Consider the following 72,089-nt stretch of genomic DNA (forward strand, 5'->3'; position numbering starts at 1 on the left):
TTCTTCATACAGAAATGTCTCGTCATACCAGTTTTCGTATATATCCCTTCATTTAAACGGCCGCGAGCGCCCAGAGACCATGTCATGTAAATCATGCTGCACATGACATGCGCGGCATGATTTGCGTGTTAGGACCAGTCATTATGTTCGTCATGAATTCTTGTCACGTCGTACCAATTTTGGTGTATATGAAATTAACGGAACGGCCACAAGAGCCTAAGGTCGTGGAATGTAAATCATGCTGTTCATGACATGCGTGTCATGATTTTCATGATATGACCTGTCATTTATGTTCGTAATGAGGCCATGTTGTGACACACCAATTTTGGTATACATCCGATTAACGAAACGGCCAGGAGAGCACAAAGTCGTAGGCGGCTAGATAGATAGATAGATAGATAGATAGATAGATAGATAGATAGATAGATAGATAGATAGATAGATAGATAGATAGATAGATAGATAGATAGATAGATAGATAGATACGCTCAAAGTCGCAGAAGTTCGCTAAGAAATGCTTCGCATTTAAAAAAAAAATGCTTGAACACAAACTACTGAGGCCGTTATGCCGAACTTTCGCAGTCGTCACTGACGCCGGGTATGAAAGGCCCGTATCGGCAGACTTGGAATAGGTGATATCGCTAGCTATACACGGGTTTCTGTGGACACAAACGGCTACGCCAGCGTCGGCGATGGCGCTTACAACTGCAGGGCTGACACCATATAAAAACAATATATATATATATATATATATATATATATATATATATATATATATATATATATATATATATATATATATATATATATATATATATAGTATTTTCATCGCACAATAATTATTGGATAAATGTAACCTTAGAAGTTGGGTTTTGGGTTTTGTTTTTTCCAGGGAAGCTCATTTCCAACAGCCTTACCTGTTCGACAATGTAAACAAAACGACGTGGTCAGGCACTACGTTGTTTGTTACTATGGCAACGGCGTCATCAGTACGTTGGATACAACAGACAACAATGGTGTGCAAGCTTCCGCTACGTAGGCGGTTTCAGCTCATTCCATTGACGGCGCCGCGTAACGTCAGTGGCGAGTGTAATGCGATCATGTGACCCCACGAAGATCGAGTGGAGGGTAGGCTTTCTATGAATTTTATATGCTGAATAACTTCGGAATGCCTACCCCTATCGCTTCCGTTCTTGCTGTATTAATCTAATCTATCCATCCTTCTGTCTACGCAACGCGCAACTAAAAAAAACACGGGGGCTTGAATAGTGTTAGCGGGCCCCTTTTACACATGCCAACATTAATAATGTTGTGCACACTTGGATGCAATTCCAACACGAATGTGTTTTATGTCAGGCTCCACGAAGAATTTACTAACGCCGTTTCCGTCACAGAAATGACGCGAGTAAAATATCACGCTGGTTTTCTGGTCCCTCCGCGAGATCGGGCCATTTTGCCATTCTCTGAGATTTCCGCTCTGATATAGTCTGCGGTAACGACGCAGTTTCGCCACCCGCGTCATTTTTTATTCCGCGTAGGATTAGCCTGGTTGGCACCTGGTTGCATCAGAAGCGCAGTTCAAACGAGCAGCAACAGTGTTTTAGTGCTGGTCACACAAGGTTCTTCCGTTGTTTATTACTCGCCTCGCTTTCTTCTGTTCGCTAGCCAGAGTACAAAATAAAGCAAGAGCTTGGAGTCCTCGGTATTAAAATTATCTAATCTTAGCAATACTACAGCTTGAAAGACCCACAAGTATCGCTTTTGGCTGTAAGTCCGAGCACTTCTCCTCACTACAGCTCCCAGAGGCAGTCTCTCTCAGCACTGCTAGCGCGCCTTGACGACCAACCGCTTTCCGAGCCATAAGTCTTGGAATGCCGGAACGTACGAGCTTCACATCAGAAAGCAACGAAGGTGTTGCTGAAATTCTACGAGCAACCGGCCTCGTTGAACGACTATGACACTCCCGTGTTTGTGTGTTTTTTAACGTGAAGGTGTTTTTATGTCAGGCTCCACGAAAAATTGACTGTCATCATTGAAGTCACGGAAGTGACGTCAGTAAAGTAGCGCGCTTGCGTTTCGTTCTCAAAAAAAGCGAAGCAATTTATATGTCTAGGCCAATGTACTACTCTACTGTGGGAGAGCGGTAGGCTCTAGAATTCATCGTTGCAGGCGCCATTGTGCGTGATCCTGTCAATCAGGCCTGCGAGTCAGAAGGTTTTCCCATAAGTCAGCGCTTGGACGGAGGCACAGAACGCCGCATTTTTCTGGAGAATGCTTATGTCCGCGTGGTCGAGCGAGCGTGGAATGCCGCCGTAGACGGGTTCCAAGCAAAACATCGGGGGAATCTCGGACACCCCTTTATGGCGCGGTGTCGTTGGCATGGGATAGCACCTCTGAAGAGGTTCTCACCAAATAACTGCATTTTTTTACCCGAACGCAGACATAAAAGTTCGCACCTGCTCAAGTAAGCTGTCTCCATCTTCTCCGAGGTCAAAGGCACCTCCCCCCTCCCCTTCCGGACTTCTTCCTCGCTGACGTTCAGGATTCGAGTCGTCGGGGCGTGGCACGTGAATTGTGTGGTGCACTGGTGTTCCCCAATTGGATTTCTCGACTTACGAGTGTATTGTGTGACTCATTGCCTCTTTTCGGAAGGCCGGACGCCGGGACGGCAAGCTACCAAATTGACGGGAGCTGCGAACACCGGTTGTCGAGTGCCTCAGGGTTGTCTGACTTGGGGATACCTAAGCCGACGACATTTTGTATTAACTCTCTTGATATATCTCATCATGCATATATGTACTTACATAAACATCTGTCTTCACGTACGAGCGCCTTCCTCTCTGCAAAAGATGGGCTAAGGGGACAGGCGGCGCTGCCAGCTACCGTTGACGAGAACCCCCCCCCCCCCCTCAATTAGACCAAACGCCAAATCACGAATTTTCGCTTCTCTGGGGATAAATATGACGCACGTCTTCCAGATTCCACTCTACACATCCTTCAGAAATGTGATAGCCACATTTGTCGATTCGTTAGTATCTTAAGCCTAATTATTACTCGACTATTTTTACCAAGCTATTTCAGGAGTGCTTTGAACGGCGCGTCTGACTTATTTTAGATTTCTTAATATTCCAGACGGAAAGAAAATAACTATATCATTCGCTTATAAGTTTCGGCAAACTCCATGCCAGGAATGCTTCAAAATACGAGGACCCTGAGATAGACATTTCGGATGCGTGTTTAGCGCAAGGGCGCTTTCTCTAGCGATTCGATGGTGGCTAAAAAACTACATATATGTAGTACCAAATATAGACAACTCAAGCTTACTATACACTCTGTGCAAATTTTAATAATAACAATATCTGGGGTTTTACGTGCCAAAACCACGATATGATTATGAGGCACGCCGTAGTGGAGGGCTCCGGAAATTTCGACCACCTGGTGTTCGTTAACGTGCACTCACATCGCACAGTACACAGGCCTCTAGCAATACGCCGCCATCGAAATGCGACCGCCGCGGCCGGAATCGAATCCGGGACCTTCGGGTCAGCAGCCGAGCACCGTAACCGCTACACCACCGCGGCGGACCTGTGCGCATTTCGCTCCTGTCCAATAAAGCTGCAGCTACTTCTATGAAAGCACGTTTAACTTTCAGGCCTTAACCGATTCCTGTGAAAGAGGCATCTATCTATTTTTTCCCTATCTCTCTCTCTTTCTAAGACGTTCTCACCTTTCTGTCTACCTCTTTCCATTGCAGCGTAGCAAACTAGATCTTTATCTTTCACTTAACCTCCCTACCTTCCGCATATAACATTTATCTCTCTATCTCTTTCCAAGCAATTTGTGCAGCTTTGTGTGCCGTATTGTGCACCTGAATAAAAATGAAGTCAATTAATCATGGCGGTATATAAAACACACACACACACACACACACACACACACACACACACACACACACACACACACACACACACACACACACACACACACACACACACACACACACACACACACACACACACACGCACACACACACACACACACAAAACTGCGTTTTGCGTGTTCAAATGCTGCGCACATGTATTATAACTGCAATAAGCGAAATTTAATTTCAAATATTAAGGCTCGTTTCGATTTTTCACGGAATCGCTTAGACGGACCAAACTGCTGATTCATTCGGCAGGCGGTGCGTCGGAAGGCGCCGACGAGATTTTTGCCCCTGATCAACGTCATGCTCTGGCCGCGAGATGTAAAACTAGAGTTACTTCATAATTTAAGGATTCATTTCGCCGGAGAATATTCCTTTCTTGTCGTTCGCCGGGCACGGCTGGTATAATAATGCGCGCGAAGGAATAGATTCGTCTTATAATCCGCACCTGCATATATAAAACGACACGGTCGTGACAAACCTTACGCATTTTAGCAAAATTTATGTGCTCGCAATGAAGCGTGTGACTTAAAAGATACACGAAAAAAAAAAATTGGGAGCCCTTCCCCTATATAGAAAATGGGAGCAAGCGAAGCTTGGCGTGCCTGACCGGCTGTTTCTCTTTCGTTCTTTCTATCGCATTGCGCAATGATCCCTCCTAACTTTTTCTTTCTTCCATGCCGGGAATTGGACCTTCACACACATGCTTAGCTGCGCAGCACTTCTGTTGCTGTCGGCAACAACGCCGGTCATTCGTGAACCAATGAAATGCAACACCGAAATGTGGCAGCGTGAAATGACAAATGACCTCGATAACAGATCACATTTCCATATACAAGCCCACGATCGAGAGAGCATTCAGTTATTAGAAAATGGCGAATACGAATACGCATGTGACCCGCGCATTTTCGAGGGCCCATTCGCGTACACTCGCGTGTCTGTACACTCGCCGGCGCCAGGTTTTTCGCGAATTATGCCGCCGCCGCCATCAAAATCTGTAACTCTTAAAAGAAAAAGAAATCACTAGAAATGGCATAGAGCTAGGCGTGGCAGGTTCGGTTGCCATAGCGCGGGGCAAGGAATAGGAGCGAGGTATTCAGTGCAACTCGTGCCACGTTTCTCCCTCTATTCTTCTTTTCCTCTTTTTTTACGCTACACTCTACATTGCACGGCGATGTACTTTTACAAGTGTGATTTCATACTTTCACGATGCTCTTGCAAACTTGGAATTTCAGTCTCATTCTTCTTTCTGTTTCCCTTTAATTTTGTTTTTGTTTAGCAACCGTCTAGCATATAGGAGCTAGACGGCTGTCGGCATCCGAAGTTGTAACAGACAGTACATGAACGACTGCGCTGCACACACGCTCAGCTGGCGAGCTTTGTTCGCATTCCAGTTTATTGCAAACGCTGTCGCAAGTTATGCAATTTCTGCACAACGACGGTTATGTGCTACCAGACGCAACTTCGCGTAACGCGTGACACATCGTCAGACGACCTGGCAACGATAAAAAAAAAAGAATAACAAAAATAAAAGAAAAGCGATGGACAACTTATTCGTGGGCGATTGAGAGTACCGTGGTTTCGAGCGTGTATTCCTCTATGCTCAGCTTGGTGCAACAAAGTTTCAAACACCATAAGCATGGTTTTACTGAAAGACGTACAGGGCTGTAACTAATGGCAACTTTTATTCGACCATTTTAAACCTCGCGCGCACCGGCTCTTATGACTGTGCGCAAAACACGCAGCCGGTGGAACGTACGTCATCGCATCTATCTACATATTCAAGCGAAACAGAGTAAAAAAAAACCCATAAAACTAGCACATGTCGAAAAGTCGTGGCAGCAATGTTTGCATATGATTGTCAGAGTGAGCGATACATCTCCCGTGTAACCTGCTGCTCACTTCCTTGCCATCGGTGAATCGCGGAATCATATGGGCATATCGGAAGACACGCAAAGTGAAGAATCTCGCTGACAACCGCAATGTGAATTCGTACAAGCACACAGTAACACCCAGTTGAAGTTCCTAGCAAAGCCGCACAATTCCTAGCGTGTATGCATATGCAGCTGCAGTGGACCGCAAATCAAGTGGGTCCGTTCGACATGGAGGGGATGCTCGTTGTGGATGGAGCAATATCATTATTTATAGCTACAGGGCGCATTTCGCCGCCACCGAAATGCGGCCACTGCCGCCGGGAGTCGAACCGGCGACCCCGCGAACCCGCAAGCGGTCCGAAAAATAAAATTTTGTATTTTCAAGGGCTTTATAATTAAACGACTAAAATCACACCAATCGGCCACAAGCTCTGCATTCAGTTTAAAGAGCAACGTTTCTGTAGATTTGTCGGGCACTGATAAATGAATGTCGACGTACAGAACGTAATCAGTGGAATTAAGACACTCAGGCAGTTTATTAATATAAAAACAATTATATCGGGGGTTTAACGTTCTAAAACCACGATATGATTAGAAGGGGCGCCGTAGTGGAGAGCTCCGGAAATTTCGACCCCCTAGGGTTCTTTAACATGCACCTAAATCTAAGTACACGGGCCTCGAATATTCTCGCCTCCATCGAAAATGCAGCCGCCACGGCCGGGATTCGAACCCGCGACCTCCGGGTCAACAGTCGAGCACCATAACCATATAGACCACCGTGGCGGGGCAACATAAAAACAAGGTGAAAAAGGTTCTAGTATTGAGCCCTGCAGAGAACCTTGATTAATAGCCTTAATTCCAGAGTAAGTACCCTCGACGCAGACTGTTTGTTCTCTAATTATCAGGCAGCTATATAGAAGCTTTAGTGCATGACCGGTAAAACCCCCTACTTCTGGACTGAAAAAGTGAATATTATGATTAATAGTATGAAATTCTTTAGTAAAATATAGAAAAAACGCCAGGCCTGCGCGGAAAGCGCAGCACAGTCACAGCGAAAGCTGGAAGAGAAGCATTTCTAGAGCCCGTTGTAAACTCTCTTGTGGCTACTAATACAAGTACACTATCAACGTACCCACTACGCCGCAAATCATAATTATGTGAAGTTGCGAAGCACCCACCACGACATTATTCGTCAATCTGCGGAGAAGCGAGGTAGCATCTGTAAGGCATTATGTGCACTTTGTTGATGCGACGGTTGATAACGATGAAGAATTATGGCTTAGCCCTTTGTAATAAGTTCGAAGCTTTAAACGACCCACTAGTTACGTAATTCGCATTGTGTGACTCCCGGCCGTTATTTAACCCTTCCACCACGCTTTGTAACATACGTCAACGTGAGAAAGAGAGAGATTGAATTAACTTTATTGAGACCTTAGGAAATGGATCATGGGAGCCTTATGGGCTTCCTTGGCAACCAATAGAAGTTAACTTGCGAGGTACCCACTACGCTCTAAATCATGATAATCTTTGTGAGGTAGGGAAGCAGTCACTATGCAATTTTTCGTCATTCTGCAGAGAACTCTGGCAACCGCTAAACACCTGTAACGCATTATGTGCACTTTGTTGATGCTGTGGCTGATGACGATGAAGAATTATGGCAGAGGCCTTTGTAATGGGTTGGAAGCATTCAACAACCCACTTTGCGTTGTGTGACGCCTGGTTGTTATTTTACTCTTCTACCACACTACATTACATATGTCAATGTGGTTCCTTCCCGACATGAAGCATGTATAGGGTCTTTTTGCAAAGCAGTTTCAAGCACCGGCATGGTTCTGAGGTAGAATACTTGGCTCCCACCCAGAGAACCCAGGTTCGAACCTCGTTACCATCCCGGATATTTTTTCTTTAGTTTTTTTTTTATTTAACGCGATAGTGGTTACAGACACCGGCAGCGGCGGACTACAGCGCCAAAAATGGCCCTTGTTGTGATCTCATAACAGCTTTCGCTGTAAAACCGAGCCCACGGAGCAACCAAGATCAATAGATCGAGGAATATAGTCGGTTAGTGACAGTAAGGCTAAATAAGTAGAATGGCCAGTGTGAAAACCAAACCGGAAAGCATTTAGCAGATTAAACTTATCTACAACACTGTTTTGGGATTTACAAAGTTATTTCTCCGCAATTTTGCCAATTAAAGAAACAACGGAAACAGGGTGCATGGTAGTTCAACATATTCACTCTGTCACCTTCCTTATGTACTGAAACAAGGTCAGCTTTTCTTACGTGCTGTTGAGATTGAGGTACAGCGAACCCGATGCCGGCCGCGGTGTGGAGAATTTCTAAAACGCCCATGTACGCCGGTGTGCGTTAATGAACACCAGGGGGCCGAAATTAACCCCGAATCTCTTTGTTTCATCATCATCATAACTTTGTTTTGGCACGTAAAACGCCAGAAAATAAATAGAGAGTTCCATTTAAATACAGATAATCTTGCCGGCGTAGGTGTGAGCGCCTACTTGCTGCTCCCCATAGGGTTGGGGATCGGGGACCGCCATCCCCAGGAGCAGAAGGGTGGGGAAGGCAAAGGCAAGGTAATACCATACGATCATGGTATTTACAGATAAAAAAAAAGTAAATTAGCACGAGATATTGTAGAAACGGCAGAAATTGTCGATAGGAAGGAAGACTTCATTAGTTGCCCATCGGTTGCTCTATCTCTAAAAGTAAAAAAAAAAAATATTTAGGCATAAACACGTGACATTGTTATATATTCCCGTTCATTTTTGCTGTGTGATACCTTTACTGATGCGAAATTGACTGCTGCTGAATGATATGATGCTTTTGGCATTAATCTTTGTACCAGGCCCTCGTCATGTGTAAAAAACGCGTGCGTCAGAAAGTGCCCAGTTAAGCGATTGTTTCCACAGTAAGCGACACTTGAAGTTCAGCGCTTGTGTTGTCCCTTCTGTTTTGGTGTTCGTCCTTTCACCCGGTCTGCGCTGCCATATGCCATAACGATCAACCAACTAGCCTACAAGTACGTTTTAAACATTTTGAGATAAATGTGATGGTTATGATGCAGACAGGTTAGAGCTTATCAATATTGAACGGACATCTCCCTAAAGTCAAAATACAGAAGAGCAATCTAGTCACAGATCAGACATTCGTGCTCACTTTCTGTCGCTTTAGATTTTTGCGACATGCGTTCTGCGTAGATGCGATGTTTAGTCGAGAGGGAGCCTATACTAAGCCAGATAAGAGTATGGTCTTCCGGTATATGACAGCAGTATATATAGCGCAGCCAGAATTTTCTTCCGAGTGGGGGGTCAGTACACACTTTACGTATGTTCATGCGTGCATTTGTATGTGTGTGTATACATAGGCACATGCAAAATTGAAAAATCTCGGGGGAGGAGGGTGTTTAACCCCCTTCCCCCTGACTACGCCAGTGTACGACAGCATGGTTACTACAGACCGGAAGTACCGGTTTGTACACTTCATGTGACAAAACAGGAGACATCTAACACTTTCTGCAATCGTGCTCAGGTTACCGTGGTGAATCTTCTCGAGAACCAGCGTAACAAATGCCTTCTGTTCTGCATGTTTGCCTGCATGCAACATCTAGTGTTCCTAGAAGAAATCGTTATTGACCGGAAGGATGCGTCCTTGTGTTCCTGAGATACTTATTTACTGGACTTGCGGAGAGTACCACAGTGGGACTGCAAGGGAAGCTCAAGCGGAGGGAATCGCAGGCATCAGTGATGGTAATCCCGCCTGTACGTGCAGTCCACCACCAGGACATGCCGAAAGATTCACCCCCCCCCCCCCCCGCCTCACGCATCTCTTGATAGGAGTGTAGTGTACTCCGGTATTACATAGTACCACCGTCGTCACGGAGTTCCTGCAGTCGGATTTCTAACGTACTTACTACGATGTTTTTGTGCCTGGTTTACGCAAGGCCTGCCTCACTGCTAATGCTCGCAAGAGCAGTTACGGCGCAGATGCCCATACGACTACAACGGCCCAGCGAAACCGCGGGCTGCAGCCATTTCATTCTCCAGACGGGTTGTCGTCGTGTAGCTGCTTTTGTTCGCAACCCGGACCGACCTCTTTGTTATTATTGAGACGCGGGTTGGGGCCTTCCGGTGACCACGCTACCCACTGCGCGCAAGCGCATTTCCCTTAAGGCGAAAGCCAGAACTTCTGCACTCAAAAATAAGAAAGACGCGAACGCAGCGGCGCGAATTGGTTCCGTCTTACGTAAACATCATTACCACAGGGCGAGATGATGTGGCGCGCTTGCTCGTAACCATTGCATTACGCCTGCGATAAAGGGGCTTTCACGTGAGGCCGGGGCCTGGCAATGACATGCGTATGCCACAAACACGCCCATGAGATGTGCCCCTGAAATACACGAGCGTATATGGTACGCAGTCCGCATGCTTTAGACATAATCAGTGGTAACCTGCTCGACCAGCCTTTCCACAAGCACCGGGATTGCTGTTAAACGTGAATGCCATCTCTCTTTCGTTTTGTGACGAAGTCTGTTGTTTGCTTTTAAGGCTACGAAGCAACCAGGGCTGGTATTCTGTAAGAGTCCACTAAGTGGGCTGTCCATTTCAGCCTGCGTTGATTGGATAGAAGCCGGAGCCGGCAGTCACGATTGGCTGGCTTTCGAGGTAAAGCCAGTCAGAGCACGCAGAAAGAGACCGTCCACTAAGTGGACTATTACATAATACCATCCCAGGGCTACCAAACCCTTTAGTGAACAGTTTGGGGTGGATCAATTAAGTTGCTGACAAACGACAACTTCGCTCGAATTTCCACCAGAAAGCCAACTTTATCACACCACTGAGCTGCAGTGATCAGACTTCTGTCGACTTGAGTCTAAAGATGAAAAAAGAAAAGTTGAATTTCATTTTTAAGAAGTGAAGTAAAGATAAAAAACACCAGGCCTGCGCTGAAACCGCAGCACAGTCACAGCGAAAGCTGGAAGAGCAGCGTTTATAGAGCCATTTGTAAGCTCTCTTGGGGCTACTAATACAAGTACACTAGCAAGGCACCCACTACGCCATAAATCACAATCTTTGTGAAGTTGGGAGGGATCTACTAAGTCATTATTCGTCATTGTGCGGAGAAGCGAGGTACCAGCTACACGTCCGTAAGGCATTATGTGCATTTTGTTGACGCGACGACTGATGACGATGAATTATGCCTCAGCCCTTTGTAATTAAACGGCCCACCAGTTATGTAATTTGCATTGGCTGACGCCCGGTCGCTATTTCCCTCTCCCGCCATGCTGTATAACATACGTTGACGTGGGAGAGAGAGAGGGGGGTGGGGGGGGCGAAGAACTTTATTGAGACCCCGAGGAAATGGATCGTGCGCTTATGGGCTTCCTTGGCAACCAATACAAGTGCACTTGCGAGGAACCCACTACGCTATAAATCATGGTAATTTTTGACAAGTAGGGAGGCAGGCACTATGCCATTTTTCGTCGTTCTACGGAGAGCCGTGGTACCTGCTAAACGCATGTAAGGCATTATGCGCACTTTGTTGATGCTGTGCCTGATGACGATGAAGAATTATGGCGGAGCCCTTTGTAATGGGTTGGAAGCATTCAACAACCTACTCGTTGTGCAATGCGCATTGTGTGGCGCCTGGTTACATAATTCTCGTTGTGCGACGCTTGCTGCTTATTTTACTCTTCTACCACGCTATATTGCATATGTTAATCTGGTTCCATCCCGACATCACGCCTGTATAGGGTTTTTTTGCAACGCAGGTTCAAGCACCGGCATGGATCAGAGGTTGAATACTGGGCTAGCACGCAGGGGGCCCAGGTTCGAACCTCGCTGCATCCTGGAATTTTTTCTTATTTCGTGTTTTTTTTCTTATTTCGAGCGATAGTGGTTACGGACACCGGCGGCGGCGGACAACTACGGCGGCAAAAACGGCCGCTGAAATGATCTCATAACAGCGTTCGCTGTAAAAATTAGCGTAGCTCGCACTAAGTCGCGCAAGGCCGGGTCACAACAGAGCTGGTGGGCACCTAGCTGCTCCTGGCTTGGCTAGGCTTTTACACTCTCACCTCTCTCTTTCCCATCATTTGCTATACTATATTATACATGGCTATGCTTGCACTTTTTTTCTATCTTGCTCTTAGCCGCCGGAGAAGCGCCGTGCCTGCGAAGGGCTCTCCCAGTCTTGAGAACTGCGTCAACAAGCCCTGAGACGCCAAAAGGCTGAGCGGAAGAGACTCGGTTTCATTGGTGACCTTCTTGCTTGAAGCCGCCTGAGGAACTCCCATCGCCAAGCGAAGACCCTTTCTGTGCACTGCCTCTAAGCGTGCGAACTGGCTCGGTGATGGTGATATTAGCGGCAGCTGATAAAGAATGCGGCTTGTTATGAGTACAGCATTCAATTTAAGCATAGACATAGGACTGTTGCCCCAACGTACCCCTGCCATGCGACGAAGAGCGTTGATCATTCGCACTGATGCAGTCACTATACCATCAACCGCATGTCGCCATAGTAGCTTGTTGTCGATGGTAGCGCCCAGGAAATGGACACTTGTTGCACAACGAATTGAGTGGCCTCGAATATTCAGTGACAGACGTGTTGACTTCCGTCTCACTCCCGGGAAGAGCATGAAGGCCGATTTTTCCGCTGATAAAGACAGGCCAAGTGTCGACAAGTGACGTTCAATGATTGAAATGGCTCCCTGTGCTATCCGGCCCAAACGTTTGTGTTGGTATCCCGAGATACAAATGCAGATGTCATCGGCGTAGATGGATATTTTAACTGTTTTCAGAGCTATACGTTCGGAGCGTCAGGAAGGCTGGCCATGGCAGCATTAAAAAGCAAGAACTGGCTCATACTTCAACGGGGCGCTGAAAACAGTTCGATATTTAGCCTTGAAATCGCCTAAACCGAGCCCTATGGACCCGCCATGGTCTTTTGTGGCTGTTGCCTGTAACTTCAGTGTACCCAAGCTACCGGCGAAACGCACCATTCCAGCCGCGGATGCAAAGTTTCTTGTGCTGGACCACTTGAGCACCATGTACCGCGGCCCAAGTGTACACCGACGGATCGGTGTGCACACAAACCGATAGCTGCGCAGCGGCTCTCTGCATACCCTGCCTTGGCGTGTCATGATAGGGCCGCCTAGCTGGATCGTGTGGTTTCGTCCACAACGGTAGAAAGCGCTGCAATAACTGCGGCTTTGCGAAAATTGCGATCCTTTTCTGCACGAGATGTTGTAGTGCTGACGGACTCCAAGACGGCGCTACGAAGAGTGCATCGCGGCCCACCTCAGGAAAAGTTCAAAAGGCAATAATAATCTCTGGCACTCATTACACACCTTATTGGCAAGGGCCTTAATATAAAGTTTCAGTGGATCCCATCCCAAGTCGGCATTGAAGACAATGAAAAGGCTGATGCCCTTGCATGCGAAGCGCGGACATGTGTTCCCAAAGTAAGAGCTCCTAAGACTTACCAGAACAACAAAGATGTGACACGCAACCATTTCAAGGCGATCTACAAGTTTCCACACCAAGCATGTGTAATCCATGGACTTTCTCGAGGACAAGCGACGCCGTTGTACCGCATAAGAACCGGCTCCGCATTCATCCCGGCTTGGTCATTCATGACTGGGCAATACGCTTCCCCGTTTTGTGCCTTCTGTGGTGACATCGGGGACATTGAACATTTTATTTGGCTTTGCCCACAGTTTGATGTGGAAAGAGCAGCGATGGTCCGCAGATTGCAAAAAGGTTGTCATAGGCACCGGACATTTGAAGACGTCATTTTTCCTGAAGGGCCCGCGGCAACGAGGAGGATCGTGCAACGAATTTTGATGGTCTTGCTGCGAGACATTGGGCTGTCCAACACGTAGTGACAGACACATACAATACAGGAGATGCTCAGGCGGAACAATTGCCGGCCATGTAGGCCAGGCTAACCCCGCCTGCTGCAACATCACAACCACCACCACCACCACCACCACCACACCTTTTTTCTACCTTTAATTTTGTCTGCTTCTTTCTATCTTATTCTTTCTCTGCCTATTCCTTTTTTTTCTATCATTTTCCCTCTTTCTTCCCTTTCTTTCTCACTATTTTTCTCTTTCGTTCAATCTATTTAACTCTCTCTCTGTAGACGTTCTCTCGCCTTCTATCTCTTTCTCCCTATCTTCTCTTTCTTTCTATCTCTTTCCCTCCTCATCACCCTCAGATCTCTCCTCCTCGCCCTCACATCCCTTTCCCACCCCCTAACTATACTATACTATACAAGGCTATGCTATGCTTTGCTCGCGTGCCTGGATAGCCGAGTAGCTTTAAAATTCTAGAGTTCTCTCACGGTTTCGACCCTGGCCAGCCACTCAGGTACAGCTGTTGCAATTTCAGCACTTCAAGATAGCGCTGTATACAGATTGACCAAAATAAACACGCGCCGGTCGGGCATTCGGGTTAAAATGGTAGCACGCCATCCTTGAGCGCCATAAACAGTGGAGGCCCACAAGCATAATCTGGTCGCACGGAAGTCCATCATCGTCATCTACATGGGCAGAATTAAACCTGATGTCATGGGGATCTATGGGTAGCTCCTTTTTCAACGTCCTTTGTAGCACGTCCCAGAAGTAGACCCCTTCCCAACAGTGAATGAATACATGATCTATATCTCCAGGTTTTTTTTACAAATTAGACAGTCAGCTCTCCATGGCATGTGGAAACCACGTTTTTCTAGAAAAGTTTTAACGTGTTCTGTACCTGTGTGTAGTTTAAAGAAAAATGTTTTGGTGGCTGGCTGTACTGGCATTCTTTTAACCCTTTTTAAAACGTCCAGACCTGGGCGAGTATATTTTATTCTCATGAATTCTGTGTCATGATACATATCGAAAACTGGCAATAAAGAAAGAAAAAAGTCTGGGTAGCCGAGTGGTTACGACGCTCGCCTTCCGATCGTGGGTACGCGGGTTGGAATCTCGCCTCGCCAAGAATTTCTCTCTTTCCCCTTTTCCATCTCTTTCTTTCTATCTATCTTTCTCTCTCCCTGAACTCGTTCTTTCGCCCATCAGAGTTATTGCATCCTACGCCGGACAAATCGGCGCACGTGTTCTGGGAGCGAAGCACAAGAGGAAGAAGAGGACGAAGAGAGCGCGTGCCGGTTGACGATGATGATAATTTTCTATTTACGACACGACAAACATCGAGCATAACAGCTCTTCTGTAAAGGAAGTTCGTGGCATAAAAGGCCTCCTTGTTGCTTATTTCCAAGCGGAAGCCCCGGGAGCTTTTGACCGCTCTGAACAATACGATATACTTGGTGGACAAGAACGGAACTTGTAAAGATCGCGATATGCCGCGCATATAGGTATCTTGAAATACCAATTTTCTCACGCTGCACTACACCTGAATTATATGAGTCTACCTTGGCGTAAAAAACGCGAAAATACTAAGCGCACTCGTTCGAAGAGGTGAACTTGTAAAATTTCAGCACGTCAGTAAGCATACAGCCTATTACTATACTGACTACTGGGCAAAACGCACCTTTTATGGACGAAATCGATTGTTGATGCGTGGGGCCGGCAAGTTAATTTGGGTGCCGCGGCAGAGCGGCATTGCGTGTACCTGAAGGGGCGGTACATAATAACATACACCATTCGTGACGTGCAATAAACTACAAACAGACCTTCTGGCCTTGCGGGAAAACAGCGTCGTTGCACGAGCCGACATTGGTGACAATGCGGACGTTGTCCCGGTGCAAGGGGGGACAGGTTGCGCCATGCTTTGGCGCCCCACCATTCTTCCAAGTCTCCATTAACGCACAAACGGCAGCCGCCCCACGTGTGTTGCATACATGCTTGTCTGAAGCTTCCTTGCGTCACCTTTTGTCGTGACATCAATCGAGACGCGCTGATGAGCGAGCCGGCGGCACTTCGAGGAGGCCCCCCCGTGGTGCGGCTGCAGATTTCAGCACGCACCTGTCTGGCGCAGGCCGCTGGGGGCAAACCGCGGCTCGCCTTTGAGCTGCCGCAAATAGGTAAAAGGCGCCATGCTCATGTCCTTAAGCAGCGTGTCGCCGGAGCTAATATGCACGGGAAGAACAAGTTGTTCGTGGCCGAGTTGGTACTTGGAATAAGGCGCAATTGCCGCTAATGAGACACACGCGAAACAGGGAAGAAACACAAACGCGACGACACGTGCCGCCCGTGTCGTCGCATTTGTGTTTCTTCCCTACCTCGCGTAAGTCTTATTAGCAGCAATTATGTCTTATACGCATGGGCCCCTCGGTATCGACGGTGATCGTCATACTTGGGGCCATCGTTGCGCCCCTAGTGACTACGTTACGAAATGCCCAATAATGAGCTGAAAAGTTGCGGGAACGCTTTTCTATTTTGTTATCTACGATCACTTTAACGGCTGCCTACTAATCCAGCACAGCCGCGGCGTTGAACGCATAACCCCAGCTCATCGAAAATGATGATACCCGGCATTAGTTATTTGGTGTGGCAGGTTTCAACGTGCTGCCCACCACATATTGCTTCGACGATCAGCAAGTGATGATCACGGGTCGCCTATATATATATACGCGCACAAGGCACGACACGCTTTCACGCTTTTTGTTCGCTACATGTCTGGGCGCGAAAGGTTCCACGGCGTAACAGCGAGTTGTTTTCCAGCGCGTCGCCACGTCTATACAGAGGCTTTTATATAGTGGGCCGGCTGGGCAATCTTTTATGTCGAGTGATGCGTACGGCCACAGCTGACTTCGTAAGTGTGTCACGAGGACACCTAGACGTCACGCTGAGGTCGTCTCTCATCGATATCGAACGTTTTGACGTGCGCCGCATTATCTCTCGTTTGGCGAATATTGCACGCGACATAAGAATTACGTATAGGGGGCAATTTATCCGTGGTGAATCGTGATGAAGGGAGAGCAGCCGTATCATTCTGGGCAGGGTATATATAGCGGGCAAGCGATGTGTTAGTAGAAAAGGAATCAGAAAAAAGTAAGGGAGCTTCGCACTGGTGGTGCCGAGCCTGAAGGAAGTGCGGAGCTGGGCAGCCTTCCTCGTTTCTCTTCGGTTTTCTCTTTCTTTCCTCCTCTCTCTTTCTTTTTCTCTTTTCCAGATTCTTCTCTTCTTATTTCTATTTTTCTTCCCATTTTTTTCCCTTTCTCTCTCTTTCTATTTCTCGCTTGCTTCGTCTTTTTTTTTCTATTTTTATACGTAGTTTTGCCTGCATTACGCCAAGCGGCAACAGCATACGACAGCCCGGGCCCCTAAAATGCTCCCCACTTGATATCATCATCAGGGCGCTCGAAGAAGAAGAGGAAGTACACTTCTCCTAGGCGCGAGCGCGCGCTCAATATATGCTACAGATGGCTATGCTATACGTGGTTTTGCCTGCGTTACGCCAAGCGATGACAGCATACGACAGCAAACGAGAGCCCGGGCCCCTAAAGTGCTCCGCACTTAAAAGAAAAATACATCGCGTGCGACTGGTGAGTAACCGAGCAGCTAAATTCGAGCAGGGGTTAACGGTCCCAAACTTCGAGGGTTTTCTCCCCACATTTCACCATTTCAATACTGTTCACGCATCCCGAGGTCAATAACGACCCACTAATTATCCAGAAGAGTGCATAAGCTATGCTATTGGGCACTGTTGTTGCATATGCGTACGAAAGGGGCTTCATTTCCTTTCCATCTTGTTGCTAAGAATCGAATCAAAAACTCAGAAAAATGACGCCAAGAAAACCACAGAGGAAACTTACTTTTTAAAAAACTGAAATTTAGATATAATAAGACAAAAAATTACAGACCACAACGTCTATGCCGGTGAGAGTCGAACCCAGAACCTCCGCATGAAGCGTTGCATACATTCCGGTGGTGGCTGCCTTGCCTTCCACTTCGTTACGTATCTGTGCATGAACATTAAACCTAGGCTAGCTCTGGAGATATTCACTGCTACTGAATGCGTCGTTTGGCAGCGAACGCCACATGCAAACGGGACGAAGTGTAGTAGCTACGTATGCGAAACGCGCTTGAAAAGCTTAGTGAAGATAAGGGGCAGTTTTGCAGGTCTCCATATTACCAGGTCTCTTTCCCTGAAACAATTGCTCTAAATCTTAATTAGATCATTTCCCAACAATAGGTCGACAGCGCGTCGCTTCCAAGACATAACCAAGACATAATCCTAAAACCGCCCAACGCTCTGTTCTTAGACATAATCCTAGCGTGGCGTATACCGATAACAGTTATGAAACTTAATGTTGCACTGTTACAGGAGCGTACAGATAAGGGAGAAGAACACGGTAGGCGCTCAGTGTACTATAAATGAAGCTTAGAGCAACTGAATATTGAGGTAGTTGATGGGAATCCACAGTGCTAAAAAAAATCACAGCATATCCAAGGAGTGAATGATGATGAGTGGGCGAAGCTGCGGAGGTTCATCGGTAAACCGTGAATCTTCCGTGAATTCTGCCCAGTACATCATCACCGACGTGAGATCGGGCGCGTTTATACTTAAGGTTCGATGAGTTATGACGACTTGCAGCTTACTTTAATTTTACATGTACGCTGTGAATTTTCATTGTTTAGAAAACCATTGCTTTAGAAAATTCTGGCGTCTTTCGTTAAGCAGCTGGCGTCTTTTCGTTTTGCTTTAGAAACATCTGGCGTTCTTTCGTTTTGCTTTTACAAAACATCTGGCGTCTTTCGTTGGTTTATTTCATCAATCAACGGCGTTTTGAACAAAATTTTTATTGTTTAATCACGCACAGGAGAAATCTCACCAGGCACTACCTTGGAGGTAAACAATGGCTGCTAATGGGAATGAGAGACAGAAGAAGTCGGCTTTTAGCTAACACTTACACTTCTACTTCTACTAACGTTTCCTACTGGAACATGCCAATGGCTGCTAATGGGGAATGAGAGACAGAAGAATTCGGCTTTTAGTTAACGCGCACGCTGCGAATTTTTTATTGTTCAACAACGCACAGGAAAAACCTCCCACCGGCACCACCTTGGAGGTCAAAGCGTAAGACTTTTTACGGACTACGACTACTACTACTACTAGTACTACGACGACGACGACTACGAGGGACGAACGGGTGCCGCCTTAAGGAGCTTCGCCCCTAAAAAAAAATTCAGGAGCCCTTCTCCTATCGGGAAAATGGGAGCCAGCGAATTTTGGCGTGCGCATGCCTGACCTACTACTTTATTTATTTATTTATTTATTTATTTATTTATTTATTTATTTATTTATTTATTTATTTATTTGCGTAGGCACGATGCCAACTACGCTTGCGCAGTAGGCATCGTGCCTAATGACTCACGTTCCGGCGCCGGCACCGGACAGTGAGGTCGAGCGTTCATATCCAGGCAACAACGAAATGTGGCAATGTGAAATAACAAATGACCTCGATAAACGATCAGATTGCCATACCAGAAACGGCTGATCGCCGACAAGCCTTCGATCGAGAGAGCATCGATTATTGGAAAACGGCGCATACAAATACGCATGTGACCGGTGCATATTCGGGGGGCCGCATTTCTGTACGCCGAAGTAACGATTTGAGGCCCGTCTGCTTAGATTTAGGTGCACCTCAAAGAACCCCAGGTGGTCGAAATTTCCGGAGCCCTCCATTACGGCGTCTCTCAAAATCATATCGTTGTTTTGGAACGTTAAACCCCAGATATTATTATTATAAAGTAACGATTCGTTCCCGCGCCGGTGCCGGGCGTTTTCGCGTACGCCAACGCCGCCACCGAGATGTGTAACTCATAAGAAGCCTCGCTTGAAAAATTAAGGTGTGTACACGCGGACACAAGAGATAGGAAACAAAGACAAACCACGACTATCAACTGAAAGGTTGCACCTGGTTGCACTGCGGCGGAAAAACAAATTATACACAGAACTTGCCTGCGCATGCTCGGGAGCCATAGGTCGGCAAGCTCACTCATGAGTCGACTCTCTCAGATTCACTCAGACTCAGATCGAGCCGTGAGTTTGAGTTTGAGTGCATCCGGGTGAGTAATATTTTGGTGAGTTTGAGCCCGAGTGAGTTCGGTTGAGAAAAATGTTAGTGAGTCTGAGTCCGAGTAAATCCGGTTGAGGAAAATTTTGGTGAGTCCGAGTCCGAGTGAGCCCCAAGGGCAAAATATATTCTATGAGTGAGTCTGAGTGAGCTCCAAATTTTTTTGCCGACCTATGGTGATAGCTACTCAACTTCAGCCTTACTATCAACCTTATGGTGGCTCACATTGATACTCACTTCTACTCACAGATACTTCAACGCACCAGCGTTCATACGCCAGCTCAATATTTATTGATCAGAGGCGTGCCTTGACCACAACTCCCCCCCGCAAAATTTTTCAAAGGAAGTTCTTGATAAAAATATCTCGTGTGAGTCGCGTCTTTCAATAAAAAATGTCCTTACTAGCTTGCAATTATTCATAACTCGTATGTGGAGGTATGAGGTCAAAATGAGAACCGCAGAGTATCGATTAGGCGAGACATTCGCGTTTAAGTGCGTTGACATCCTGATAAAAAAATCTAATTGTACGCTAACAGACTAATGAATCGACTCACTCAGACTCAGGTCGAGTCGTGAGTCTGAGTCTGAGTGAGTCCGACTGAGTAATATTTAGGTGAGTTTGAGTCCGAGTGAGTTCGGTTGAGGAAAACTTTTGGTGAGTCTGAGTCCGAGTGAGCCCTAATGGCAAGATATATTCCATGAGTGAGTCTGTGTGAGCTCCACATTTTTTGCCGACCTATGTCGGGAGCTGCAGTGTCACCCGTCAATGTAGCACACGTGCGGGTCTACGCGAGAAATAACTGTTTAAGCGTGACATTTCATGGCAGATAAGACTGCATATACAGCTTAAGCATTTATTTAAAACAATGTGGTAGGTTTAAGTGCAAAACGACGACGTCTGAGGTGCAGTCAGGGACACGGACGGTACAGCCGACATTGAAGAGCCGATGAAAACGCGGTGGGCTCATGTGACAATTTCACTCGAGACGAACTCAGAGGCATCTAAAAGATGCATAGGGTAGTCTATATATAATAGTGTATACTGTACCGCAATGCCATCACGTCAGCTGGGTTGCTTTAAGAGCCCAACATGTGAGGCAGATCGCAGTGTGGTGCTAGAAAGTTAACACAAGTTTTGAAGACCCACGTGGGTTCCCAGATTTCCAAGAACTACTACGGAGACGAAGGGCACAAAATATTCGTTAACGTCCTCAGCAATATCCAACACGGTCGGCGCTCTGAGCACACTGGTACCCGCGTACTTGAGCAGACTTGAGATATTTCTTCACGTGCGTTCCCTCCCCTAAGGACGCTTAGATGCGCCCCAAAGGTTTGACTGATTAACTTCCTAATTATTCACTCCAGGTCACACGTCCTAACAGTGGCATTCAAGCCGATGAGTGGTGAAACTTTATCCGCTTAGCCGAAATTCCGCACTTAATTAGCGCCATTTTGGACAGATACGCCCTCAAACACTGCGGTGGAATTTAGTGATGGTGCAGTTAGCCTTTATCGGCGAGCCAATTTTCAAAGTAGTGGAAAGCATTAACTTGAACCTTACCTTCTCACCTTCACCATTCCGCGCCACCTGTACCACAATATGACGACCCAAGCGGAGGCTGGTGGGGAGGCCACTTGCAATGTGACCATATGTGGCTCCCAAATAGGAAGTATCTACTACAGGAAAAGACGCACTGAGGAGTCCCCTGGCGATCGACAATGTGATCGAAACTGATCAGATTACACCCTGACGCGCAGGGCCACGTGGCTCACGGACACGCGTATATTGGCATCATTGCTCTCCAGATGGGCTGACGTCAGTTGCAACTCCCACTCCACTGCGCCTGCAGCACTGTATCACTGTGAAACATAGTATGGAATCTGCGGTGAGCTTTTCGGATTGATTGGAAGGTTTATGTAACGGAGCAGCGCTTCCAAGCGACACGTGGCCCGTAATTTGAAGCCGCCTCAGGAAGTCGTTGTGTGCGTGGGCGAGCAGCGAAGGAAAACGAGGAAGACACGAGGCGCAAGCGCTTGTGCGACGCTGATAGGGCGCATGTGCGAAGGAAAACGTAAAAAGAAAAAAGAAAATGGCTGTTACCTCAGTCATAGGAATCGGTATAACACGAAAGTGAAACGGGTCTTCACAGAAGTAGTTGATTGTTTATTGCATTGAAGTGTGAGAGCTTGTGCAATGTCTATTGGTGTTTGGCAGATATAGCACCGCTTGATGTGGATGCATCCACGTTGACGCACCCACGTTGACGCGTAGTGGCACGACTCCGTCCCGACGAGTAACGCCCATGATCATGATTTAATACTTGCGGTAGCTGAAGTTATTAGCATATACCTGGACACCGCATGCGGTGAATCCCGCGCAAAGATGGCATGAACAAGCACATAATAAACACTGGTACTCGCTATGCACTCCTTCAAAGCGTCGCGAAACGCGAAGAGAAACGCGACGCGCGTGCCTGGCCATGATTTCTCATAGGGCGAGTGGAGGACGCGGTGAGACAGCCAGGCGAGCGTCGGGGAGCTATTTTTTTTTTAGTATAGATGGATGACATGAGCGAGGCTTGGGCTAAATTCGCCACCTCCCGGTGTGTTGAAGCGTTGACAAATTTGTACTTTTATTGAAAACGCGCCGAGTGGGACGGTTGTAGCAACGGCGCGTTGCCGGGGCTAGTCACGAAGACCACACATTACATCACTCTACCGCTTCCAGACGGCGACACCACTCCGCAAACCAAGAGCAGTGCGAGAGGAAAGTGTGAGAGATAAAAGGCGCGTTCGTGCAGCCTCCTTCATGTGTTGGACAGTAGCGCAGTGGATTAAACGCCCGCCAGCCATCATCGCGAACCAAGAGGTCGAGGTTTCGACTCCTGTCAACGGAACTTTATCTTCTAGTTTTTTTCTTTGCCATCTGATCGCGTCCATTTTGCTGACGTATTTCCGTCACGGAAATGCGTCGCGAAAGTCTTGGTGGAGCCCGGCATAAAACACATAAAAACAATGAAGCACCAGCGCTATAAGCTGCATATCGCTGTTCTTTGCTCTCCAAGTGGACAAATGTGTAGCCCTAGTAGGGCAAGGAATCAAGCGGCAAAATTTGCTTCTTATCGGCACTGATCTGACCTTTTATCCATTGTGCACATTTGGTTAACATTGAGCATAAGCCAAAGTAACTGCATTCTGTCAACTATTCATAGTGCATATTTGGCCATAGCCATATGCTAAAGAACTGCGTAGCATTCCTAAAGCGCGATACTGATACTGATAACCGGAACTGTTAATGGCGGCATTTCTTATCCTCCTCGACACTAACGTATATTCTGCAACTCGTAAAAATAAGTGTGAAAATGGGACTGAAAAACTGAGTAAATCAGTAATAGAAACACTAGAAACAGAGGCGAAGTTCTGGCTGTCTTCACCCTTAGCTTTACCCTCTTATTGATGCTGCTCCCCGTGTAGCTAGTGATAAAACATTATTGCAGGCATGCAGGCTCAGGAAATATGAAGCCACTCCTCGCCAAATATGCCCAATGCATAAGAGGTCAGATCGATGCCTATAAGGCGCAAATTTTGCCGTTGAATTCTGAGCGGGAGCTTTTACCACCGAAAGCTCTAAATACTGACCTCGATATCGCCTGAATTCTGGCGTACTTCAATGCAAAATATACGGGGCAGCAACCAGCGCAAAATAATGAGCGCCCCTTCTCTTACACGAGTGGCGTATCGATCCTACAGTATCAGCTACGGATTGTTCGTGTGGACCTCGATGCAAGCCCGACACTGCCCACACAGACGCTCATTCACCACTGTGCTCATCAATTCGATGAACAACCAGTGTCGGAAGATTAAGTCCTCCATCATAGACGACAATCCACATGGCATCAGAAGACCGTCAAATCAATGTTGCGGCTTTTGAGACACAAGGACACGATGAAAGCCTATATCAGTTGTAGTTATTACTGCATTTTAAATTTTTTTTTCCTGTTTCACTCTTAGTAACATCCTTTCCCACAACCCACGTGCAGGATATCGAACCAGAAGCTTTTTCTTGGTTAACGTCCCTTCACTCTTTTTTTTTTGTCTCTATCTTCTGTGTAACCTGTAGCCAAACCTATTTTCTATTGTTTGTTTATTGGCGACAGTTATTTCACCGGGAGAGCTTTGTGTGTCTGAAGCCCGAAATCGTGTACAGCGATGAAGGTCCGAACGGCCCACTCCTGCCTCCACAGCTGCCTGCAGGGTTATTTCACACCTCCTTGTCAATGCACTCAAAAAGAAAGGCTAAACGCTTTCGGGAGCATAGTGTATTCAGGTTAAGTGTTGTAGAAGTAGAGCCAAACAAAGACGAGATGTAGAGGCCATGCAGCGGAGGATAGAAGATTCTGTCTTATCGAAGACAAGTGCATGGGGGCTAGCAAAGAGCGCGAGACGTACATTCATGCAGAGTTTTTCGCAGCTGCTGTGCAGAGTCCAGTGAGCTGTGCGACTGAATGAATAATGCATGTAAAAATAAAAGGCCGCTCCCAGCACAGTCTTCCGCAAATTTCACTTCATTGCAGGGCAGAAAAGTGTAGGCAATAATCACATATGTTACTGCAACCCGGCGGTGGGCGTCTGTAATGTGCACTTGATACTATAGATCCATGAAGTCACCAGTATGCACGGCACGTGCCTCATTTCCACAATTTGCTACACGTTGTCCAGGTAATCACCGCAGTTTTGTAGTATTTTAGCACAGGCGTTACAGGGTCACTTTGTATAAAAACAGGTATAAAACATTCCGTTAGACTGAAAGCACGTTCCTACCGCGCATCTTTTCGAGAGACAGTGGTGAAACATTCGCCGGCAGCATAAACTCACAGAGTCCCTTTTGAATTCGCCTAAGACGAAACGAAAGCGAAATACATCTTTTTCTTCTAAGTCGATGGATCGACCCCCCCACAAATCGAGGCCACAAACTCTGGCCATTTGTGACGTCATGATTACGTCATGTGCTGACGTCATCACATGAGGATGCTTTTTCGCATCACTCTTGTTGACGTTGCCGACGCCGCCGATGGTCAATCCGCGTTTTTTTAGGCATCTGAGGCTTTCGCATTAAAATCCGCGTGTCCAGCTCGTCCACAACGCCTGCGTAGAGAAACTCAAGAGTTTTCCCCCTTTTAAAAGGAAAAATGCTGCCGACGCCGATGGTGAACTGTATCGCCAAATGAATCCAGCGTTTTCACACCGCTGGTGCTTGCACTCGGCAACCTCCCTGAACGGGAATTATCGAAGCTATGCTGAACATCATGTTCATTTGCCTTAATTATGCTGCTTAGTACACGTTTTGTGCAGGAAGAGAGTGATGTTTGCGTACGCGTTCGGTATTGAAGACAACAATTCCGACCTATACGCACGACTAACAGATTCGCTGTAAAACGATCGAAGCTGCACAAGTGTATCGGGAGATAATAAACATAGAGCGGTTGGCAAAGTTCCCGGAAAAAGTGCGCATCTATTCAGTACGTATACCGGCAACCAAGCACACCGGGATGTGGTCCGCCGAGCGCCGGGTCTCGTGATGGGCTGCCTTTCCCAGAGAGAGAGAAAAAAAAAAGAACGATCTCGAAAGTTATGGTGGTTATGCCTTCACAAATGGTTGGCTTAAGAAGGCTGCCTGCGTGAAGTAAGGGTGCTTTGTTTCCTTCCCCTGTGACGCCGCGTACGAAGATAGCGAGCTTATCTTTCAAGTGTGAGGCTTTAACGGCCGTCTGGCAGGGCTATGTGTCTGATATGGCGGGGCCAGTGTGGCAATAATTTCTTGTTCATCTGATTTCGGCAACCTTCTACTGATTCACTGAGAAAAAAAATTGGCCGCGTATCTGCGTGCTTCGCTGCAAATGTCGTGTAAAGACGATAGAAGAGGCGCTGTGTGAGATATGGACGCCATCTGGCAATACGTCGGGAAACATGAGTGCTGTGTTGCGTGCTGGTAGTCCCAGCGCAGCAGCAGGCGAAGACCGGCGGTGACCAACGCGACCGGCGGGGACGCCAGCCAGCCCGAAAATGCGGTTTGGCGCGAAGCGCTGAAGCAGAGAAACGTCCGTACTCAACGAGTACTCTCCACACACTCTTTTATTCACACGTCGCCTGGGTAAAACAGGAACGCCAGAGCGGCGCCCACAACCGGCAGCCTGAAGGCCGCCCCCAACGCTGCTTTTTCATTTTTTAAATATTTTTTTTCACCTTCTTGGCCTTCTCAAAACTAAAGTTTTTCAACACCAACCCATGGCATTCGTACAGTGCAATACAGAACCGAAACCGAAACACAACAATGAGCTCGTGCGAAGGGCACGGAGGAAGGCAAATGTCAGCGCAGTCGCATTTTCAGCTTTGTTGAAACAGCGCTCACTAGATGACGACGAAGGAAAAGAAGGCACAGGACAGGCGCTGCCTGTCCTGTGCCTTCTTTTACTTCGTCGTCGTCTAGTGAGCGCTGTTTCAACAAAGATGAACGCATACCAACTCGCTCAAGCTTCCATTCTTATGCATTTTCAGCGCAGCTTAAGAAACTAGGGTCCTTAAAATTACGTATGTATGCATTTTCTATTAAAGGAACACGCCACCTAATACTTACCTAGTGATGTTGCACCTCAGATATGCATGATATTTACTTTTTGATCGACAACGTTCACAAGTATGAACAGCTGCACCAGTTCAAGACGGCTGGCCCTTGGGCAAGTGGTTCAGCTTTGGCCGAGTGGCTGAATCGAGGGACGTGCCGACAAACAGAAAGACAGACAGACAGAAAGACAGACCAAAATTTCTGCGTTTAAGTTCCCCAAGAAAGACTATCGTCTTTAAAAAATTGCGCAGCTTGCACCAAGTCGCGCAATGCTGGGTCACAGCAGAGCTGCTGGACTGGTGGTGGATTTGTGCAGTGCATTTATTATGTACTGTGTGGCAAGCTGGAACCAATCGTCCGTTATTGTCGCATCGCAATAACGGTGAACAAGTCGGCGCACGTGTTCTGGGAGCGAAGCAGAAGAGAAAGAAGAGGACGAAGTTGAAGAAGATAACGAAGAGAGCGCGTGCCGGTTCACGAAGATGATAGTTTTTCCTAAGCAACACGTGATACTATTCTTGCTATGAATGAAGGAAAGAAGATGGCTTTCAAGGGCTCGTTTTTCTTTGTTATACACAATATTAATGATTCCTATACTTGCCTTGGCATATTGTCTGTTAGTTTTGAAAAACGAGCCCTTAAAAGCCATCTTCTTTCCTTCATTCATAGCAAGGGTCTCGTTCTGGCAGACTTGATGCATTCAGGTAGTATGCGTGGGATTATTGGTCAGCTGCCAGCTCGTAAACTGATCACGTGCTACGTGACGCCAAAAAGGCAGAAAAAGAATGTTCCACACTCGCCGCCATGGCTGCGATCGGCGCTGACTAACACTCCTAGGTTTAAATACACACATATACCCTATAAAGTGGACGGGGGGATGACTGCCGCTGTAGCTCAGTGGTAGAGCATCGGACGCGTAATTCGAAGGTCGCAGGTTCGGTTCCTGCCGGTGGCAAGTGATCTTTTCGTCCACTTTACTTTTTTCACATTTATATCCCAATTATTACAAGTAACATCTTGCTATATTGTACTATACATATATAGCTATGCTTTCTCTGTCTTCTTTTCCTATATTCTTTTTTTTTGTGTGGGTGTATGTTGCTTTCTCTCTCTTTCTCTATCTATCTATTTCTTTTCCTGTTTTTCTGTCTTTTTGTTTCATTCTTTCCCTACTCCTCTTTTTTTCTCTTTATCTTTCTATCTATGTCTGTTTCGCTGTGTCTCTCTCTGGGTATTCGGTCTCTCGCCTTCTGTCTTTTAGAGCAAAGCTTTTAGGCACCCCTGCCTGCGTTGAGCGTCGTCGCCGTTGCCGTCGCCGTCTGTGGCATAACCCATACACATGTAAATGTAACCGATAGACATGAAAAAAGTAAAATGAGAAAAAAATTCTACCACAGAGCCACGCTGGTGCTTGAAAATTATTTGCAAAAAGAACCTATGTGGCGTCATGCCGGCCAAGGAATCGCGTTAACCTATATAATATAGCGAGGCAGAAGAGTAAAATAACAACCAGTCATCGCACAACGCTAATTACGCAACGAGTGTGCGGTTTAATGCTTCCCACCCACTGCAAAGTCCTCAGCCATCGTCGTCAGCCACATGCAGCATCCATGAAGTGCACGTAATACCTTACAGATGTGTAGCGGGTACCTCGATTATCCGCAGAAAACGAATAATGGCGTAGTGGGCGCTGTCCCACTTCACAAAACTTATGATTTATGCCGTAGTCGATACCTTGCGGAAAGCCGAAACTTCAAACACGGTTGGCCTTGCCTCAACAGGAAGCTGCGCTCAGAATTCGCATTAGTCACTATCGTAATCGTCGGCGAATTTTTTCTGTGTTTCTGTGTTGCTTTCACACTTTTTCTCTCTCTGTCTTTCTCTGTTATTTTCTCTTTTTTCTCTTCTATGTCATTGTTTCTATATATATCTACCTCTGTTTAGTCGGTCTCTTGCCTTCTATCTTTTTCTCTGATTCTTCCCTTTCTTATTTCCTTCTATCTCTCTTTCTCTCTGTAGTCGGTCTCCCGCCTTCTATCTTTCTTGCTATCTATTTCTCTGTTTCTATTATTGCGATAGCAATTATATGGACCGTCTCGGCTGGATTTTGCCGTCGCCGTCACCGCCGTCATGCACCATATATGTATAAGTATATATATATATTTATATATATATATATATATATATATATATATATATATATATATATATATATATATATATATATCAAAGTCCCAAAGCAAAATAATTCAGAAAAATGCTTCCGAAGCGCGGAATCGAGCCAGCGACCACTCGTTCCGCAGCGCGTGGCGCTAACCACTACGCCAGAAAGCGCAGATCCTTCAGTTAGCTAACGGCGAGCGTTATATACACACCCTTTACCGCTGGCAGGACTCAGAGACGGCAGGCGCTTATAAGCGTTTCTTCATTACCAGCGAGATGGCGCGAGGAGCGCGACGTGCGCATTTAAAAGTCGTCGTCGGCGTGCTCGCTCGCTTCTTCTTTTCTTATATTTGCGCAGGGAGAACCTTGCCCTTCCGCTGTCTGCTCTCGCGGTTTTCTCGTGATGAGGGGAAGAGGGATGTTTCACGCTTTCACCGTGGTGCTCGCGCTCATGTTACGGAGCGTACGAAAGTCACTCGAGCTCAAGGGACGCTGCTAAACGAACAAACAGAAGATCGAGCGCACAGAAAACACGGACGACTAAAAGACACACATATGCACACACGTACGCACTACTTCCAACAAAATTTATTCTTGTGATCCACTTCTACTTATAGCACACAATCAGCCCATATGCGCCGAACTCCCGACCCCCCCCCCCCCCACCCCAGATGACACTTTTAATTTTACGTTGTCATACCAAGATATTCAAACTCTTTTTTTGTTAGTGCAATGGACGGCATGCTTACGCATTTTTCGCCCATCTTTTCAATCTGCTCTTTTCAATCTGCAAGTAGCGCGTACGTGTGTGCATATGTCTGTCTTTTAGTCGTCCATGTTTTCTGTGCGCTCATAGTTTTTTCAGGATGGAATACCAACGTGCCCAAACCGCCGCACTGCTAAACAGAAGATGAGCGCGAACTACCAAGTGTCACAGCTCGACACATGAAGCACGTTAGTTCCTTCACTGCTTCGGCCGCCTTTGCAACCGGAGCGCTGTTAAAACTGAGAGTATCCATTGGCGAGCCTCACTTCGTATAGCATTAGTTTCTTGCTATCGCATTCATTGCTTCGCCCCTGCGGCGAAACTGTGTCTTTTTATTGCGATAGCAATTATATGGACAGTCTCGGCTGGTTTTTGTCCGCCCCCGTCGCCGTCATTCCCCGTATATATATAAGTATGTATATATATATATATATATATGAAAGTCCCAAAGAAAAGTAATTTAGAAAAACGCTTCCGAGGCGCGGAATCGAACCAGGGACCTCTCGCTCCGCAGCCCGTGGCGCTAGCCACTACGCCACGAAACGCCGATCCTCCAGTGTGCTAACGGCGAGCGTTATATACACACCCTTTACCGCTGGCCGGACTCGGAGACGGCAGGCGCTTATAAGCGTTCCTTCATTGCCAGCGAGATGGCGTGAGGAGCGCAGCGAAGGTCTTTCGTTCGCTGCAGCGGCCGCGCTTGCGAAAGGAGCGCGCTGTTCAAACAGAAATAAGTAACAACTGCGACATTTAGTTCGCGCTCGTCCTGTGTGTACCTGTTCGTTCGTTTTGTGCGTCCTGCTTTATGTTTTAGCAGTGCGCTTCAAGTATCGAGCTGTGACGCATGATAGTTTGCGCTCGTCCTGTGTGCGTTCTTTGGGCTCGAGCGACGCACTGGCAATTTCGAGTTGCTTTCCGTTCTTCGCGTTAGATTCCAATTTGTTGCTATCGCATTCATTGCTTCGCCGTTGCGGCAAAACTGTGACCTTTTTTTTCTTTCTCTCTCTGTCTCTCTGTCTTGGTCCTCACTCCCCCCCTAGTAACCCTCACATTTCTCCTCCTTACCCTCACTTCCCTTTCCCACCACCTTGCTAAGACCAGATGTTTCTTAGCCTCGTAGCGCTAGTGTCAGCCGCGCCGCTACTCTCGACACCAGGCGCCGCCTGGGGGTGCAGACGACGGCGGGGGCTCCTGGTTGCGGGAGGTAATGGCCGTGCCTGCGTGGCGTGTTCGCTTGTGTCAGTGCTTTCAGGGCTGTTAGAAAGTGACGAACTCAGCTGCTTGCTTGTCGCATACTCGGAACGGCAGTGCAAGGTATAAAGATTCGTCCGGGCGGCACTGAGCTGTCGTTAAGTGCCCGAACAACCAGCGAAAAAGGAAGCGACTGATGCAACAGACCTGCGACGTCACGGCAACGCGATCGGCTTCTGTTTGTGCGGCGTGCATTCTAGACGCTTTGAAGGCCCTTGATTTCAATAAGTAATAAGTGAGCTGGTGCTCTTGCACTGGAGGTCATATTTTCTACCCATTCAAACGGCTGCACTGCACGTGCACGGGGTGAAACACGACCAGCTGCTGGATGAAAAAATAATTTAAATTATTAGAACGGCAACGACAAATCTTGAAATGCGAAATACAGTCTCTATGCACCTCACCAGATATTTTCTCAAAATGCGAAGCCAACTAACAAGTGTTTCTCAATTTTGCCTGAAAACTTACAGGGGCCACCGCAGCAGACTGGAGGCAAGCTTCAGTTATTAACCTGCACGAAAATTTCAACACGTGGGTGTTTAAGCTTGTTGCCCAAATCCAAAATCTGGCCACCTTGGCTATAAATTTGTTCAAAAAAGGCACAGGTAAACCTCAATGTAACGAACTGTTTCACTTTTTACAACTTCATGTACATAGAACATATGTATTTTGAACTTCACAGCTGCGAGGCATGTCTACCTGTGTTTTCATAACAACGAAGTTTTACTGGTATACAGTAAAGGAAGGCCGAAGCGATAAATCCTGATCCAGCTCAGTCACGATCGAAAGTGCCCGTGTGACAGGGATCTTGTCATTGCTGGCGCGATCCTTCAATTGCGGTTAAGTATATCCTGACAGAGGCATGTCGCGATAGAAAGTGCACGCGTCTGCGCCGCTTGATCAGGATCGAACTTAATCAATATCGGACTCATACGCCATCTTCGTCTGTTTTTATCGTGATCCAAAGCACCTGTGCGACAGGGTATTTTAAGCAGACTCTGCTCTTTAACAACACAGAGATTGGGGTTCGGCATGCACGCTGTGTCTAGCTTTGATACAAGAGGCTTCAGACACTACAAGAGGCCATGTTTTCGCAGCAATCTCGCTTAGAAACCGCACGTATTCTCAGCTACAGCGTTCTGCGTTAAAAACGGACATAATCGCCTAATTAAGCTCATCCCCTTGCATTTTGCGTGATAACACAAAACAGCCATCGTGCAGCCAATGGCGGATGGTAGCGCGGCACGAAAATATCTGTCGCTGCTGCCCTTCCGAAAAAAAAAAAGGTACAGTGCACTAGATTTCACCTGGTCATTTGCATACGTAAGTTTAAGGCGTTTCTTGATATGATACAGCTCTCAAAAAAAAGCATGGTCAACTGCACGGCGTTGGAACTATTCAAACCTTCCTGACGATGTTGCTGAACCATCTCGCCAAGTTTGACAAGCTCACTGGCACAATTCCATCGTTCGAGAATGTAGTAACGTGAAAGAAGATGCACGTTCCGACATTCAGAGAAGACTAAGCGGCTGCAGCGCTTGCGAATCTGCCATCGCCTGCTGCTGAGAGCCACAAACGCGGTGCGCCGTGTTATGCGCCAGCACGTTTCAGCAGCCCCCAAGCAAATGCTCACACCGCGGCGCCTCGGTCAGTCAAACATGGCAGCCGCCTACGATCGCTGGAAATCCTCGTCTGCTCTGCCAGCTTGCCTGGATAGCCGAGTGGTTAGGACGCTCGCCTTTGGATCGTGGGTACGCGGGTTCGAATCTCGCCTCGAAAAAAAATTTTTCGCCAGTAATTTCACTTTTTCTATTTCTTTCTCTCTCTCTTTCTTTCTGTCTCTCGGTATTCGTTCTCTCGCCCATGAAGCTAATGCATAATTCGCCGGACAAATCGGCGCACGTCTCCTGGTAGCGAAGCGGAAGAGGAAGTCGATGAAGAAGAGGACGAAGGTGGCGCGTGCCGGTTCACGGTGATGCCCATTTTCTATCTACGGCACACGGCGAACGTCGACGTTAACAGCACTGCTGTTATAAAAATTTTCAACAACTGACGCTGTAGCTTTCAAAAGTTTTCAAGAGTTTCAAAAAAACAAAAACCGAAAATAATAGAAAAGAAAAAAAATCGGCAGTTCCCACGCCTTGTGGGAATCGATTTCATGAGAAACAGTCAGCCAGTAGCTGTCAATGCTGCTCCCTTTTTTTTTTTTTTTGCTTTGAGCAAAGCGTTACGAGGTGGATCGACGTGTTTTTGTAAGTGTAGTAGTTGTGTGCACCTTGTGAGCTTAACAGGCGCCTCGACTGCACTGGCGTTTGAAAGGTAACTTACGGTCTGACGCAACGTCAGCACTCACGTTAGAGCACAGACGTCAGTGTTATCGAAACGAAGTGCACTTTACGGTGCGATGATGGGAATATCACACGTAACTTTCGTTAGCGTTTTCCTCTGGGGTCGAGCAAATATAGCTTGCTGGATCATAGGAATACAAATGTAATGTTTATTAGACTGCTTAAAAGCGGGGCCAAAACACTGGAACCATAATTGAAGCTAACCTACATGACGCCTGTATCATAGGAGTACATATGCAATGTTTATCGCCTTGTTATAAAATTAGATGGTCAACACCGCAACCACAATTGACGTTGCACTGACATTGATGCCTGCATGGGGTCTTTTTCCAAAGCAGTTTCAAGACCTGGCGTGGCTCTGTGGTAGAATACCTGACTGCCACGCAGAATGCTTCGGTTCGATTCCTATTGGGATCCTGCTTTTTATTCTTTGCCTTCCTCGAGTCAACGCGGCCGATGTCGGTTTATCTTAACGCTCTCGCATTTAAATTATCAATGTCTGTTCTCGCTGTTTCTGTGTAGATATAAACTGTCAACCACCCGTGGCGCATACCCGTACACCGCGGCCCGTGGTAAACGGGTATGTGCCACACGTGTCTGGAGGAAAAGGTTTGACGACGTACGCGACAGGATTTTCACGTTATTCATGTCATAACCCGACAGTCATATTCGCCAAATCCTCTTACCCTCCCATGCCAATTTGGTCTACGCCAAGTTAAGGAGGCGATCACGAGAGCACCCAGATGTATATATATAGGCGGCTAGTTAGATAGATACGTAGATAGAAACGCTCAAAGTGTCTAAGGTTCGCTAAGAAATGCTTCGCATTTAAAACGCTTCAAGCCGTCAACTACCCGTTTCGCTTTAAACGAGAAGCATACTCGTACACTACGTGGTGAAAATCGCCTAATTACAGCGATGCTGCATATGCCGAGGCGAAACGGACGTCCTCACGCAGGAAACCTCTCGGGCAGGCATGTTCCAGAGAAAGTGGACAAGCCCCACTACCCACCACTGCTCCCGTAAAACTGAAGAAGTGTCCGCGGGCAAAAACGTATGTTCCACAGAAATTAGGCAAGCCCCACCACTCGCCACTGATCGACTAAAGTGTCGCGAAACGGAGAAGGCGCCAAAAATACGCATGCTGCTCAAATGGAAATCTTTAAAGGACCATGCGCTACATTCAAAAGGGATCATTTGTGCCTTTCATGAAAATTCAGTTTCACCTGTGTGCCGTCTGCTACACAGCTTCGCTGGTATCATACCAGAGCAGAGACCATTTCAGAGAGTGGAATGGCGACACACATGCGTAACATTGTTAAGAAACACTTTAATATAGCCGCGTGATACACCCAGTGACAAAAACCGGGCCGCCCCTTTCAGATTCGCCAAGCATATCCACAGGGAATAAGTGCGGTGACTTTATTTTTTTGTTTTTTTTTTGCGTATTATCTTACACACTTGGGCTAAATTTTCTGAGGATGTCCGAGGGGTCGCAGGCTGTCCTTTCCGGGTATAGTGGAGCCCAAGCTAATGATAACTTATCGTGAACAAACGTTGTAACGGCGAGATGTAACTTGTCTCACATTTAGCGTCGCATTCGCATAGCGTCGTGGCAAAATCACGATACCATTGTGAGGCAGCCTGCAGATTGATTTTGACCACCCGTGCTTCTTTTACGTGCACCTAAATCTACGTACGCAGGTGTTCTTGTATTTTGCCCCAATCAAAATGCGGCCGCCGTGGTCGGGATAAAACCTGAATCCTCGATCTCGAACAGCGGAACGCGCACAATCACAGGGCTACCCCGGTGGTTTCGTCATCGATGAGCGATTAAGTATGCATACACCTTTACTGAGAAGGAGCAGGAGTAGGAAAGACACGTTCACTGGGTGCTTGTGTCACGTCAGCGAGCTGTCACTGGATCTTCAAAGGAAACCACCAATTTCAAACACGACTACGAAACCATTTCAGGTCCTCAATAATCCGAATGTCGGCCTTAGTCACAACTTGATGCAGGTCGTTTGCAAGAGGGCATAAGCCGCTGAATGTTATTTAAATTGTTTTTTAGCGAGAATTTTTCTCTGACTATATGGCGAGGATGAGGAGATGGCTGTCAGAGAGCCGTGGAAGAAGTCGCAGGCTGATATTTCTTATTGTGCCATCCGAGACGCTCTTGCGCAAAGGAAGAGCTAATCTACATCACGTAATCGACAGCCGGCCGGTCAAGCGCCATTTTTATCGCGTGGTGCTTCTTTCCGCGCGTTAACGGAAAATTTCGTGGAAAACGCCAGATATACGATCGTATACCTCCACTGCGCAGATTTCGCTGTCGTCGTCAGCTATATATCTTTGATTTTCGTCGCAATCGGAGTGCGCCTCCACAATTATATCTCTGAAGATAAAGGAGGGCCGCGAATGCGAGAGGAAGCTTCCTCCCCCGTCTTCTGCTGCTACCTTCGCTGGGCGTGGATTGGATTGCGGAGTTATACTACTGTCACGTGGTGGAGTGCCCTCGCTTTGTATTGTTTAGCTAGGCCCTACAGAGAAGGTGCGCAACGGGAAGGAAAGCAAATAGGAAGATGTCGATGTGTGCCGTAGCGGATGTGTCAACTGATTCGCGCCCCAACACAAAGGGACACAAATCCGGCAGTCGCCGAGAAGACAGCCTTTCACAATGGCGGTTTCCGCTCGGCGGGAGTTTCCATCCGGGTGGGATGACGACGTTTGCGCTTCGGTTTTCTTCGCAGGTGGCTTGTAATTGCGACATAAATGTATACGTTCCCGTAAAGCACGTGGCAACTGTAAAAATAGGGCATTTAGATACATCATGTCTTTCGACGTTAGTTGACTTGCGGAAAATAGTAGGGTTGTGCGAATATTCTAAAGTTTCGAATATTCGTCGAATATTACATTCGAAATATTCGTATTCGATTCGAAAATCGTGTATTGGAAAAGTTTCGAATATTCGATAACTTCGATTATTTGAAAAATTCGAATATGCGATCGATTATCATGCATAAAATAACTCGTCTTCCACATTTCTGCTGCGTTCGTATAGCTAAAAACGTTGCCGAGAGGAGCGATAAACATCGTAAGTACACGGAGGCACGATATCTGCCTGCGACGAGCGCCCCAATACGTATGATTTATTGCTGGTGCATCTCCGACGTGCAGCGCTGTTGGCGATCATGTAACTGTACATTTTCAATATTATGCGGCCGTAACGTGCCGCACTACCACTCGTTCACTATGCGGGATCACTTCTGAGGAAAGACAGTGACCCATCTAACTGGTGGCGGACTGTAGGCACCTTCAGATACCCCAGTCTGGGAAAGCTTTGCCCCATGTACCTCCTTATACCAGCCACTTCTGTTCCAAGCAACCGGAAGTGTTTCTGGTTAACCTCCCTGCCTTCTCCTTTTTCTGTTTCCTCCTCCTCCTCTGTTCCAAGCGAGCGTGCCTTTTCAGTGGCGGGGGGGGGGGGGGGGTTGTCTCTGTTAAAAGGGAGCGCCTGCTGCCTGATCATGTGGAGCAACTCATATTTCTTCATGATAACATCTAGTCATTACTTTCATTGTGCCGTGATATTTTCTTGCGTTGTGATGTGCATTGTGCTAGCCTGGACACTGCGTTCTAGAGATAGCAGTGTATGTATTGTTGCCAGTCAGGCTGTTGATGTTTTTTTTTTTTCATATAGCTACATGTTAAATAAAATATTGTTACTGTGGAGGCATTTTTCCTTTGATATTCGGTATTCGAAGGTGGATATTCGTATTCGATTCATATTCGAAAAATTTGATATTCGCACACCCCTAGAAAATAGGAACAATTACAGCCCAACCTGTAAAAAATCAATATGCGGGCCCTCTACAGCGTCTTATCTGTACACACTTTGCAGAAAATCGCTGGGAAACTCATTGAATTCCGCATGTGTAAATTGCCTTAGAACCAGTCCTATATTTTTGTCTCGTTTCTTTCGCGCTACTGCTTCTTTTTTTTTTCAACAAAAAGAACACCGCAGAAAACTCTCCGTCTCTCCGATGATTTCTGCCGCATTTGGTTCACCAAATACTAGCACCGGGAACTGAATTAGATATTATCAGGACACGAAGCTTTTGTTTAAGCTACGTGTGACAAAAGTAGCAAGTTCCTCGTTGATGCTCGCGAGGAGCTCACTTACGTAGTCCAAGCAGTGCCTCAACACGATGACAACTACTACGCGTGCTTTAGCGCAAAGAAGAAGCTGCCCTTCACACTCGTCGCAAACTGCGGTTGCCCATGACGTCTTTTAGACTGGGCAAAGCTCGCCAATCTTACGTGCATAACCTCCGACTCCTGGATAATCACAGAGGCTTCAAACGAAATGGACGACAAGCAATTCTTTGTATGCGCGTGCGTATGTAAAATTCAAACTTCTCTCTGCGTCATCTCTCAATTCGCTTCTATAGTGCAGGAAGGCCAACCGGTCTTAGCCTGTCTTAACCTCCATTGCCTTTCTCTTATGCCATCTCTCTCTCTATGAGTATATATATGTTTAACAATAACCCAATCCTTCGCTTTCCGGGTACGAACATCGATATAGCCTAGGACAGCGCGAGAAACATTAAGACAGGCGCTGCATTAAACTGCAATACCTTCGGCATCGGCTCACATATTTTTATTTCGATACTTGCAATGTGCCTGAAGTCTGCCTATAAAGCCCGCACATATACTATAATATCACGGGTCCAAATACACGGTAATATGGGCCAACATATGCCGGAAACCAGCACTGAGCCGCGAGGTCTGGAAATTCTCAAGGCGCATGCTGGAGGTCTTATAACATTTATATAAACCAGAAAATCTGCGCGGTCGCTTGCTTGCGCCATTAACGACCACACGAGTATGTAACATTACACTGAAAGCATAGAACGGGCGATGCAAATTTTGCGCAACTCAACATTATTTATGGCCATCATACGCGTCTTCACAGCGTGTATGCGCTCAGATTTATTCTCGAGAAAAAAAAAAGGCAGAAGTAAAATAAGGCGATGGAAAAAAGAGCGGAGAGATTTCACGTTTCGCAACGTGAGAATTAAGCTCGCGTGCTTTTACCGCGCGCGGCTGCGCACAAAAGGCATCGGGAAGTTTCCACCGACGTGAGTGCGTCTACTTTAACGCGACAGCGTTAAAGAGCTCGTTTCTCAGAAATTCTGGTGTTGGGGTAGGCGGCGGCGTCTTTGGTTGTGAGCGAATGAATGAATGAATGCACAACTTTATTTGTCCCTGCTTGAAGGGACAAATAAATAAGTGGTGACAAATAAAAGGGACAAATAAATGGTCGGGGGGGAGGAACTACTTGAAGTAGGCCTCCTCTACCCTCTCAGCCCACGCCAGGATGGCCTCCTGAATGTCGGGCTTTGAGCTGCGCAAGGCAGCCTCCCACTGCTCCTCACTAGAAAATAAGCGAGTCAAGATAGGGGGAGAGGGTTCTTCGGGCAGCTTCACATGATGTGGTTTAAGTCTGCTGTAGAAGCGGCGCAGAATTTACAAGAGGGAGAAGGGTAACTGGAGGGATAAATGCGGTGTAGGAGATTAGGGGAAGAAGTACGAGTCTGCAGCTGTCGCCACAAAATTTCGCACCTGCGCGGGGATTTGCGAATGAGTGGCGGAAAGGTTAAACGTCCTAATCGGTAGTGTGTGCAGATGTCATGGAATGAAATAAGCCGATCCCGCGCAGTAAACGGTGCAGCGAGTTGCGACACGGCGGATGCTTGTGCCCGGGCTGTAAATCCTCGGGCACTGGCATGAGCCGCCTCGTTTCAAGGCAAGACCCGCATGCGCGGGAGTCCAGATTAGTGCTACAATTTGATCGAGGGGATGGGCCAAAAGCAGGGAAAGGGCTGGCTTAGACACCCTGCCCGTTCCGAAATTATATATGGCTGTTTTGGAGTCACTTACGACAACAGATGAATTAGGAATTGTCGCCTCTTCGGCCTCCTCCGACGATGAGGCAGGAATGGAGGCGGCCGCAGCGACCTGGCCGTGAGAGTGGATGACTGATATTGCGTATTAATTCCTGTTCCCATAATCGGCGGCATCAACACAGAGCCCATCATTTGAGCAGGAAAATTGTTTTTTGAGAGCCTTTGCGCGCTGCCGCCTGCGCTGTTTGTGGTGCACAGGGTGCATGTTCTTGGGAAGTGGGGTAATCAGGGGCGTAGCTAGAAAATTTTTTCGGGGGGGGGGGGGGGGGGTTCAACCATACTTTATGTATGTTCGTGCGTGCGTTTGTACGTGTGCGTGTATATATAGGCAAGCAAAATTGAAAAATTTCGGGGGGGTTTGAACCCCCAACCCCCCCCTCCCCTGGCTACGCCCCTGGGGGTAATGTAGAGGTTCTCGTGTATGTGGTGTGGAATTGTGTACTTAGCCTTGGTGATGGGTGCCGGAGTGACAGAAAGTGTTTGTAGAATGTGTCGGCCTGTCACGGTGTTAGAAAGTCTGTTATACTGCGATGCGAGATGGGCTTCTGTGAGTTCAGCAAGGGTGTTGAAGCTGCCAGTACGCATAAGTCTTTCAGCGGAGGTCCGTATAGGTACCCCCAAAGCGAATTTATACGCTTTGCGTAAAAGGATGTCAATCTGATCGGATTCTGATTTAAGAAATGTAGATAGGGTGTTGCGAATGTAATCTTACTGATAACGAAGGCCAGGACCAAGCGGAGTAGTTCGGCCTCCTTTATTCCGCCATGTTTAGTAGAGACCCGACCTAGAAGGCGCAAGGTATGATTAATGGTGGTGTGAAGTGTCTTGAGTGTGTATGTGTCAAGCCGGTTGCTTTGAATGTGTAAACCAAGCACATGGAGCCTATCCACTCTAGCAACAGGGATGTGGTTTAGGAATACCTCTATATTGGATATGTGTTTTTGAGCCCCTCGGTGAGATGACAGAAGAAGTAGCTCAGATTTCCGAGGGCAGCATGTAAGATTCATAGCTCCTGAAAGTGCCACGACCGCATTGGCCGCGGCCTGCAGAGTGTCTTGAATCTGTCCATCGGAGCCGCCAGTCTTCCAAAGAGAAAAACCAGCGTTTTTCGTGAGCGGAAAATCGACGAAGATGCAAATAAAAAATATTCGGTTCGAGTGGGACAGGGGATTCAAACCTGCGATCCCTCGCTCCGTGGCGCGATGCGTTTAGCCGCTCGGCCACCACGCATACATCCTCTAGCATACTAACGGCGGGCTATTTATGTACAACATTTAGCTTTGGTGGTACGCACATCTCGGAGCTTCTTCAGCGGCTTGACTATTTATCGCCCGAAAGATTATGAAAATGACCCACGGGCGCGCTTTTAAACGGCATCGCCCCGCCGTGTGGTCGCGTTTCGTCGCGCCGCATGCATGGATATCGGAGCCCGAAGGCGTCCGCACTTTGGCTTTCCTTGCGGCATGGTTCAGGTCTCCACTGAGAAGCGAAGCCAGGCCAGCGATTGGGAAGGCGATACGAACACGGGCTGATTTGGCTATCGTGCTCTACTCTTGAAAGCGAAGCTCAAGCGTCCTGCAAGATTTTTGGCTTACAGGTGGAGTGCAAGCTGTTACGTAAACGTTGTCGAAGAGGGCGTATAGGAGTGCTGGAAGCAATATTATAGGTCCACCGTGTTAAGTGAACGCCTGTTATTATGTTTACCTTATGCAGAGATTGACAGAATGTTGTGGAGATGAAAATAACGTTCCTATCAGCACTACTTTATACGCCCGCTATGTGTATAAGGGTTTCAGATAAAAAGCACCAAGTATTAAAAAATTAAGCATAGGCGCTACGCGTCTCCAATTAACTCAATACTGTTCTGAGCCATATAGAGCACGTCAGCATATTTTTTGCAATCCGCAAAGCTCGGAAATTAATAAAGATTCCTTAACGAACTTCTTAAATAATGACTCTAGAGAAAAACCTAAAGTTGTAGCGCTTGCACAGAAACATCGAATGTTTCAATCTATGGTAAGATAACTCGCCTGCTTAATTTTTTCCGGCCTTTTTCTAAAGCGCGCGAAAAAAAATACCACGTGACTGTATTGTGTCTCTAAAAGAAGGAGGCAGTCATGGTGGCTAGAGCTGCGCCAACCAAAAGAGGCAGGCGGTTTATTTCGAGCCCTTTTTAAAACGAGCGATGTGAAGAGAGGGAAAGGGAACAAAGGAGGACAGACTGAGTGTGACGTACAGTCACACTGATAAGCTGCAATCTGATACATCTTCTCTTGCTGATTCAATAAAAAAAAACATGTTAGGAAACTTGGTGAAAGTCTGTGTCGTAATGCAATCGTCGAGGTTCCGTACGTTTCCTGGTCGACTTTCGTACATCAGAAAAGTTGTCACCTACATGGTCGGCACCTTGCGTTATAGTTGTGGGCTCCACCATGCCTTGTTGGTCTCGGCGCGCTTGTTCTCCCGGTGTATTGCAGTCCTGGCTTTTGTCCCTATCGAACCTGTCTTCGGGGCTTTCGGTATCCTGGTCTTGATCCTCGCTTGTACCGTTTCTGGGTATGCGCAGCAGGTGTTGCCTGTTTCGCCTCAGCATCCGCTGGTCCTCCGTCTTCACCATGTAAGATCTTGGGGCTGCTTGCTCGCTTACTGTCGCTGTGCGTGACCAGTCTCCATTATGAATGCGCACTGAAGTTCCACTTTCGAGCGGTGGTAGTACCTTTCCCTTCGAAGAATGACGATGCTTTTCCACTGTAGTTCCGGGATCATCTTGGTACTAGGGAAGGGTCGTGCGAAGGTGCCGGCCTTGCAGTAGTTCGCCCGGAGAGCGACCATCTTCTAGTGGGGATGACCGATATGCCAAAAGACCCAACCAAAAGTCCCCATGGGAGTCATTGGTCTTCTTTAGGATGCGCTTAACAATCTGGACCCCCTTTTCTGCCAGTCCATTTGACCGCGGGAATTCTGGACTCGATGTGATGTGCTCAAAGTCATATTTTTGCGCGAACTCTCGGAAATCTTGCGATCCAAACTGGGGTCCATTGTCAGTACATACTTGAACCGGGATGCCGTACCGTGAAAAAATGCCAGATATTTTATCTATGACTTCTTTGGCCGTTGTGCTTCTTAGCCTCTCTACGTCAGGGAAATTGGAGTGGGCATCATATACAATGACATAGGCGGCTCCCCCGAACTGAAAAAGGTCAATTCCCACTCGGTGCCATGGCCTGTCCGGGGTTGGCTGCACGAGAAGCGGCTCACTCGGCTGCTTGTGTGCACACCTCTGGCAAGTACTGCACCCCCGAATGAAGGAGTCAATCCCACTTCTGACACCATGTATTGTGTCTCTAAAAGAAGGAGGCAGTCATGGTGGCTAGAGCTGCGCCAACCAAAAGAGGCAGGTGGTTTATTTCGAGCCCTTTTTAAAGTAAGCGATATGAAGAGAGGGAATTGGAACAAAGGAGGACAGACTGAGTGTGACGTACAGTCACACTGATAAGCTGCAATCTGATACAGCGACTGCCGCCTAACGCGCGGCACTATTAGTGCCCTCAAATATAAGTTGGACGAATTATCAAAGGCTGCTTCGCGCACGGACATTGATTGAACAGGCTATCGGTGACTGCGATGGATGTTAAGCGACAAAAGGAGGGTACCGTTTCAATAACAAAACAAAATTCTTCAACGAAAAAGCGGCAGCCACGGAGCACATGCCATAAGAGACAGCATTTGATGCAGCGTAGGCATTTCTTCTTTTCTTTTCGCACCGGTGAAGAAACACATTGGAAGCGGCGAGGGTGACAGCGTGATGAAGGACCGAGTTAAACTATTCACTCATACGTGGCGGCCGCTCTTTCCTAGATTTTTTTTTTTTTAGATCGTACGCCTCTATCATCATTTAGCGTCCATCGCAGTCACCGATAGCCTGCTCAATCGACCTTTGTGCACGGAGCAGCCTTTGATAATTCGTTCAACTTACATTTGAGGGCACTAAAAGCGCCACGCGTTAGGCGGCAGTCACGTGTCTTTTTTTTTAATTCGCACGCTTCAAAAGAAAGGCCGGGAAAAAATTAAGCAGGGGAGTTATCTTACCATAGATTCAAAAATTCGATGTTTCTGAACAAGCGCCGCAACTTTTGCATTGAATATTCCTACAGAGTTACGATTTCAAAAGTTCATTAAGCAATCCTTATTAATTGCCGAGCTTTGAGGATTGGAAAAAGTATTCTGACGTGCTCTTTATGGCTCAGAACAATACTGCGCTAATTGGAGACGCGTAATGCCTATGCTTAATGTTTTAATACTTGGTGCTTTTTATCTGAAACACCCTGTATAGTCTTGCACGTTCATGCATCGGTAAGTAAGCCATTGTAAGTGGTATATAGGACCGTGACACGGCTTTAAGGTAGCTTTCGTCACGTCATCATATACGTTAAGCACGTGTGCCGTTAGGAGGACGCTATGGCGCGCGTGTTTTGAACTTCAGCTGAAAGTACGTGGGCGCCGGCAGTAATAAAGCGTTCAAGACGTGTGAAAAAAAAAAGAAAAAAAGGAAATCGTAAGCAACCGCGCCGCCATGTCATTTCAATATGCCCGATGCACCCCGGGTTTCGGGCGAAGCAATAGCCTATATTTCATGTAGTGGTATATTACGTAAATATTATGTACACCTGTGAGCAAACGTCTACGGACCATTGCCGTCCGTATACATTTGCCACCTGCTCCGTCTAGTGGCGAGCTCTCTGCTGTCGAGAGTATTTCTCCGACAAATTCCGTCAGAGTAATGCTCGCGACAGCTATCCCGTCCAAGCAATGCTCTCGACAGCAGGCGGCTCGCGACTAGACGGCGTACACAGCGATTTCGGCTCGCGCTTCCGTGGTCCGTATATATACTTTTGCTACGTACGGTAAACTTTCCAAATATAATAATTTCTAGGGTTTTGCATGCCAAGACTGGTTATGGTTATGGTTATGGGTTATATGGTTATGAGTTATACATACGGCTACTGAAGAGCTCCGGAAATTTCGGCCACGGGATTCTTTAATCTGCACCTAAATAACATAAGTACACGAGCCTCTAACATTTCGCCTCCATCGAAATCCGCCCGCCCTGGCCGGGATCGAACCTGCGAATTGCGGGTCAACAGCCGAGCAGCGTAACCACTCTACTAGCGCGGTGCTAAACTTTCCAAATAACGTACTACGTTGGGATAGCGCGCACGCAAACCCAACAGCGTACGGATCATGCGCAGTGATGACAACGCTACTTCATTGCGTACGCAAGACAGTTACGTTACGTTTCTTCGTAAACGCTATCCTGAACCTGTCCCATAACTGACTGGTCAAAAGCCTAACATCAGACGTATAGACTATTTTACGGATAGGTCTCGGTGCCGCCATATTGGGCTGTTAGCCCTGCCGTTTTGTATCTTTAATGGCCAAAAGAACAGTGCTGCAGCAGACGCATACACATGAAAATAGTTGGGATGGTGCAACTGAAGTTTCATGACCTTATTAATTCGCGTCGCGATAAACAAAAGTAAGAAAACATTCGTTTAGCAGCTCAAAGTGGTGTCGCCACTGTGTCTTATAAGTAAAATGACCAGCGGAGAGAAAACTTAGCGGCAGAAGGAACGTGGTGCGCGCGCGGTAGTCCTGCCACTGTTTGTAATTGTGTAGATACCCGGCACATAGCGTGAAATATAACACCTGAGGTCCTTGACTCATGGATTGAAAGCACAACGCAACGACCGAAATCGAACTCCCAGACACAACGATAGACGCGTGATTGTAGGCTAAAGTATGCCACTTGGACTAACGGAGCCACATATCATGTGACTGTGCTACCCGCAACCGGTTTTTACCGGTTGCGGGTGGCACAGGATACGATGCAGAGCAATCTGTAACTTTCACTTGCTCGACTCCATTTGTGGGCGGAACCAGAAGGCGCGTAACTGTATGCTTGCGTACATCTACCGGGTGTTTCGCGTTTCATCAGAAAGAAAGAAAATAAACTTGAAACTTCAAACTATAGAACCAAGGATTTAGAAAAAGTTAGTCGCAACTGAATGAAACTGTCCGACATATAGTTTGCCGTCACGTGGTACTCGTTAGAGTGTTTTTTATGCAGTTAAAACTCGGTCTAACGAAACCCAATTTTGCGGATTTCCCGATAGGCTCTGTAGACGGGGGATCCCTACAGAGTGGTCGCATATTTTTCGGGAGGAGAACTGCCGTAGAAGACTGGTTACAACCTGACTTTAAAAAACAAAAGTAATTGATTTCTAGTAATTAATTACAAGAAAATGTAATTGAATTGCACAGATCATTGCAGTTTCAAAAAAGTAATCGATTATACTACAAAATTTAAAAAAATGTAATTGATTACAAGTAATCGATTACTTGTAACTCGTTACGTACAACTCTGGAAATGGCGCTAGGGGCCTTGGTGGTCTGCCGACCGTGTAATTGCTCCCACAGGAACACGGTGGTTGCTTTCGTTATTGAGTGGTTTACGCAACAGATGGCACGGATCGTCTCCTCGTAATTTCTTGCTCAGCGTGCTCGCACAGTAACTGCATGCCTTCATTCGGTGTTTACATATCGGCAGCTTGTCATAGCTCCACGCGATTTTCTACGTCGCCTGTATCGTCCGGACACGGGAGCATGTCCGTGCTGCCCTCGCGGACGTTTTACACACGCAGGCGTGTGTTAATAATAATAATAATAATAATAATAATAATTGTTGGGGTTTAACGTCCCAAAACCACGATATGTTTATGGGAGACGCCGTAGTGGAGGGCTCCGGAAATTTTGACCACCTGGGGTTCTTTAACGTTCACCTAAATCTAAGCATACTGGCCTCAAGAATTTCCGCCTCCATCGAAAATGCGGCCGCCGCGGCCTGGCATATCGATCCCACGACCTGCGGGTCAGCAGTCGAGCATCATAACCACTAAACCTCCGTAGCGGTTTCAAGTGTGTGTTAGTGGCAAGTAAAATGCTGCGTTAGCTTTCGGGTTTCACTACGTCACAATGTGAGATTTCGAAGGATCGAAACATCCTTTCCTCGATTTTACGATCTTCCCGATTTAACGAAATAATTCGAGTGCGGTCATCACTTCGTTAAATCGAGTTTCAACTGTATTGCGCCTAATTAGTTAATTAAGATCAATTATGCGATAGCTTTAATGTTCACTTTAGGGCCAAGTGCGTTTCGTTACGTCGTAGAGGGCATATCAAACCGACCGATCAAATTGTTTGTGGCAACTTACATTCTGCGCGGGAATTTTGCCTCGGCGTTTAAAGAAATCCCGTGAAATATGAAATAGAACCACGCGACTGCGCTCATGCGCTACTGCATTACAACGCTCTCAAACGTGCCTCGAGGGACAGAGAGAGGCCGCGACTCCACGCACAGGCTTCACAGTGCGTCAGCATTTTTGACGGTGGCATACGGCAAGGACATGCCGTCGTCCCTGATAAGCGATAGGTTGACGGTCCGGTTTAACAAATTCATGCATCTCCCTCAGAGGCTTGAGGTGCGCAGTCAGCTTGACACAATTTTAACCAACTAGGCCCTGAGAAAGTTCTTTTCAATCAGCTAGGATTAAAAAAGAAAAAGCCTGGAATAAGTGCACCCTCAAGCACCGTCGTCAGTCGGCTTCGTACAAATCGCAGCGTGGACAGCGTTAACTCCAGCTCCCGGTACGAGCGTTGCGCGCACGCGCACGAGTGCTCCCGCTCACCGGGCGAGTGCGTATTTGTTCGGACACACCACGGTATAAGAAGGAAATTTTTTTTTTTTTGCAGACTGGTGTGGCCCACGGTGTAGAAATAAAACTAGGGGTGCGAAGACTGAGGAAACAGTGGAGCTGGTGGCCCTCTTCCTCACCCTCACTCCCCTTTCCCACCCCTTGATATACTATACTATACTATACTATACTATACTATACTATACTGGGGGGAGAGGGGGAAAAAAGGGAACATTTAACTCCCCCAGGCCTCCTCCTCCACTCTAACTCTAACTTCTCCTATACTTTTCTCCCCTTTCCCCCCAGGTGTCGCGGTTGTGGTGTCCTCGCCTGAGAGACAGTTACTGCGTCACTTACCCCCACTATTCACCTAATTTTCCCAAATAAAGAATCTCTCTCTATACTATACTATACTATACTATACTATACTATACTATACTATACTCAGTGCTGGGCAGTATCGAAGATACATGTATCTTAGATACTATCTTAGATACTCTTTGGGTATCTTGTATCTGTATCGCGATACGTCCCGCAAAACGAGTATCTGTATCTGTATTTCCGATACATTCAATAATGTATCTAGTATCTTAAGCTACAAGATACTTCTATAGAAACACCCCCGAGCGAAACAATAAACGTCGGCTGAACTCCGCTTCTCCAGCTGATACTCCTACCACTGAGCCACCAGAATAAAACTAGGTGACAGTGACATTCTTGTATTTTTCCGCCAGAGTGCTTCAGCGAGCACATGCTATTAGGTCTACGCGTCCCCATTGGTGGAGCAGAGTCACGTGATGGCACTCGGGCCATCTCGACAAAAACTAGCGCGCGAAAGTCTACGCGCATCCGACCTTTTGTTTTCTCGATGTTTACTTTCTTTGTAGTTGTGTCAGTGTTATGACATTTGTTCGTAGCCACGGTACTGTGTTGCGTACTCCAATGCGTGCGGCGTCTTCCGCTCAAATTCTGATGGGTCGTTATCGTTATCGATAGTGTCGTCATCGAAGTGTTTCTCACGTTGTGCTTCGTTTTCAGTCTCAGGAATGCAAGAATGGGGCTGCTTTGCGTCCCGCTGCTGTCACACATCAGCTATTAATGATGTATCATGGATGTAAGCTTCACTCACATACGACGAGATTCGCTTATATGCAAATGAGGTAATACCATCGCACCCCCGTTGCCGATGCTAGACGCAGTAGAACGAGACGAGCATTTACGAAACAGAAGATATTTTGGCGCACTGTATCTTTGTACTTCCTGCTGAATCATTCAAGAAGTTCTTTTAATGATAATTTGACCGTTAGTACAGTGCTGTCTTTGCTGTCCTCCGTTTGCATTACCTGGGCTTCTGCATAGTTTTTGCCCGCCTGTTTACTGTAATATGTCTTTTGCAACCTGTTCCTAAATTCCTTCCCTGCTTTATTTTTATTTTTTAATTGCTACTAGTCCCATATATAGATTCCATGTGAGTTTACCGTTATGTAAAGGCGATGATGAGGACAAAAGTAGAATAATCTGAGCGTGCCTAGAATATACCGTAACAAAAATTCTGCTTATGATTTAGTAAAATAGCGAAATTGAGTTAGCATTATAATGAATGAAATTTAAAAAAAATGTTAGGACGGGGGTTTAAGAAACATAACAATAAGCACTCCGTTTTTCTCATGAGCGTCCCCACGAGCCGTTTCATGCTATTTTCCATAGGCACTGAGTTTTCTCGTGGCTCACCTTAAGATCTAAGTTGACGATTCATCATGCTCTATTGTCATACTTTTTAGGGGTGCCGCCTGTATCGTGTTTATACAGGGTTCTTCACGTATCTGGAACGAAATATTTACAAAGAAGTGGTTAACCTCAACCGAATAAAACCAACGACATGGTTTATCGTCATGTAGTAAACCATGTCGTATTTTTATATATCGCTTAATTTGTTAATTCACTAAGATGAATTATGCCACATGTATAATATTCACTTTAGGGCCAAGGGCGTTTCGTTACTTTGTAGAGGGCATTCCAAAACGACCGAGCCAACTTTTTGTGGAAACGTACAGGGGGGATGGAAAGAAACGCAAACAGTGCGGCATCTACATTCTCCACTGTTTCGCATTTCTTTTCAAGCTATTGTAGCCTGGATGGTAATAAAAGCCAATAGTCTTCCATTATACAATCAAGAACCATTCTAGCATCTTTTTATTGTCACCAAGGTCGCAGCGTGAGGAAAACAGCGCGCAACACTCTTCAAATTTCTTTCCATCCCCACTGTACATGCTACGTACTGACTTTTTCAGGCATTTAAAGAAAGCCGGAGAAATATTACCACCTTACTGCCTTCGTGCGCTACCGTACTGCAGCGCTCTCAAACGTGCATCGAGCGCAACGACCGGCAAGTGGACCGTGCCAAAATCACAAAATGAGCGGTCGCTGCTCTAAGCATCGGCTCCACAGTGCGTCCGCATTTCTGACTGCCGCACACGGCAAGTAAACGCCATCGTCTCTGAGTAGCGATAGGCTCAAGGTTCGCGCGCCGGTTGATTCGGCGGAAGCACGTTTGAGAGCGCTGCCGTACGGTAGCGCATGAGCGCAGTCACGTGGTTTGATTTCATTCACCACGCAGCATGTACGACGCCAAAAAAGATTTATCGGTCGTTTTTAAATGCGCTCTATTACGTGACGGAGCGCACTTGGCTCTAAAGGGAATATTTAAAATGTTGCATAATTACACTTAGTTAATTAACGAATTCAGCGCTATACAAAAATACTACAACGAGCGCCACATGACGGTAGACTATATGCCGTCGGTTTCATTCAGTCGCGGTTAACCACCTCTTTCTTTAAATATTTGGTTCTGCTTACGTGAAACGTGTATACTTATTCAATATGATTGTTTAATACTGAACCGCCCTGCTATTTCGCTTATATTCGTTTTCCTTGTTTAGGCCACCGTATTTTTTGTTTTTTGTTTTTACTTTTAGAAATCAACAGGTAGCAGAGCTAGAAGTGGTAATAGCGTGAATAGCAGCGATATCTTGCGACGCTTCGTGTCGGTATACTATACGTCTGAGATGTTTCTGGGTGGCACAACTCCGCTCGGAGAAGGAATGGTACAAGATTGCACGTTAGCGAATATGTTGCTAACGAACGCTTTACGCCAGCTGATAAGTAGAATATGAAAACCCGTTGCAGTTTTATGTCCTGAGTTAATTTTGAGCGCTGACTCTGTAGTTATCATCTTCAAACGATTTGTTTAGTAACAGCTTTATTGATAGTCCTGCAGAGCTTTCGCCGACCGGGCCTTAGGTCTGCCACGTAGGGACGTCGAGGCCTTGCCTCACCGCCGCCTCGCGTGCCTGCTACATCCCAAAGTTGGTCGCCGATGCTGGGGCTGCGCAAGGCAGCGGCCCACCGCGGCGGAAGGGTTCCGGAGTTAGCACCTTGAGGGTTTTTGTAACAGTCCCACAGCATGTGAGTTAATGTGGCGACCTCAGTGTGGCAGACCTTCCATATATTTTTCGGGTATGTATTCGGGTAGTATCTGTTACACTGCGCGGTGTTGGCGTACGTGCTCGTCTGCAGTTGTGTGAGGGCCGCCGCCTGCGTCCTGTTCAGCAAACGATGCATGACAAGAAATATCGCTGCCAGCGTTGCTGCTCTACAACTGTCGGGTGATGCTGTATTGCGAAAACGGTAATACGCTTATGGACAAGGTAAGACTGCAGAGCGGCAATCGCGACATCGTGCGGAAGCTTCGTAATGGTGGTCTTGCATATAGATGGCAACCCGCTAGCTGATCGCCAAGTAGAGCAGCGACACCCATCAATTACAAAAGTGTCAAGAAAAAACCACTGACAGCGCAGTGTATAAAGAGCTGCCATTTTAAACAGACAAAGAAGTCTGAATAAGTTCGGAATGAAACGAGTATACTTTCAGCAAGAGATACAAACACGCTTTCGAGATACAAACAGGCATTTCAATAAATTTATTCAGAGTTGGTCGCATTAAGAAATTTTCCAGTAAACACTTTTGTAAATAGGTCCTTGCTGCTTCACTATATCGATCTATATTGGTAAATTTGCAAATGTATCGAAGTATCTTAAGACACAAGCGGGAAGTATCGTATCGGATACAATTATTGCGCTAGTATCTTGTATCTGTATCTCAAATACTTCTTGCGAGAGTGTCTTGTATCGTATCGCGATACAATTTCAAAGTATCTTTGCCCAGCCCTGACTATACTATACTACATGGCTATGCTATGCTTCCACTTCGCCTTGCACAGCTGGGCCGAGTTTCCTGCGGCCGACGGCCACGGTCAGAACTGAAGCTTAAACAGATCCGCTGTTAAAAAATGTCGAATGGCATATAATCGAAATGAAGGAACCGGTTACATTACACCTGCCCAGGTGTTAGCGAACACCGGTATAAATGGTATAAATGTGGCACCGACCCTCGTAACATGTTAAAATACTAAGTTCGAGAGAAAAAGTGTTTTGCGGCTGGCAAGGGGGCGTTAGGGCCTTGCCATTCGCACTTGGCACTGGAGCAGTGATAATCTGGTGAGAACACTTCCAAGATTATCGACGGGCTTTCGCAGCGAGGCGCAGGGAGATGCTCGCGCAGCGCAGATATTCAAGTACCCGCAAAAGGGTGATAAGATAGCTCAACCTTGTGCCCCAACATTCGCACTCCGATAGAAAGACCCAGTAAAGCCGGGGTACTCTAAAGCTTTCTGCAGGTTTCCTTACAGTACGGTTGTTTTCACCGATGATTCAGTGACACGGGCATTTTCCTCTCAAATTCCTGCGTCGATACATTCGATTCAGATTCATCGAGACCGTCAGCTCCAGTGGCATTGCCAGAAGGGGTTCACCAATGGAGCTAACGGTCTCGATGGATCTGGTGTTAAACCCCCCAGCCCCAGAAATATTTACATTTTGTAGGTGTATATATACACGCACATATACAAACACACGAACATGCATAAAGGGAAATCGGACCTCCTCCCCCCCCCCCTTTCCGAATTAAATGTTTGGCTACACCCCTGGTCAGCGCTGGAGCCTCTCGAATTTACCCGCTGTCGTCGCAGAATGCTCAAGCGCGAGCGAGCCGGGTAGCCGGTTCTGAGAAATGGACGCTCGTGAGAACCGCCGAACACCCAAAACCGGGCGCCGACCAACGAGGAGGAGACTGTGGCAGACAAAGACCTGCGTCTTTGTTTGCGTCTACGAGCAGCCTTGACACACACGAGCCCCTTCGCGATCGATTCTCGGCGACGAACTGCGCATGCTCGCCCCAGAATCGCGCGCTCGCAGGCCAAACAGGAGGACGCCGACGACCGGGATTCGTCGCCGGTGGGCGGCCCCGAATAGCCCTGGCTGCATCTTTATTTGCGTAGCCTCAATAGGCGTTGAAGCGACTATTCGAGCCGCGAACCTAATTTTAGAGACTCGTGGACGTCAGTTCGTTTTGAGTCTGTATAATTGGTGCCCGAGAAACGTAATACCGGGCACTGCGCCACCGGTGCATTTTGCTACGCAGTATGTCCTGCACGTGTCTACAGAATGCGCTACAGCGCCAACTTTATTGAAATTTATGTACTCACGATAACACTTCGGCAGACATGTGCCAGTTACGACATTTAATTAATATAAAACGAGACATCGACACGCGCATCTCGCATTGTCAGTATTCTTTATAGTTCACCGCATCTACAAGTACTCGCTTTTGCAGAAATGGATCTTGACTTAGAACGACTTAGCACCAGGTTTCTCCAAAGTCTTTATTGAGTCTACATAAACTCTGAGTCAATAAGGCTGACCGCACTGACTTTTAGAGTGCAGCTCTTAGGCGCCCGTTCCTGCGTTGAGCGGCGTCGCCGTCGGTGGCGTAACCGATAGACATGAAAAAATAAAATGAGAAGAAAACACCCAGGATCGAATGGGATTTCAACCCGGGCCCTCTGCGTGGCAGTCGAATATTCTACCACAGAGCCACGCTGGTGCTTCGAGCTCATTTGCAAAAAGATCCTATAGAGGCGTCATATCGGGCAAGGAATCGCGTTAACCAATGTAATATAGCGTGGTAGAATAGTAAAATAACAACCACTCTTCACACAGCGCTAATTACGCAACGAGTGTGTATGTAGTTTGATGCTTCCCACCCACTGCAAAGTGCTCAGACATAATTCTTCATCTTCATCAGCCACATGCAGCATAGGCAGTATCGTAATCGCCGGTGAATTTTTTTTTATATAAAGGTATATACGTGCAGTGATTTCTCACTTTCATTAGTTCTTCAGAAAAGTTCACTCAGTAAAAAAAAAGAAAAAGATTCTGGAATATACAGATGTAACACAGACGAGCCCTTTAAGTCATATGCCTCGTTTTAGTATCGAGTATAAACACCAGTAGTTTCTACATCGCAGCTTTTATCCCGGGAAGTTCGGTCAGGATATCATCGAGAAATTAAAAAAATAATCAAATTGAGTTGAATTGAAAGCACTGTAGTTGCTGCTTTGTGACTAGTTTATACAGTCATTTAAGACGCAGCTGTTAGAACACGTGGTCAGCCATATTTAATTTACAATTAACTTAATCATTCTTCTCGGCAGGCCCGTAGCCAGGAATATTTTTTAAGGGGGGAGGGGGGCACTTGCTGAAAGCCTTGACTATTCAAGAAAAACGCCCACTTTCATGATTTATTTTCGATAAAACATCATGTGTCATCAAAATTTCGGGGGGGGGGGGGGGGGGCTGGCCCTCTGCCCCCCCCCCCCCCTAGCTACGGGCCTGCTTCTCGGGCTTCTCAACGCGAACAAGCTCTTCACAAAAGGCAAAAAATAACTACAAAGGCTTTATTCTGTCGAACTATATAATCGTGCAAGCAGTCCTGCAAACGGTAATGACGTATACGTTGAACTGAAGAGATCACATTGACTTTCTTATAAATGTAGTCGTAACCTTTACAGCTCGTCACGAAGAACTTTAACAACCTTGCTATGAATGCAACGAAATAACTATAGGTGATTTACGCTGTCGAACTACAATCGGACAAGCTGTATTAGGTCCTCAATGGCGACTCTTGAGTTGCGCAAATATATACCATGCTTTCCTGCCTCCAGCTTGTAAAATATATTGTGAGTGAGTGCTCGATCAACAGTAGGCCATTCACCCATCACCCTTTCATATTTCTCTTCGCAACGACCGAATAGAACAGTATACTTTAACGTATAACGGTGTAACTGCGATGAATTTTTCCGTACGGCACTCTCTACAAATCAGTGCAATCACGCTACTCTGCGCTTACATTTAAAATGACAGCACTGTTTTTCTTAGACTGATAGCTGCTACGGATGCTTCATGCGCGACTCTGAATAATGTTGTGAGAGTTTAAGTGTAATCAATGTCATCCTCACATTAAAGATGAGAGAAAGAAATAAACGTTTATTTTTTCGAAGCAGCGTTCCAAATGCTGAGGAAGCTATGCAAGAAGTTCGGTCGGCAAAATGTGTAAGTCCGCGCGTCTGGCGCTTCGCTTTCGTCGTTGTACTTGTGCGAACTGAGCACGAGCCTTCGCGTGAGGCGTCGCGACGGACTGCAAATACACCACCGAAGAGCGAAAAAAAAGATACACTAAGCGATACAGAGCAATGTATACTAACAACCGGATAACGCGGCTTGTTTATTTTTAAGGAACCTGGCATCTTCATTTATTATTCAGCCTAAAAACAAGAAGAAAAAAAGATCCCATTGTGGGTGGTAAAATCAGTGAACTGCATGTTTGGGTACAGCGCGAGAACCGACGAAGGCGGAACAGAACAGAAGGGACACGGACGAGCGCTGACTCGCAACTGAAAAGATAACCGAATGGGTGACGCATGCGTGTAAGTGAGGCATCGTTGTCACGGACAAGAGGTTCCCCTATCTTCTCAGCACGTGTGCCGTTAGGTGAAGCGCTGCGTTACTATTTCCATTTGTTTTTAACACTTCTGCGCAATGCTGATACGTTTTTCTTTTTGTTGCTTTTACGTCCATGTGCTCTTCAAGTAAACCTTCAGTTGCGAGTCAGCGCTCGTCCGTGTCCCTTCTGTTCTATTCCGTCTTCGTCGATTCTCGCGCTGTGCCCAAACATGTTGCCGGTACCAACTAGCCCAACTTTCAATACTATTGCATGATTGAACTATTTCTTGGTGCGAATGCATCTACTGCAAGAAGTCTCGCTAGCCTCAATAGCGTTGTATCTGATGTATGAAATGGGAGTACAGTACAGGAACCATCTGGCTTCGACTGTCCTGCGGGGGAAAAAAAACATAATAAAACCCACCTTCCACGCATGGTTGAATCTTGTGTCAGCTGTATGCTGGCCGAGCCCCCCCCCCCCTAAAAAAAAAAAAGCTGTTGCAAGAAAAGCGCTGTCTAAGAAACGCATACACAGATGTATTTCCGAATTTATCGCAGCAGCCGCGAGAAACGCTGCTTTGAAAGTACCGTGAATGTCCCCTAGTACGCCGGGATACGAAACACGCAAGAAAAAGACGACTTCGGGTCGCTCGCTTCGCCGAACAACTTCTCGTGCGATGCGTCGCCTGCACAAATGGTATTTTCGACCGAGTGTTCCCGAGTGAATCTATCATACAGCGGTTTACCCGGTCGGATAAGATATGACGAGTGAGCTCCGAGTCTTACGAACGTTGAATCAACGTCTGCACACGTAGTCTGTGAAGTGTAACTGTGCGACAAATTGCGAAAATTATTTACTGTGGAGCGCTGTTTTAGCAAAGGTGCGCTCCCACGCCTAGCGATTCAAGAAAATCTGTACAACACATTTTCTAAAAAGAAAAAAAGGTCGTCCCATATGCGTCGATGGTACATACGAGCTACATGAGCTACATCTACCGGTAAAGTGTGTCCGATGGGGACAAAGTGAGGTGAGTCTTGAGTACGAATGAGCGAGATAAGTCGAATTTGTGGCGTGTCTTAGTTCGTGTTGTCCAAATGAACCCTTACATTAGTGAGTCTGAATTTGAATGAGCCTTCATGTATGAATATATTATTTGTGAGCGAGTGAGGTATTTTTTGTTTATTTTGGGAACTTATGCTCAGCGGCCCATACAAGGAGGCATATACTGAGCGTCCCAAGAGGTTGTTTACTTCGCAAAATGACAGCCAGCTACTACGCAGTAGGCAGCAGTCAGCCCCTGCGAAGCTTTAAAAGCGGGGGCAACGCCAGGATTTTTTTTACTGGAAGGCGTGGGGGGGGGGGGGGGGTCACGCACGACAAGTGGGTTCCTTCGGGGGGGGGGGGGGGGACCTATGCGTTGTTTTCACTTTGTAATAGCGCAGAAATGAACGACGTGCCCCCCGTGCCTTCCCTGTCTCCATGGCACTTCCCCTGTTTAAACGATGCTGCAAACTGCTTGAAGGCACACAAGCGACGGCATTGTAAAACCTTGAAGTCCAAACATCCAAACACAAACTGGGTTGTTTATCAACTGATTACACGTAAATTTGCACGACCTTCGGCTCTCAGCTCATTTTCGTAGGCAGCGCGTGCACCTAAAACATCGCTGCGTTTGTACTCGGTGCTTCGCTCCAGTCCAAATCCAAAGGCGACGATTCACAATAGCTTGACCTACCTCCCACTTCAATTGATGTCTACCAACAAATTTAACGGCCCTCGCACTCGCAAACTTCATAAATGAGTATAAGGGCACATTTGGGAACGAACCCTCGTGAGGATGGACGCCTCTATTTGTGTTAATAGAAGTGAAGCGGCGCGCGGGAAAGTGCGCATGTACGCGTGCAACACGCGTGGACTGAACCGGACTGAACCGGAATGAACCGGAGTTATACGATTCTCTGTTTTATTGTTGTTTTTTTTTAGCTCTGGAGCAAGACTTGGAAAAAAAGAAAGCGGTTTTTGATTTCATCTTGACCTCCTCCTCTGTCAAGTCTTCAAACACGCATGCACGTCCTGTAATTGCGGTTTCACCGCGCTATATTTTATTTGCAAATGCACACGGGCTTGGTGTCGATTCAATGTGGCTCGTCTGCAGGCATGTAATTTGCGCATTCTGGAAGCAACCCTCAGTCCATTCTGCTGTTGGTCCGAAAAGCAAGCACCTGGCTGCGCTTCTGAAGCAGTGGTGCACCTGCATTTTATCTTCCGTAATTCGCCCGACCCGCGCGACGCCGACTCGGACGCACGCTTCGCGATATGCGCACTCGCCGGTCGCGAAAAAATAGTGCGCCGCTCGTTCCAGCTCGTCGGCAGGACAGACGAGGCCTCATCTCTCGCATGATTGATGGGCAAAACATGTTTGTTGCGCGTGAAACCGGCGCCGTTTCACTTTTGTTTTGTCTGACTGCCGCTTCGCCTTGCCTTTTCTCTCTCTCTCTCCCAACTCGCAAGGCAACCAGCGTTGCTATGCGCTCGACCCGTTCGCCAAGCAAGCTGTCAGGCCTCGGGCCCCGGTGGAGCCACTCATAGAATCAGAGTAACGGATTAAGCTTGAGAACGGTGACGAGCGTTCGCGCCCGCTGCCACGTTCCGAGCTGGGAACGGCATCGCAGCAGTTCGATATACCAACGCCGCAAGACGTCTTGTCGAGCTTCTTGACATAGGCGTATAATTTTGTACTAAATGCAAAAATGGGGCACTTCAGTCGTTCTTCTATACCAGGAGTCTCAAACTCACCTCAGCTAGCGGGCCGCAGTCACGAAATTTAATCCCACAAGGGCCGGGTCAGTGAAGATGGTGAGAGCGAAAGGGAGGGGGGGGGGGTGGCGAGAGAGCGAGAGATTGAACAACCTATCACCTAACTTTGCCATTTGAACGAACGGCTTTCCCATGTCCCAATGAGTCATTTCTGAAGGGGATTTGACGTCAGGTTTCGAAAAACTTGTTTATACTGATTTCCAATATCACTAAAATCTGGACGTCGATTCTTAAATATAGAGTTTTCGTTCCACGGTGATGTTTCAAGTCCTGGTGACACATGGGGCGCCTCACGAAAAAGGAGGCTCGCGACTAGTCCTGCCTCTGTAGCTTACCTGACCAAAGCGCTATTAACTGATATAGGCGAGAAAATAATGCGACTACTATTTAGCCATGTGACAAAACTTTATTCCGTGTGAAGCCACGGGCCGCTAGCGAAAGGTGCGCGGGCCGCATGCGACCCGCGTGTTTGAGACCCCTGTACTAGACCATGAGAATCGGAGTATACTTTTCAGTTTACTTATTATGGGAGAAATGGCCATAAACCAAGTGTATTTTTCTACGATTCGGCACGGCTTAAATATGTTTGGAAAGCGTGCACGACTTTATTTTTATTCGTGGGTCAATCTCGTTGCGTGCTGGCCACGAAACCTTTTATATTTATCTCTCCTGTTCAGTGGCTCGGTGTGTTACGTTCACGACTACTTCGTTTCATGGGAAATCTCCTGCGCATAAATAAGACGCGACACTTTTAAGTTATTTGTGGTACTTCAAAGCTTTTTCTTTTTCGTTTCTGAAACAATACGATATTACAGACATTATACACGAGCTCAGCGACCTTTATCATTATTATACAACGAGTTTGCGAAGACAGAATAGAGTAAAGAAATCGGAAATCGGAAGGTTGTTTGAGGCGAAAATTGCGAAGCTTGGGAAAATACGTAACCACAATTTATTACTGACTACGATCATCTGTGAGTCGTCCGGTGAAAAGCCGTAATAAACAGTGCACGCTAGATGCTTGAGGGCAACTAGCGCATTAGACGGCATATTTACAGCGGAGCATGTTCTTTAGCAATAACCTTAACATATACTTACGCTGTAGATACCTATCACACAGTAAAACAATATTTCGTGCAACACGTGCATGAAGGTGCGAAAAATAATCCTAGCCGACCAGCGGCGTAGCCAGAAATTTTTTCGGTGGAGGTTGGGGGAATAACCATACTTTGTGTGTGTACGTGCGTGCGTTTGCATGTGTGTGTGTACACATTCAAGATTGAAAAAATTGGGGGGGGGGGGGGCTACGCCAGTGGTGTGGACAGTACAAGATTCTCATTCACGTGTGAATATAAATAGGCGCAGTGCACTAACAAAAACATATGAAAATCTACTGAAATAACCGAGAGGGTGCTGTTACATTCAAAAAAATAATGAAAGGACTTCATGGCTAATTTCAATCCATAAAATGCCCTCTTATCCCTTTCCGAGTGGAAGTGCCTGGGTTAAAGCGTTCTTGATTAAATGCATCTAAGGCTGAAATCACCGGATGCTTTTACGGCTACGTTAGATAGCGTAAGTGTCTGTATATATACATATACTATACCGTTCACCTGTCGTGACGGCGGGAACGCGAATCACTCGACCAGTGATATCACTGAAAAGAGGATGCTTTCCGATGTTTAAACAGGCAGCCGAGCACAGGCTGTTGCAGTGGACATCAAAAAAAAAAAAAAAAGAGGTGCACTTCGGTAGCAGCCACAACGATTCTGACGCATGACTGCTAGAGAAATTTCATGCGGCCTATATGTAATGTGATTATTAGCTTCGTATACTCAACGCTGAGCTATACTGCTGGTAATCAAAGCAGCAAATTGTGCGGTCACACTATAGAGTGGTTGTATGACAGAAAGCGCTGTACGTTTCGATGCAGGCGGTTCGGATGGTGGCTGAAACCACTTTGACCATGTCTGTGATAAGAAAGGCATGGCAAGGAGAAAAAAAAAAGAAACAACACCGATATTGCATTCTTTCTTTTATATGTTTGCTTTTCTTTTGTCTTTACTCATTAGTTATTACTAATCATATTTAAAACTTCACATCAACAATTATTGGCCAATACCCCAGTGTGGGTATGAGCCATATGTAGGGGCACAACAACAACGAGTGCGCAATATGTCCGATATAAACAAGATTTGAAGCCGGTGACCCTATCTTGTAAAACCATCCCTCGGCGGCGGAATGCGCACCATGGTCGGTGTGAAATCCGGCTGGTACATGCACAGCCTGTGTTTGTCTGCTGCGCTTCATCCGAACATCTTGTCGGTAGCTCTGTTTCGCTCTTATCCTGTTTACGCGCGCTCTCGCGGGGTCTGACTCTCCGCGCTGAAGGCATGCAGTGATACCACGAAAGATAGATCACCCGTCACTCACTTTTCTAAATTCTTTTATTTTTACAAAGTTAAATTTAAAACAAAGAGATGCAGCGGATGTTGCACTCACTTCACAGCTCTGTAATCAGCGTTAATGCGAGGAAAAGCTATATAGGCCGTTGTCAAAATGTTTAGAGCCACTCCGAAAGTGATAAAGAGCCGGGCTGTTGCAGGACTCGGGAAGCTCGCCTGGCATGATAGTGATGGGAACTGTTCGTTTGAATATATGCATCTTTGTAGCAACGAAAGTTCTGGCTTAGAAAGTGCTTTTATACTTCAAGCCCTGTAGCAAGCGCAGCTGCTTTCAAATTTATGAAGAAGACTTCCGCTCTACTTGCAACACAAGGTTTCCATCAGTTGCAAGCAGCGCGGCGGTAAACCGAATACGCTAACGTGTCAAGCCGCCTTTCAGAGAAAATAAACAAATGCTTTGTTTGGTTTCGTTTCTATGTGATAACCCTCTTTTCGCTGAGATGGAAGCGAGAGCAGCCTCGGCTCCGCTTGAAAAACTATAGCAACCAGAATTTTACGCGGCACGGTAAAGAGAAGTTGTGTAAATCTTTAAGTATATAGCGAAAGTATGAAATGCAACAGTGGGCATTGCTAGAAGGGGTTTACCTTGTATTTTACGATGACTGTTGCATCTCAATAGAAACGCCATAAGCTCGTTGTACTCAAAGCGAAAACTTTTTGTGCCGTCACACCGTTACCCGGGGGTCATGAGAAAGTTCCATGGCCGTTGCAGTGGAATTTCAACAGAAATATCTGAAATAAAGCAGCGGCGGCGCCTACGATGATAATCGAACGCATCATCCGCTTTCATTGTAGTATAAATATGCATGTGCAGCTCAGTTCTGTGTCGACATTCCAGTAAATTGACTGCGAGCTGCGTATATGGCGTAAAGATATCGATGATGAAATCATCATAAAATAATAAGAAGACTGTAAGAATTTATTCCGTGACGGAGCATAGTAAACATAAGGAGCCTCGAAACAAAAAAATCGGTAACAAAGAGATAACATGAAGCGCACTTAAAAGCTCTCGCGTGAAAAAGAGCCGCTGCTCGCGTACCCTATAGTTTGGGCCGATATAGTTCGCGTATGCAATATGACGTTAAAAAGTTACGACGCGAAAGGATGGAGCCCTGGCGCTTATCGCTGGGCGAAAATGATTGCCGCATGTGTAAATACATATTCCCAGTGACAACCAGATTTAAGCTGAATTCTCGCAAGTTTTGCTTCTCGCACGTAGTTGCTGAGTATCGTTTCCAGTCAGCAGGAAGTATATCAAAGGCTGCCTTTTGCATCGATTGTCGATACAAACATCGCGCCTTCAACTCTCGAGAGTGACATCTGAGCTCTGTACGGAGTGGCATACGATAGAACCATCGTCCTTGGTATTGCCTTAACTAAAGGGGCCATACCGCTGCTGGAGGAGAGCGCGCCGGAAGTTGGTGTAGTGCGACGAAAAAGGTGTAGCAGAAAGGTAAGGCGGCGGCCAACTTCACCAAGAGTAAGTTGCGTCACGTCACTGAGGAGCCAATCAGCAAACTTCACGCGAATAGTATTTTCTAGTGGTGGAAGAACATGGAGCACCTTGAGCGGCTATATTCGAAGTAACTTGCGCACTCGACGGCGCCAACGACATCGGTGCACAAGACAGCATCGATGATGGGTAAAAATAAAAGAGGGCTGGCTAATTCTCTACGGCCTTTTCTTCCACTACTGGTAACCATACTTTTGCTCGCCTTTAGCCTGCTCTGGACTTCACATTGCCTGCCGAACTCCACTTCGACCTCTTATTTTCACCTATTACATGGGCTACACCCACATGGGCGTCGGCAGGGGGGTGCAAAAGGGGCACTTTCCCCCCTCAGGCCAAACCAGCACTTGCCCCCACCCAAGCTGCGCCAGTACTCTCCCCCTCCCCCAGCCGCCATGCAACACTGCTTTGCACCCCCCAAGACAAAATCCTGCCGACGCTCCTGTACACCCATCTGCTTCTCTAATCCACATTGCCTTTTTCCCGTCTCTTAAAGTTACGTCTATCACACTTCGTTGCATCTTCCATTGCACGGTCCTATAGCATCTTTCCAAGGTATACTTCGTTGTCCTGCATGTTTTAGCCTCACAGGTTGCTACTGCTTGAATGTACTGATTGTACGAATTGCTGTTCTAGGATAACGGAAAGCAGGCGTCGACGACCAGAGAATTCATGATGAGTACGCTCCAACCCGCTCTTATTTGTTTAATAATCGCCTTCTGATTATCCGGGACACGTCTCGGTCTGATCATATGGTATGGATAAATTTAGACTCGCACCCCTCCAAGTGACCGAATACCAACAAGGCGTCTCTTACGGTAAGGGCTCCAGTTCTTTTCGTTTTTAAGTCAAACTAATTTTCGCGCACTTGAGGTGGAAGCGAGCGCAGCCTCGGCTCCGCTTGGCGAACTAGCAACCAGAATTTTACGCGGCACGGTAAAGGGAAGTTGCATAAATCGTCAAGTATTTAGCGAAAGTTTTAAATGCAACAGTAACAGTAACAGGTTCCCTCACGAGGCTCGACAGTTCTACCTTCTAGCATCGAATTTCTATCACTTCAAGTCATCCAATCATATGTTACAAATCATCTCCAACGCTGCTGAAATAGACAATTCTTGCTCATCCACATCTTGAACACTTCTTGCAGTGAGCGTTATTGGAAAGCTTGAGTCTCCCTGTTTGGTACCCGAATTTTCCTGCTTTGTGCACAGAAAACTATGGCAATGGTTGCAATCTGCAGATGTTTCCTGCGATATTTACAAAGCTTTCTATACTCCCTGACTCATATACTTCTATGACCACTGGTATCTCTGTTAAATAGATACGGCTCATGCAACGTCAGGCGATAAATAATGAGGTACTGGTTCATCGTGCACCACGGTTCATTGTGTGTTCATTGCGCTGTTCATTGCGAGCTGATATGCCCGTTTCTCGGTTGGTGGTATCCTTGCGCTGGTCCCCACGATGCCCCAACCTTGCGAACTTGCCCAACTAACCAATCTCCTGTGGAAGCCGCGACAAGAAGAGTTTTAACTCGTTTATCCCCGTCGCATTTGCGCTACTACACCATATGTTAAAATGATTATCTCACCAACTAGCCCAGCTCTCAACCCTACTGAACTTCATTATCTCGTTTAGCAGCCCCCGTTGTCTTGTTTGCTTCGTTAGAACAGGCTGCACCGAGAACGATCTGTATCGTGGGATAACTGCACCGTGGGATATACCAAGTAGGGCTGCGTGTCGCAAAACACCAACCAGCTGTGGGAACGTGGAATGCGCAAACATAGCATGGTATATCACGCGATGGATTTTGACAAAGCTCCTGCCGGCGTAGTTGCATGGCTGGGATGAAGAAAAAAAGAGATTGGGAAATATTGCACGCAGTTGTGGTTATGCGTGGCGTGCGAAGCACTTCGGAACTTCAGTGAAATAACTACACCGAAAAGGTCAGGAGAGAGGCGGCAAGTTAGTTGGCATCTGGAGATAGCGACACGCAGAGTTTACAAAACTCTACGTGAGATGGTGAGATGAAAGAAAAAGATACAGATAAAAGCCACAACAAATACTCCAAACATGCACATGAATAAATATTAAATGCGCGAAAAATACACTAAAGCAAGAGTTGTTCACATAGTGTCACTGACGACCAGAGCAATCGTCAAAAACGAGATGACAGTAATAAATTCCGAAAACAACATCGATTTCACTTGAGCGAAATGGAGCTACGTGCTCACAGTTCAGGGTGCGCTCACCGCTGGGACGCGAAACGACAAAAGGGCTTTGAGAATGTACGCTGTCAAAGCGGTCGCCAGAGCTACTTGTTTCAACCTTAAAAAGGAAAGAAGTTTATTTAACAGATATGCACGGATAACAAATGTTGTTTTCATGCACTCCCTTGCACACATCAACACGTTGTTTTGTTCTTTCCGAGACAACGCCGACGTGAGTTTTCGGGCTAGTAGATCGACATAGGCCACATGGCTTTCAAAGTTGTTTTCGCATGGCGCAGGCTGGCCAATTGAACTTGACGCCTCGCTCGCGCGAAATGGCTTTGGTTGCAGATAAAGCGAGACGTGCCCGGCCGGCAGCGTGCCAGGATATGTGCGCAGTTCTAACAGCTGCGGAAACGCAAGCGCCACCAGCACGAGCCGGAGTATATACACTATTGTACGCGAGTCACCCGGCGATGTGCGGGTGAGGAGGAAACGATAGGCTCGAAGCGTTTAACATGTAAGAAAAGTGGACCGCCAGTCGACATGATGCCCGCCTGCGACATCTGGAACGCCACGAGGAGATTTTGACAGCTGGGGTAGAGGTATAGGGGCCGGGTAAGCGGCCAAACAAGGCACCGGGCTCGGGTCGCGTCGAAGAACCCCGCGAGGAAGCTATATAAGCTTTCGACACAATGCCCTTGGGACGAGAAACTGCGACGTAGTTTGTGATTCGGGTTCTCTCCACCTTACGCGACTAGATTCCGTCGCGTTAGGCGCTCTACGTTTCAGCGTTCTTGCAAGTGCCGAGTTCGATCCCTCGCCGCTTTCGCTGCCATTTAATTTTGCGGAGGCGCGATTCTTGGTTAGCTTACCTGCAGCATGTAAGTTCCCGTCTCACCGACCGCTACGCGCTGAGGTAGCTTAATTAATAAAAAAAATGCCGTGGTCGCTTAATGGCTAAGGCGTTCCGCAGCGAAGCAGGAGGTCCCTTTCAGCCATGTGCTATGGGACCTTCTTTTATATATGTACCCCATGTGTATATTTCATTTTGAAAAGAAGATTTGATTGATTGATTGATTGATTGATTGATTGATTGATTGATTGATTGATTGATTGAGTGAGTGAGTGAGTGAGTGAGTGAGTGAGTGAGTGAGTGAGTGAGTGAGTGAGTGAGTGAGTGAGTGAGTGAGTGAGTGAGTGAGTGAGTGAGTGAGTGAGTGACTGACTGACTGACTGACTGACTGACTGACTGACTGACTGACTGACTGACTGACTGACTGACTGACTGACTGACTGACTGACTGATGCGGGTTCGATTCTTGGGTATACGGCGACCGCATTTCGATGAGGGCGAAATGAAAAAAAACACCCGTGTATATTTAGGTGCACGTTAAAGAAACCCATGTGGCCAAAATTAATTCCGGGTACCCCAGTACGGCGTGCCTCACAACAATATCGTGGTTTTAGCTCGTAAAACCCCGGAATTGTCCGCCTCGGTGTCGGTGCTACAGTGGTTGCGGTGCTCGGCTGCTGCCCCGAAAGCCGCGGGTTCGATCCCGGTCGCGGCAGGCCCATTTCGATGGAGGCGAAATGCTAGGGGCCCGTGTAATGTGCGATGTCAGTGCATGATAAAGAATACCAGGTGGTGGTCGAAATTTCCGGAGCGTGCTTCAAAATCATACCATGGTATTGGCACATAAAACCCCAGATATTATCGTTACTACCCCAAATTTCAATCACTGGCCGCTTATTACACTAGAAAATAAAAACTTCATATTTAAACATTCAGCTGAAATGCTAAAATATGGCTGTCTGAGTGTAATTAAAAAAATATCAATAATTGAAAAGCGAGAAATGGTTTGTTCTGGAAACGTGATTTTCAGGATTACAGAGTGATTGCACTTAAAGGATGGGTGCACGTTCGCAACCTTTATTATCGTTATAACTGCACTGTTTGACAACCACGGAACATCCCTTTCAGTAACGTATCCTGGATAACGACACGATCATATTTTAATTTCTTCAGAAGCCAGGATAATCAATCATCTGCATCATTCTTTCGTTATGTCCGGGAGCGTTTAACATCTGAACAAGCCTCGTTTCGAGAGCAGCAACGAACAGGTCAGTCCGGCAGTATACATAACATTTACTGCATGTAGGAGGCAATAAAAACTACAAGGAATGACATATTAAGAAGTATTAATGAGAACTAACAGACAATAATGCCAAGGAAAGTATATGGGACGTTATTAGTAGTAAATGTAATGTAAATGTGAAGAAAGATAAGTGGACGAAAAGATAGCTTGCCGCGGGCAGGGACCGAACCTGTGACCTTCGAATAACGCGTCCGATGCTCTACCAACTGAGCTACCACAGCGGCCATCGCCCCCGTCCACTCAATGGGGTATATATGTGCATTTTAAACGTGGAGTGTCAGTCAGCGCCGCCAGTGGCCATGACGGCGAGTGTGGAACACTCTTTTTCTGCCATTTGGCGTCACGTAGTACGTGAACTTATTACGAGCTGGCAGCTGACCAATAATCCCTCGCATACTACCTGAAAGCATCAAGTCTGCCAGAACGAGACCCTCGCTATGAATGAAGGAAAGTGGAAATTTTTAAGGGCTCGTTTTTCTTTGTTATACACAATATTAATGAGAACTAACAGACAATAATGCCAAGGAAAGTATAGGGGACGTTATTAGTAGTAAATGTAATGTAAATGTGAAGAAAGATAAGTGGACGAAAAGACTTGATGCTTTCAGGTAGTATGCGAGGGATTATTGGTCAGCTGCCAGCTCGTAATAAGTTCACGTACTACGTGACGCCAAATGGCAGAAAAAGAGTGTTCCACACTCGCCGTCATGGCCACTGGCGGCGCTGACTGACACTCCACGTTTAAAATGCACATATATACCCCATTGAGTGGACGGGGGCGATGGCCGCTGTGGTAGCTCAGTTGGTAGAGCATCGGACGCGTTATTCGAAGGTCACAGGTTCGGTCCCTGCCCGCGGCAAGCTATCTTTTCTTCCACTTATCTTTCTTCACATTTACATTACATTTACTACTAATAACGTCCCCTATACTTTCCTTGGCATTATTGTCTGTTAGCTCTCATTAATATTAACGCGATAGCGTTAAAGAGCTCGTATCGCAGAAATTCCGCCGTCGGCGTCGACACCGTTGGTTGTGAGCGAAAAATCATCATCTTGTCCGTGACCGAAAAATCCAAAAAGCTGCAAATAAAATAAATAATAAAAATGTTGGGTCCGAGTGAGAATCGAACCCAGGCCGTCAGCGTGGCAAGCAGGTGTTCCATCACACAGTCACGCCTCTGCTTAGAGCTGCACTGAAAGTAAGTTTCATGCTTCCCAAAAATACGCGTCCTGTAAAAAGGTGTCGCAGTACGAGATGTAATATCGCAGTAATATTGCGTGGTACAAGCGTAAATTGCCATCGGGCGTCACACCATGTCAATATCCTAACGACTTGGTGTTTTAAAGACAGCCACCCATTACAAAAGGCACACACATTACTGCGCGTATTCTCTTAAGGCCACGTAGTGGGTGCATCGCAACTTCGAAAAAGTTTCTGGTTTAAAGCATGCTACCCATTACATAAGGCACACACCTTAGTGCGCGCATTCTGTTACACACTCGTAGTGTTCGAAGTGCGCACTAGGGGCAGGATATCGCTATCGCGTTCAACTCTTAAAGGCGAAGCTTAAGCGGCCCCCAATTTTTGTGTATAACAAAGAAAAACGAGCCCTTAAAAATTTCCACTTTTCTTCATATTAAGAAGTAAGCATATAGCATCAGAAATCGAACTGGAAACTGTAATATCAAATCTAAAAGAATTCAAAGAAGGCGGAATACGTGCTCTTGCACGAAGCTCCATATGTAGGCGCGCTTACAAACAGGAGCGAGCCTCTGTGGGAACATCTTTGATAATAATTGTCTGGTTTCTGCGTCCCAAAACCAGGATATGATTACGAGGGACGCCGTAGTGGAGGGTTCCGGAAGTTTTGACCTTCTGATGTTCTCAAATGTGCACCTAAATCTAACTACACGTGCCTCAAGCATTCCGCCTCCATCGAAATGCGCCTGCCGCGGCCGGGATTCCATCCCGCGACCTTCGGGTCAGCAGTCGAACACCATAATCACTAGACCACCGTGGTCGGTTGTGGGAACATCTTTGAACGACAGACATTTGAGCTGTAGTTAGTGGGGATTCATGGTAGAGAAAGTTGTGCTTGCAGGCACGGACACAGTTTAAGGGAAACAGGCGAGACAAACGCAGACTGTCAACTGAAAGGTCATGCCTTATCAGGGGCGTAGGCAGAAATTTTTTTCGGGGGGGGGGGGGGGCACCTCTTTGATCTGTAGTGGGGACGAGCAGGCAGATGTGGTCGAGTGTCATTTTCTGCTCTGTATGCTATGACAAAAAAAATTTCGGGGGAGCACGGGCCCGGTGTGCCCTAACGTGGCTACGCCCCTGTGCCTTATAGACCTGCGGTGGTAGTTTAGCACGTCGATGGTGAGCTCGAGGGCGCGGGTTCGATCCCCGGTCCCGGTGGCCTCATTTCGATGGGGACGAAATGCAACGAATATCCGTGTGCTTAGATTTAGGTTCACATAAAGGCCCCCAAATGGTCAAAACCATTGCGGAGTCCCCCGCTACGGCGTGCCTCATAATCATATCGTGGTTTTGGCACGTAAAGCTCCAGCAATTGTTATTGCAGCGCCGAAGAAAGGATGGAGTGATGGTACAAATTTCGAGCACCACCGGCGTCAGGACATTGCGCTTTTGCCGAAGCAAAAATAACGAACGTGAACTACATCCGCGCTTGAGGCAGTGTCGGTGGGGACGGTGACATCGTGATGACATGGAGCGAGGCGGAAGTAGCGCTCTTTTTCTGCGTCACTTCCGCTATCGGAGGGCCCTTCTATTGTAATCTGCTCACGTAGATGTTAGGGGAGTTTGTTTAATGACAATTCCTTCGCTCAGCTACGCCATTTTAAGGACTGGTTCCAAGTTGCTCATTCCCCTTATCAGCTCAGGACCAATAAATAAAAAGCTACAGCAGAAACAACCTCTCAGTGTTTGTCAGAGTCAATGCGTATAGCGCCTTCGTTGATGAAATGTTGCCGGAAGTACTTAATTGGACACACATCCGATTTAACGGTGACTTGACGCTCTGTCAGCGTTGTGAAAACGCGCCAAGCGTGTCAACGCGCTGGCTTGCACAAAAGTAATTATTTCGAAAACCATCAACGTTGTGGAAAACAAGCCAAGTTTCTGAACACGTTTGCTGGCAGGCGGGACATTTTTATTCCGCCTTGTGTGGTACGCGCCTGTGATGCAGTGGTTGGAGAATAGGGCTTCACTTCTAGAGTCCCAGTCCCCAAATCCAGCCGTGGGAACACCTTTATTTCAGTCCTTAAGCATTCTTAGGCGACTCACCCAGGAAATCTGTCAGCACGTCCGTGCGTATAACGCCCAGCACGATGCCCTCTATAATGAAATAAAGTAAAGAAATAAGCAAATAAAGTAAAACTGAATGTGACGAGTTTCGAACCTACTATTTCACTCTCAGAAGCCCGGTGTCTTCCCCACTGCGCGTTTTTGATGTGAAGCATTTCATAGCGAAGTTCAATCCGGTGGTGGTGGTGGTGGTGTGCGGCGTGACCACCCTTACTGCGCATGCGCAAAACCTCCCCCTTTCCCCTCCCTCTCTCCACTTCCCCTCTTCCCTTTCCCCATTACCACTCCCCCTCTGAAACGCGGGCTCTACATGCCGAAACACTGCTTCGCATCGCCTCATGGTCCCCTTTAGCCGGAGATGGTGTGATTTTATTTAAGCATCCACGTTTGAAGAAGGTGAATAATATGTGAACCATTGTACCGGTGACGGAGGTGTCCGGCACCTAAAACGTAAGGGTGTTTTTAGATGCGAAGCATATTATGGCGGAGTTCAATCCGGTCATGGTGGTGGTAGTGGTGGTGTGCGGCGTGACAACCCTTACTGCGCAAGCGCAATACCCTCTCCATACACCTCCTCTCCACTCCGGCAGAGTCTTCGCTGCATATTATGACATTTGTTGACGCTTAACAGCCGTTAACTTTCACAGTGATGCATTCCTTCTGTCGTTGATCCTCTGAGCGTAGTTTGGCGCGCAAGCGGGGCTCATCCGCAGTCGAAGCGGCACTCATATAATGTGAGCGTCCGGAGCATCGAGCGGCCGCTGCTGCGGGTTTGTCAAGCGGCTGATCGCAAGACAAAGCTTGCTGAACCATGACACCTGGCTGCGCATTTGTTGCGCATTTGTTGACACCTGGCTGCTGTGGCGCTGCTGATTTGTGATTATGTCACGTACAAGTATTTTCAACAACTTATATCCGAGCTTCAGCACATAACGAACGACGCTGCCGCTAGGCTGGTATGGTCACATTTGACGCGCTATAACTTGTTAGCAACCAAAATAATGCAACGTTTTTTTTTGTGGAATGGTAGATGACGTCCTTGACTTCAATCAGAGGGATATTAAAAAAAATAAAATTGGCCTTTGTGAGAAAAATATTTTCAAAGTTCGGCGTTTTTGGTGAATCGCTTACGTTTCAGCCCAATTATCGAGTGAAACGGAGCGCGATAAAACCACGCAAATTATTTTAAAATGGAGCGAAAGTATCAGAGTTAATATATACCGATTTTCATTATCCTCACTTTGACTTGCTCACAGCAATAAATTCCTGAAATACAGGTATTTTGTGCGATTTGCCAAGTTTGTGATTTTTTTCTTCTAAAGTGCTTCGACAAGCAAGAAAATTGATAGGCTCATAAGATTGTATTGCACTTGCTATTTAAGGGAAATAAATATTGTGACCAAGAAGTGCACCGTTTTTTCCCTAGGTGCGCTCAAAAGTCAGAAATAGCGAAATTGGCGGAAAACTTTTTTTGCGGCCAAAATTTGTATTTTTTTTTCAAATGAAGAAATTTTTTTCTCAAAACTAAGTTTGAAACCATTGTTCTGGGTCTAATGCCTAGACCTACAGTAAATTTCATCAAAATCGGGAGCATGGTGACCGGGACCTCGTGTTCGATCTTACTTGGACACACCCCATTCCGCCACTTGCCCATCACCACGCATACATCGCATCGTTTTAACAAACGAAACGAAGACAACAACAACGAAGTATAACAGCAGCAGTATCAACGACGACGGAGATGAGTAAGTGGCACAATGCTTATGCATACTTAAACAACTCAGTTTCTGTAGATTTTTTAATTTATTGTTTCCGAAGTATATATTGTAGCGAACCCTTGGAACTCTGCAGTGCGTCGTCCTCTCCAGCACCTTTTAGTGGGTCGACCTCTTCGGCTCCTTTCGGAGAGAACGCAGCTCGTGCTGACAGTCGGCCCCCGCCTTGACTGTCGCTGTCGTGCTTCGTCACCGAGAGCCGATGTGAGCATGTCGGAGTCTGACAGAATCAGGAATGCTATGAAAGGCATCTACGACGATGCCTTCGCCATGGTGCTGGCCAAAAACCCTCGCACAGTGGCAGAGGTCGTCACGCTGTGCCAAAGCTACGAGGAGCTGCTCCGGCAGCGCTTGATGACCCGTCGACCGCCATCATGCGACGCTGATCTCGCGGGCTTGTCGGCCATTTCTGAGCACTCCGTCGTGCTCGCCGAAATCAAGTCGTTCGTGCGTGAGGAAATTGCCCGCCAGGTCTCTCTACTGGCTTTTGCTCCACCGCAACATGTTTATCGGTCGTCAACTACACTTCTGCCTCCCCTCCGCCGAGCGATTCAGCAAGAAATCGCTGAGGTCATTCCTGAATACCACCCGCAGCGCCTGCGCCACTAAGCAACCCGCAAGCTGTAGCCAGGCCGCCCCCAGCGATTCCTGTGGCTCGCCCGCTCAGTTACGCCGAAGTCGTCGCCAGACCTTCGACGCAGCTGTGCCGCCTACATACGTCGACATCATCCACAGGCCCCGACTGCAGCCCATCATGCAGTCATATCAGCAGCCGCCTCGTCCATCGCGTTCTGCGACATGGATGGGGTCCACGAAGCGATGGCGCACTTCCGACTTCCGCCCCATCGGCTTTGCCTGCGGTTGCGCGGGTCACGACGCACGCGATTGCAATCGCGTGCAGCCGCCTCGGGTCACATCAACTCTCACCAGCCAATCAAGCCGCCCTTATTACGACCCACCGCCGCCCATGTCACCGACGTCACGCCCAGCTCCATCTAAGCGCCGTTCACCGTCCCCACGACGCCTCTCACTGTCACCGATGCGGCCTCGTCCGGTCGCACGAGACCAGGAAAACTAGTCGTCGCAGTCCAAGAGGCAAGGGCTGCGACGCCATCGAACTGCCAAAGCCAATCGAACGTAGTAGACGTGTTTGTGGATGGTGTTCGCACATCGGCCCTTGTAGACACTGGAGCTGCCGTATCCGTTATGGACGC

General features: G+C 47.0%; 1 non-coding gene across 1 annotated transcript; it reads left to right on the forward strand.

The window, feature by feature from the left end:
• The first annotated feature begins 27,347 nt into the window (after nucleotides 1-27,347).
• Nucleotides 27,348-27,419, forward strand: Trnat-cgu (transfer RNA threonine (anticodon CGU)). The gene has a single exon. It is a non-coding gene; the product is annotated as a tRNA-Thr (tRNA).
• The last annotated feature ends 44,670 nt before the right edge of the window (nucleotides 27,420-72,089 follow it).

Source organism: Rhipicephalus sanguineus, chromosome 1 (assembly GCF_013339695.2).
Source record: "Rhipicephalus sanguineus isolate Rsan-2018 chromosome 1, BIME_Rsan_1.4, whole genome shotgun sequence".
Lineage (NCBI taxonomy): Eukaryota > Metazoa > Arthropoda > Arachnida > Ixodida > Ixodidae > Rhipicephalus > Rhipicephalus sanguineus.